This window comes from Lepidochelys kempii, chromosome 2 (genome assembly GCF_965140285.1).
Source record: "Lepidochelys kempii isolate rLepKem1 chromosome 2, rLepKem1.hap1, whole genome shotgun sequence".
NCBI lineage: Eukaryota > Metazoa > Chordata > Testudines > Cheloniidae > Lepidochelys > Lepidochelys kempii.
Genome location: NC_136381.1, coordinates 174349649 through 174421737, shown reverse-complemented (window position 1 = coordinate 174421737; position 72089 = coordinate 174349649).

The following is a 72089-nucleotide window of genomic DNA, read 5'->3' as shown; positions in this document are numbered from 1 at the left end:
CAATGGTCTTGTACAGACACAGAACTTGAGCCAGGTTTGCAGTTCTTTGAAGGAATCTGGGCTCAATTTCAAATGAACTTGTGCTGATTCTGTGGCTGCATTTCTATTCAACCCTGTGAACAATGAAGTGAGTTTTCTTCACTTCAGTTTACATTAGCTGAAGAGCTGACCCAAGATGTGAAAATTAAAACCAAATGAAGTTGGCATAACCCTTTTTGAATAAAAAAGTATTGACTTTTGCACAGCACTGCTTATGTATATATAAACTGCTTTCCTGTACTTTTTTTAGCACTACTTTCTTTTTATAATATAGATGTAATGAGGCACTAATTAAAGCTTTGATATCGATACACATTTAGTTACAATTTGTGACCTTTTGCAAACTGATTTTAAATGTAGGAATTAACACAAGATCTCAGCGTGAATGAGCATTCTCTGAATTAATTTGTCTGGAAAAAATAACAATGTTGGCAGGGTTATTTAGCTGAGAAAAAAATAAATGAGTTGGATGAAAATATAAACATATGTTGTAACAAACTTAACAGCTAATGGTATTTAAATCCTGTTTGAACTAGGCTAAGATAAAATTTCCCATAAGAGTAAATTGGGACAGGAAGCAAGTGGAATTTGAAAAGAAAAAATAATTAGATAAAAGTCAACTAAAAAGCAGTTGGCGATATATATTTAGGTATGTGATTATCATGTTGCATATCTTGGTGTTAGCTACACAATTATTCCCTCTGAAGAATGGACTCAAACTGTAGCAAATTAAGTAAACTGTTGCTGTTCCTTGTGTCATCTACAACATAAATGGCTTTTTAAAATTATTGGAGGCATGATTTGCATTTACCCCATCACAGAGGAATTACATTTTATCATCATGTATTTTAAAAGCTGGAAGGTGCTGTGACTTACAGTAGTGTGAACAGCAACATGTAAGATTTCTGAAAGTTCTTCAGATATAGCCTGCACTTCAGCAGGACCTTCATCTTTCCTTTAATTTTAGCAAAGTCAAAAGAAGGTGGACGATTGTTACCTTAAGTCCCCTCTGCACATAGGCTGAAGACCTGAATTTATTCAGGTTATACAACACACTGATTTAATCTTCCCTCTGACACCTACGTTTATTTTCCAGGGACCTGATCAATGGCCTACTGAAGTCATTAGAAGCCTTTCCAATGACTTCAATGGGCTTTGGATAAGATCATTGGAGAACTGGAATTCAACTTCTTCTGGCTTTACACTCTGCCTTGTCTACACTAGAGCAGGCTTTCATGAAGCAGTGACAGAAATATCCCAGCCCTGTCTATGCCAGTGTTTGGTTTTCAGCCATAATGCAGCTGCAAGATGACACAGTTTTCTAGGGCAGATACATCTAATGCGGCCAGTTTTAAGGCTTAACAGAGATCTAGTTATTATTCGAGTTACTTGTTTCTTGCTGAGTTCAAGAGCCATTATTGCCTATGGGATTTCCTGTTAAAATAATTGAACCACTTGCAGCTTTACCCATACAGCCCAGTAGCTAACACACAAGCACATTCATCACGGGATTGATGTGTCCCCCACTGAAGTGTGTCCCACTTTTAGTCACATCCCACAATGGCAAGCAATTTTCATCAGGGTCTTATCCTATTAAGAACAGAAGAATGGCCATACTGGGTCAGACCAAAGGTCCATCCAACCCGGTATCTTGTCTACCGGCAGTGGCCAATGCCCCGGAGGGAGTGAACTTAACAGGTAATGATTTAGTGATCTCTCTCCTGCCAACCATCTCCACCCTCTGACAAACAGAGGCTAGGGACACCATTCCTTACCCATCCTGGCTAATAGCCATCAATGGACTTAACCTCCATGAATTTATCCAGTTCTCTTTTAAACCCTGTTATAGTCCTAGCCTTCACAACCTCCTCAGGCAAGGAGTTCCACAGGTTGGCTGTGTGCTGAGTGAAGAAGAACTTCCTTTTATTTGTTTTAAACCTGCTACCCATTAATGTCATGTGGTGGCCCACCACTTATATGGTGGGAACAAGTAAATAACTTTTCCTTATTCACTTTCTCCACACCACTCATGATTTTATATACCTCTATTATATCCCCCCTTAGTCTCTTTTGCAAGCTGAAAAGGCTAGCCTCTTTAATCTCTCCTCATATGGGACCCATTCCAAACCCCTAATCATTTTAGATGTCCTTTTCTGAACCTTTTCTAGTGCCAGTATGTCTTTGTTGAGATGAGGAGACCACATCTGTACGCAGTATCAAAGATGTGGGCATACCATGGATTTATATAAGGGCAATAAGATATTCTCTGTCTTATTCTCTATCCCTTTTTTAATAATTCCTAACATCCCATTTGCTTTTTGGACTGCAGCTGCACACTGCATGGACGTCTTCAGAGAACTATCCACGATGACTCCAAGATCTTTCTCCTGATTAGTTGTAGCTAAATTAGCCTCCATCATATTGTATGTATAGTTGGGTTTATTTTTTTCCAATGTACATTACTTTACATTTATCCACATTAAATTTCATTTGCTATTTTGTTGCCCCATCACTTAGTTTTGTGACATCTTTTTGAAGTTCTTCACAGTCTGCTTTGGTCTTAACTATCTTGAGCAGTTTAGTATCATCTGCAAACTTTGCCACCTCACTGTTTACCCCTTTCTCCAGATCATTTATGAATATGTTGAATAGGATTGGTCCTAGGACTGACCCTTGGGGAACACCACTAGTCACCCCTCTCCATTCTGAAAATTTACCATTTATTCCTACCCTTTGTTCCCTGTCTTTTAACCAGTTCTCAGTCCATGAAAGGATCTTCCCTCTTATCCCATGACAATTTAATTTACATAAGAGCCTTTGGTGAGGGACCTTGTCAAAGGCTTTCTGGAAATCTAAGTACACTATGTTCCCTGGATCCCCCTTGTTCACATGTTTGTTGACCCCCTCAAGGAACTCTAATAAGTTAGTAAGACATGATCTCCCTTTACAGAAACCATGTTGACTTTTGCACAACAATTTATGTTTTTCTATGTGTCTGACAATTTTATTCTTTACTAGTGTTTCAACTAATTTGCCCGGTACTGACATTAGACTTACCGGTCTGTAATTGCCAGGATCACCTCTAGAGCCCTTCTTAAATATTGGCGTTACGTTAGCTATCTTCCAGTCACTGGGTACAGTAGCTGATTTAAAGGACAGGTTACAAACCATAGTTAATAGTTCCGCAATTTCACATTTGAGTTCTTTGAGAACTCTTGGATGAATGCCATCTGGTCCCAGTGACTTGTTCCTGTTAAGTTTCTCAATTAATTCCAAAACCTCCTCTAGTGTCACTTCAATCTGTAACAGTTCCTCAGATTTGTCACCTACAAAAGACGGCTCAGGTTTGGGAATCTCCCTAACATCCTCAGCCATAGAGACTGAAGCAAAGAACTCATTTAGTTTCTCTGTGATGACTTTATCATCTTTTAGTGCTCCTTTTGTAATCTCGATCGTCCAGGGGCCCCATTGGTTGTTTAGCAGGCTTCCTGCTTCTGATGTACTCAAAAAACACTTTGTTATCTTTTGAGTTTTTGGGTAGCTGTTCTTCAGATTCCTTTTTGGCTTTTCTTACTACATTTTTACATTCAATCTGGCAGTGTTTATGCTCCTTTCTATTTACCTCACTAGGATTTGACTTCCATTTTTTAAAAGATATCTTTTTATCTCTCACTGCTTCTTTTACATGGTTGTTAAGCCATGGTGGCTCTTTTTTAGTTCTTTTACTATGTTTTTTTTAATTTGGGGTATACATTTAAGTTGAGCCTCTATTATGATGTCTTTAAAAAGTGTCCATGCAGCTTGCAAGGATTTCACTCTAGTCACTGTACCTTTTAATTTCTGTTTAACTAACCTCCTCATTTTTGCATAGTTTCCCTTTCTGAAATTAAATGCCACAGTGTTGGGCTTTTGAGGTGTTCTTCCACCACAGGAAAGCTAATTGTTGTTATATTATGGTCACTATTTTCAAGCGGTCCTGTTATAGTTACCTCTTGGACCAGATCCTGTGCTCCACTCAGGACTAGATCGAGAGTTGCCTCTCCCCTTGTGGGTTCCTGGACCAGCTGCTCCAAGAAGCAGTCATTTAAAATTTTGAGAAATTATGGCTCTGCATTTCGTCCTGAGGTGACATGTACCCAGTCAATATGGGGATAATTTAAATCCCCCACTATTATTGAGTTATTTATTTTGATAATCTCTCTAATCTCCCTTAGCATTTCATCATCACTATCATTGTCCTGGTCAGGTGGTCAATAATAGATCCCTACTGTTATAGTCTTATTAGAGCATGGAATTACTATCCATAGGGATTCTATGGAACGTGTGGATTCATTTAAGATTTTTATTTCATTTGATTCTACATTTTCTTTCACATTTAGTGCCACTCCCCCCCGTCCCCGCACCTGTTCTGTCCTTCTGATATATTTTGTACCCCGGAATGATTGTGTCCCATTGATTGTCCTCACTCTACCAGGTTTCTGTGATGCCTATTATATCAATATACTCCTTTAACACGAGGCACTCTAGTTCACCCATCTTATTATTTAGACTTCTAGCATTTGTGTACAAGCACTTTAAAAACTTGTCACTGCTTATTTGTCTTCCCTTTTCTGATGTGTCAGATTCTTTATGTGAATGTTTCTCATCTATCTGGCCCATACTTTATCCTCTTCCATCCCCTCCTCCTGCCTAAAACCTAGAGAATCTCTATCAATAGACTGTCCTCTAAGAGAAGTCTCTGTCCGATCCACGTGCACCTCTGCAGCAATCAGCTTCCCCCCATCTCTTAGTTTAAAAACTACTCTGCAACCTTTTTTATGTTAAATGCCAGCAGTCTGGATCCACTTTGATTTAGGTGGAGTCCATCCTTCCTGTATAGGCTCCCCCTATCCCAAAAGTTTCCCCATTTCCTAATAATTCTAAACCCCTCCTCTCTACACCATCATCTCATCCACGCATTGAGACTCTGAAGCTCTGCCTGCCTACCTGGCCCTGCACGTGGAACTGGAAGCATTTCTGAGAATGCCACCATAGAGGTCCTGGATTTCAGTCTCTTTCCTAGCAGCCTAAATTTGGCCTCCAGGACCTCTCTCCTACCCTTCCCTACGTCATTGGTACCTACATGTACCATGACCACCGGCTCTTCCCCAGCACTACACATAAGTCTATCTAGATGCATGGAGAGATCCACAACCTTCGCACCAGGCAGGCAAGTCACCATACAGTTCTCCCAGTCATCACAAACCCAGCTATCTATGTTTCTAATGATCGCATCTCCCATTACTAACACCTGCCTTTTCCTAATGACTGGAGTTCCCTCCCCCGGAGAGGTAACCTCAGTGTGAGAGGATACCCCAACATCATCTGGAAGGAGGGTCCCAACTATGGGAAGGTTTCCCGCTGTTCCCGTTGACTGCTCTCCTTCTCTGGGCCTTTCATCCTCCTTAACAGCATAGGGGCTGTGTGACCAGAGGTGGGACAAATCTACAGTGTCCCAGAAAGCCTCATCAACATACCTCTCTGCCTCCTTTAGCCCCTCCAGTTCTGCCACCCTGGCCTCCAAAGCCCATACTTTGAGGGCCAGGAGCTCCTTGCACCGAATGCACATATACGCCACCCGCCCACAGGGCAGGTAATCATACATACTACACTGAGTGCAATAAACAGGATAGCCCCCACTCTGCTGCTGGCTTCTGCATGCATTTTCTCCTACAGTTACCTAGGTTAATGATAGGGTTTTTGTTTAAATCAAGAAGTATTCCTAAAGTTATGCTGCATTTATGAAGATGTATATTTAGAAGAGAGGTTAGTACTGAAGTTCCAATTAGAGTTTTCTTTTACCGAACTTAAAGTACCACATAGTAGGAGTAGCAGCTCCAAAACCACAAATCATTAAGACAACTCTCTTACGATCTATAGCTAAAACTCAGATCTACATGCCAGATTTGCAGAAAAGCACTGTCAGAGACAGACATGTCAGCAAAATGAATGAGGACAAACAGTTGCATTGTGTAAGTGGGACTCAATCCGCAGTGGACTCTTTTACTTATCTTGTTTTTATTCCATAAATCATCCAGTGTGTAAAAACTGAATGTCTAGATAAAAGTCAGGCCTTCAACATACACAGAATTTACCAGCTCATATCATTTGGTGTATATGTGCCATTATTGGAAGGTGGGTGGGGGGGACAAAAAGTAAAACCTAACAACTGATCCCTTTCACTCCCATATATCTTAAGAAAGAAGGTGGCAAAACCAGTGCTTGATTAGGTCTTAAAATGTGCATGAGCCCACCAGATCAAATGAGTCGGTGTTCAGTCTAGCTAACCAATGGGCTGGTTGTATATTCCTGTCTAGCTGAGGAAAATGCTTGGCAGACACAGGAAAAAAGCACTTAAAATAAACTTGTCAGCTATACTGACTGAACATCAATGGAGTAAACAACAAAGCAAAAGATAGGAAATGGACTACTGACAGGCAAAACAGAGAAGTAATCTACGACCACACAATTGTGTCAAAGAAAACAATCTTCTAGAAGCAGAAAACTTGAGTGTATAACACTCTCTGCAGTTTTCTGAAAGTTCTGTTTCTTTAATGATTAGCTAGTGATAATTACATCTCTGGAGTTACCTGCGATAGCCAATCCTCCTCTAACCATGTTTGACTTGTGGTGGTGGAAAGAAATGAGTGGTTGTAAACATCTATGTTATGAATAAGACTGGTCAAATCTACAGTGTTTCCCAACAGACTATTGCTTTTTTGGCCCTTTCTACTGATAAAATCAATATCAGCATGACTCTGCCTATTTACTCCAGTTGAGGCTCCTGCCTTGTGTATTCAGAGGTAAAAGTATGCACAAATATGGATCTCTGTAACTGCAATTGATTATTCTTAATCTCAAGTATTTTCCAATGATTAAAGTTAAAGTTTAAGGTGCAGTATTCCTTCTGCAGACATTTGCTTTTAATTAGCAAAGGATAATCTGTTATCAGAAACTAAATATTGAACCTAGTAGAAATAGATTCTGGTTCCCAAGAAGTATATAAAGTCACATGATGTAGAGATGAAATGTTTTTTGCATGTGAAACGTAATAATGTTTTAAAAGTTCTGCGATGATGTAATTTGTTTGGCTCTTCTCTGGGTATCAATAAATGTTTTGTTAAAATATATATTTAATATCCTTTATTTATTTCATGTCAAATGGTATTAGGCCTCGGATGGCTGCAGACTGCAGTTACAGGCTGGGTTGAGGTAAATTTAAAGAGTAGATGGGTTAACTGGGTGCATTTATCTACCAGTTTTTGCCAATATCTGATATCTTAAACATGCCGCCACAAAATAAAATTTAAGACAGACAAATGCATCTAGCCAAACAATTCTCCTACATAACTCAATCCAGATTAACATAGTTAATGTTTGTTGGGCAGGGAAAGCAACTGGAGAAAATGGCTAACATATCAGCACCTGTTCAAATGTGCTGTGTCTCCCATTGTTTCTAAGGCTTTTGACCAAGCAGGCCTTTAATTTTTTGGTTCCCAATTGCATCCTGAGAGTCCAGCAGCAGAAGTAGCCAAGTGCTCTTGTTATCATAACCGTATTGCCAAAGGCATGTATATTTGTTCATCTGAAATGTGATGCTGTAGATGTAATCCATGCTTTTGGCACTTTTTTGCAACATTACTGTGGTGACAGGAATGGTGTCCCTAGCCTCTGTTTGCCAGAAGCTGTGAATGAGTGACAGGGGATAGATCACTTGATGATTTCCTTTTCTGTTCGTTCCCTCTGGGGCACCTGGTACTGGCCACTGTCGGAAGACAGGATACTGGGCTAGATGGACCTTTGGTCTGACCTAGTAGGGACATTCTTATGTTCTTATGGTGCTTTCTACATGGGTTTACACCGTTAGGTACTCATAAATTGCATCTATCTGATCTTGTTCAGCACAGATCATGTAATACCCATGCTTAGTCACATGTACTGGCTACCAGGTGATTTACAACAAAGTTGAAAGTGGCTTTGCTATCTAAAACTCTTTCTGGTTTGGGTCCCAGCCATTTGAAAGATCACCTCTATCCTTGTGTTTTACCACAGCAATTGAGGTAATCTGAAGTGACAGCCCCAACTTGGTATAAATGGGAGAGGACCAGTGCCAGAGCACTCTTGGCTCAGAATTTACTTTCCAGCTTGGTCCACAGAACATGATTTGGCGACTTTCAGGACACAACGTATTTTCCCAGACTTTACTGAGGAGGAGAGATGGATGGTTGGAGGATGCTATGGGAGTATTTGAGGGGGGCAGGGTAATTGCTGGGATGGGGAAGGATGGAAATGACAAGTTTTGAGTACCTGAATAGCAGTTATGAGCTATTAGAGATAATTAGGACTGTCCATGACAGCAATGTGTGAAGTGCCATGAGTTTGTCAGGCAAGTTAGGAGTTGCTGTTACATGACAGTGAGCATTGAGGGGCTCTTAGGGTCACAGGTATACTTGATAAGAAATTCTCATTCAGATGATCATCAACTAGACATGCTGAAGAATTAAATATGTTTGAACACTAGGGATATTGGTCTGAAGAGACAATATAATAATCAAGTTGTGGTTATGGAGTGTTTAACTACAGAGACTTGGAAAATAGACTCAAACAATCTATAAACACAGATCAGAGTATAATGATCAAAAGCAAGATAGCACCATGATTTCAAAATTATTTGGATATCCAGGATCATGAGAGTTGCAGACAGGAAAACTAGAGAAATTCCATATCTGCTCTGATGGAATTTTCTTCCCAAAAGGGAGAAGACTGATTTGTGATACTTGTCCTGTTGAAAGTGACAGTTCAGTTCAGTCTCTGAATGTGGTTTTGTTTGAACAAAGATTTACAAAGCTCAAGATCAAGAGAAATTTTCTATGTGTTTTTAAAGAGTCCACTGACCACAGTTGTGCTTATATTACACGTTATTAACGCTACTCTACTCCAGTATATTCTGCTAATCTGAGTGTGGGTTATGAAGGTGGATGTTTCTCGGACAAATATTGCATGATGAAATTTCTGGAGAAAGGTTCCAATACTTGAAAGTGCTGAACAGTTCTTGTAAAGCTCCAAGTCCCTTAACTCCCACTAAATATAACAATAATTGAAGGTGCAGAGTTTCTGGCAGGACTGGGCTCTAAGAAAGAGGAAAATAAACTGATGTTGGCTCAGAGTTTGGAGACTGAGGACAAATAACCATTACATCCCACTATATCTCAGCATGTCAAAAATAGTGACCTTCACCACTCCTCTCCACTGCAATCAGATTGTCAATCTATTGGGAGAGTAGATTACCCTTCCCCAGCTATCCGTAAAGGAACACAGCATTCACCCTGTTCCCTCTGCTGGGAAATGATAAAGCTGTGCAAGGACGATGGGAATTAAGATTTTTACAGCAGTTCTCCAATGCCTGGTGTGACGGCGCCCCCCCATAAGGCTTTATGGAAATATGCTTATGAATGTAAATATGACATAACTAGAATATGTTTTATGCTACATATGCCATGTAACATATCTCTGTAAAGGTTATGATCTACTGAATCTATTAATCTTATTTGTATGCATGTATCATTTTGTATTCAAAGTTATGAACATTGGCAGTGTACTGGCTTGATTTTTAAGTAACCTTTGTGAAGCATTTGGTCAGCTTCTTAAGAAAGGAATGTGCAAATTAAGTGTCCAATCAAGAAGCACTTAAGGGACAATGGATCTTGGAAGGGTCCAATCCACATAAGAAGTCTACATGAGGACGTTCAAGGTAGCAGGTAAGCAATGGCACTTGCCCATGTGACTCCAAAACTCCATCTTGGAGCTGGATTTGCATAGAAGAGAGGAGGGGGTCTCCACCCACAAGAGAAAGTCTATTTAAGCCCATGGGAGACCCCTCCATTTTGTTTTCAGCTGTCTGAAGAGAGAGCCTCTCCAACCCCAAGGATACAAGAAACTGGAACAAACGACAGTAATTAGAGGGGGTGTGAGTGATTGCTGGACCCAGACTAGAAGGAGACTAGTCTGTAAAAGGAAGCTTAATGGAACACCAATGAGGGTGAGATTTTGTCTGTATTCAGTTTTCTTACACATAGATTTGCATGTTCTATTTTATTTTGCTTGGTAATTCACTTTGTTCTGTCTGTTAGTACCTGGAACCACTTAAATCCTACTTTCTGTATTTAATAAAATCATTTTTTACCTATTAATTAACCCAGAGTATGTATTAATACCGGGGGGTGGGGGAGGGAACAGTTGTGCATATCTCTCTATCAGTGTTATAGAGGGCGAACAATTTATGAGTTTACCCTGTATAAACTTTATACAGGGTACAATGGATTTATTTGGGGTTTGGACCCCACTGGGAGTTGGGCATCTGAGTGTTAAAGACAGGAACACTTCTTAAGTTGCTTTCAGTTAAGTCTGCAGCTTTGGGGCACATGTTTCAGATCCTGGGTCTGTGTTGGAGCAGACTGGCATGTCTGGCTCAGCAAGACTGGGTACTGGAGTCCCAAGCTGGCAGGGAAAACAAGGGCAGAAGTAGTCTTGGCACATCAGTTGGCAGCCCCAAGGGGGTTTCTGTGATCCAACCCATCACACCTGGTAATTAGCAATGAGAATAGGAACCATTTTGTCAAGTTATAAATTACTTGGTTAAAATGAAAATATAAGTTTAAAAAAGTAAGTTTTTAAAACAATCTCTAGTAGAAACATGACTTCATAGCATTCTTTAAAATATGTCTAGAACAAATAAGAGACACAGCTTTTTAATTTAAAAATTGCTTAATTTTGAAACCTTTTTCATAAAATGGATAGCTCCTGCTATAAATTATTCCCTGTAGAGCATAGTCAGTAAAGAAATGAATTGTTTACATAAGTAAAACACCCAACCTGAGCTCATACTAGTTTAATTTAATTAATCAGTGGGAGAGAAAAATATTGAAATACTAAGCAAATTTTGTATCTCTGCCTAACCAAAGTCAGTGTACTTTTGGTTTGTTCAGAGGCTCAGCTTGCTCAGTCTCTGCATTGTGGTTTCTGCTTCCTTGCTGTATGTGCAGAGAACACATGCTCTCTAGAAAATGAGTTAACATAGGGAAAGAAAGTCCAGTCAGTTTAAAAGAAAAAAAGAATACAAATCTAATGGGGGAGGAGGGATTGGTGAACCTCCAATGGATCTCTTACCTTTCTCATCTATTCCAGTATTTCTAAAATGCCCATTCACTTTTGTATCAGGTTGCCTGTAAAGAATTATGAACCACAAGGGACCAGCTCCTCAGCTAGTGTAGCTTTTCTCTCCATTGACTCCAACAGAGTGATAAGACACATCAGCTGAGGAGCTGGCCTAATGGGTTGAGCCCGAAGAGGTCCTGGGTGAGAACGAACTGTCTACTGAAGTACAATGGCACAAGACTTTGTGGTAGAACATTGAGGAAGTCAAACAGTCCTGAGCTTGCACTTCTTAAACCAGATATGAAACTGCTAATTGCATCATATGGAGATGTGTTGAGTACAAAGGTATATTTATTAGTGACATACATGTTACAGTTACAATGGACTGATACTACCCCTTCCAGACTATTCCAAAAAGTGGGCACTTTCTTTCTTCTGCTTCACCAAGTGGAAGCTGTTTGGCCAGTTCACCTTCCCACTTCCTAGGGCAATATTTGATAGTCCCACCCCAATTCTGCACAGAATTCAGTACTTAACATCTTCTGGCGCCACAGAGGCTAACTGCCCCAAATAATTCAGGAGTAGGAAATTCCCTAGCTAGCCCTACTGCAGTCATTGCTTTCATTCTTCTAACTCTGGGTGTATTCAGAGTGTAAAATCCCTTTTCACATCAGCTGCTTAGTCACTGAAAATGAAGGGAAGAGAAACTGGCTAACAGGCTGCTCCAGAAGACTATAAGAGGTGGATTAATGGCCCTCTATGCCTTTTCCCAACAAGATCTCATACTGGAAGTTATGTTATGGCTTGATGAACAGAGAATGAGCAATGCAGAGGAGATTCACTTGGCTTGCAAAATTTGGAATCTCATTTGAAGCTTCCCAAAGTTCACTGACATCTATATCGGGTGTCCTGGTTCAGTTCCATATCTAATCAAGATTCTGCCACAAGAACTCTAATAGGAATTTTGGTGATAATGCATGAGTCAGAAAAGAAGCTTAGCTCAAAGCTGGATTGGCTCTGCAGTCTTAACAGGAGTTTAAAAAAAATTGTAGTCAAAACTTACTTTTCTCAGTAAAGTCAGTACAGTAGGTACCACTCTGAATACACACAGGGAGCAGATTAACTGAGTTCTATAAGAAGGTGCCATTTTTAGACAGAATTTTGATCAAAACCGCATTGTAATATTGTGTGTGTGTGTGTGAGAGAGAGAGAAAGGAAGCAGAGGGAGAGTCGATCATTTTGGAATAGTCTCGAAGAAGAACATACTGTGTGTGACTCTATGTGGAGCTAAACAGCACATATCATTATATAGATAGCCAAACCGAACCAAAAAGAAAGATTCATAGAAGACCCAGCAAATCAAACTTTATTTTCCAGCAACTGTGAAAGATCTAGCAGGAAGATCAGACTAGAAAATAAAACTGAAATGGAGTGTACAACAGAAACATCATGCCCAGACTTCTTGCTGGTGTAGATAGGCATGCCTCATGCCAGTTAAAGTGGCTGAAATAAGAAAGCTCTGGATGGTTTGGACAGCCAGTTACTGGAGAGAATTCAGATGGCAGCAGTAGTGAGACTCCAAAGGAAATGGCAAGCCAACCATTTGTATCTGACAGAAATGCCTACCTTGTTGAAGGAACCTGCCACGCTCTTCTCATCTAAGTGGCTATAAAGAGAGTCTGAGATGAGGGAGAGAGAGGGCAGCCATAAAAAGGAAAGGAAAGCAGCAACAGGGGAAGCATAAGATGTCTGGAGCCAATGAACAGGGGCCACAGGGATTATCTTGCCACTGGGTGCGAGTGACTTTAATGGGATTTGCTCATATTAAATCGGGCTCCAGTATGTTAAAAATGATGTATTATTTTCACATGAGGTATGCTTGGTGAAGGATGACGTAGAAGTCGTTGCTCCGACAGCTGATCTGTTCCCTTCAGTTTTTTGTATCACACACATTGTCTTTAGTATCTGAGCACTTAAGGTAAAGATGCATTGACTCATAGGAGGTTTGGTTCAGGTTCCTATTCTTATCTGTGGGCTACACTCTCTGGAGGACTGCATCTCTGATAGAATAACATAGCCTCCCTATTGATCAGACTCTGTGCTGTATAGTGGATGATATTGTTGGCCAGGAATCCTGGCCCATAGAAAAAATGGAGGCATCTGACTCCCAAACTATAGTCCCCATGAGATAATGCACCATAATGGAGAACTACAGTTTAATGTTGAACTGACTCAAAATTAACCATTTTGTGTCGGTTCAACAAACTCAAATGAACCATTTAGGTTTCAGGAATGTCAAAATATTTCTTGAAATATTGAAAATGTTGAAATGAAATGTTTCAACATTTCCATATGTAAATTTTTCAGACTACTTTGGCAAAAAAATTGATATGGCAATTTTCCATCTCAATTTGGGAAGAAAAATGTTGAAAAATTGAAATTTCCCACAGTACATAATTTCTGAATTTCATCCAGTTCTATTTCCATGTTTGCATGCCCCACATGAACGGAGAAGCTGTTGCAGTAGTATTTCTGGGTTGATATTAACATTACCTTCTCTCACTAGAAAACCTTTTGAGGTTACAAACTTGGCAAATCAGTGAGTCTGGTTAAAAATCTGAATCTTCTATGGATGTATATTCAAACCAAGCCCAAACTTTTAGAGATTCATCTATCAGTAGTTGTCATACCTACTTGTATGTAGAGTCAAACAAAAATTTAAACTTTACCCAAGCAAAATGTGTCTTTCAATTACAATTTCTCAGCGGTAATATTTCTTATTGATTTCAAGTACCATAGTCTTCTGTTTATGGGACAAATAGCTGTACTATATCTATGTGTTATATATACACAATGGGACAAATGCATGTACCAAAAATCACAATTAGAGCTCGTGAAACTATTGATCATCAACAGCTTCTTCACTGGATCTGGCCAATTTTTCTATTTAAGCTCTCCATGATTCCATATAACGGATTCCTTGACTTATGCAACCTCTGTAACTAAATCATAATCTTACCAATCACTGATTAAACCGCAATTCAGATTTAGCAGATATTTCCATGAATGCTTTTTTCACCACCTCTAACACAGCTATAATCACACTTAAATTGAGATTTTTGGCTTCTATTAATTTTTAACATGCATTTCTCAGGAGCTTGTTTCTCCTTCTGCCATCAAGAAGCTGCACAACAGTATAACCAATGACTAATGCAAGAGGAAAATTACCAGATTCATCAGCTGTCAGAATTGAAGCCATATGGTCTAGACACGAGAGGGGTGCTAAATGAAGCACTAGTAATTCAAATGCAGAGGAAACCTTTTTTACAGTATAACCTTGATGCATGGCAAATATACTTGCTGTGCAAGTTAGTGTCTAATAGGTATTCATATTTAAATGTCTTTATTTTTGGGGGGGCGGTGATACTTTGGTTTAGTGTATTAAAGGTTTTCCTCCCAAACAAATTTAAAACTAAACTTGCTAAACTATTGCTCTATTTTATAATTTGCTCACCAGGCTTCTACAAAAATACGTATCAAGACACACTTCCTTTGTGTCCCCATCCCATTAAGGCTAAGCATCAGGGTTACGTCAGCCCTCGAAGTGCAGCAGTACTCATGCCCTATGCAATCCTTAGTTCAGATGCCAAGGTAACAACTGGGAATTGTGGAGCAGCAAACATCCTTATTTTTGGCCTTGTTTAGCAAGACATCCTTGCCTTTGGATAGGCAGACAGCAGCTACTTCCTGAGAATAATGCATGTCAAGTCCTGGTATGACGTCTCACCAGGAGAAGGCCCTTAAACTGTGTTAATGATTGATTCCATTGTTCTGTATTCCACACACATTTCTCTGATTCTGCATAGATAAACATTGACACGCCTAGGGGTTACAGTCCGGTGAAAAAAGTTAGAGGCTGGGACAGTGAAAGCTCCGCCAAGGAGGAGGGGAGGCAGCACAGCTTACCCAAGCCACAGAGAGGAAGAGGAACTCTCCCTACGAGTTTAGCTATGGCCCTCCTCAATGTCTCTGCATACAGCAGTTAATTTTTAATATACCTGAGGACTTTCCACCATCCTTCTAAATGGATCACTTTTAACATGATACTCTTGTTGAGCAGTCAGCAATGGATCCCATATTGTGCTTATTAATTTATCACACCACTTTAACTGTTCACACTGAATTTCTTCAAAAGCCACATTATTATGTCTTCAGCTAAACATGCTCTTGGGGAAGATACCATAGCTGAGCTTGGGAAAGGTTCTGATTGTGGTCAAGGGAGTTAAGAGAAGGAAAATTAGTGGAACAGGAAAACTGAGGATCTTAATGCAATTTTCAATATATTTCCTAGTTTCTCTATATAAAAACCTTGCATCTTTTCTGCCTAGTGTATGCATAACTGTGAGTTCAGAATTTGAATCATTTTCCCCTCAAGGAAGTCCTAAAGGTTAAAAAGCTTGGGGGGAAGGGGAGGAACAGAAAATATTTTTTATTCTCTCTGCTCTATTACTTAATGGTGTTTAATATAATGTCTCTCCCCACCAGTATTAATACCATGAATGTGTAAATTAATGTGTTCCCGAGTTTTGGGGTTTTGATCTTTATTCGGGACGTTTTAACATGAAGGGAAACAGTCTTAATTCAATGCTGTCAAGAAATAAGTATAATTTGCTTCAGGAGTAAATTTTTGCCTCACAAAAAGACACTTAACATAGTGTTTTATAAATATCTACTTAAAGTGTTAAAATGATAAACAGAAAGACCCTCCCAAGAGATTTATAAAGGAGAACATGAATTAAAAATACTTACTATCTGCTTTACTTGTTAGAGATATATTTGAAAAAAAAAAACCCACACACACTGGGTTTAAATCCATTTACTTAAAAAGAGTTGAGCCAAGGTAGTTTGGCTTGTGTGTGTGTGTTTGTTTTCAATTTAAAAAAAAAACTCAGTTTGAAAAAAAATTAGCTTATGCGGCTGAAATGATTCTACTTTCTTTCTAAAACCCAGCAGTCCATTCGTAGGCTGAAAAAAACAGACAGCATTACTGTAGAGACTGCAGCATCAGGCCCTAAGGCTGTATGGAAAAAATCCTCCCTGCCTCAAAACTGGTGTGGGAGAAAGGATGACGAAAGGCAAATAATTTAGTAGGTTCAGTTTACAGTGATGAAGTGAATTTTCTTAGTTGGAAGTTTGTACAATTGAAACTGTATTTCCATAAATATTTGTGGAAATGAAGAGCCATGTGTACCTGTTGAATTGAAACCCATTTTCTAGTTTGACTGACTTTGTGAAGAGCTGTTATCATCATGATGAAGTAAAACGGGAATATATTTAGGGATGTGCTTTATACATGGCCTGATGGATTGTTGTGATGTTAATTCATACTGGGGCTTATTTAATGGTCAGAGTCTCCCATGTTACTACAGAAGGAGTCCAGTTGATATCAATGAGACTGTGTGCCCTGCACACTAAGGTACTACTCAATATCATCAAGCATTGCAGAATCTGTCTGTAAACAAGTTAGCTGACAAACACTTCCTGGAGGTTTTTGGGCAAGTGCCTAATAAATGGGTGTGGTGTTGGAAGAAATTTTACTAACCATTTTTTTCCTGGCCTTGTATATGTAACCAACTTTGTTGATGATAGTTATGTGGAACAATTTCCCAAGCTCCATCTAAAGTGACTAGTCATTTGTGATCTTCTGTTTAGATTACCCCTTTATTCACTTAAAAGAGCAGGACTTCTTGGCAAAAAAATGAAATCATTTGTATGTATAATAGGACAGCATTTCTGGGGTTTTTCTTTGGATAGTTTTATTTTTTGCATTCCTTTCTTCTAAGTTTCTCTGAACTCCTCTTAGGAGGTAGTATTATTAAATTTTGGAGCAGAAAAAAAAAAGAGAAAAAAAAAAGAAAACGTACCTGCTTGTTTATTCTACTTGACTTTCTACCATTCTCTGCCACTGAGACAATTTGATCAATGATGGGGAGGGGAGGAAAGAAAGATGTAAGCTTTATAATCAATGCAAACTCCACAAATCCATATAAAATCAATAAAATATAACCCCATAAAAGGTTCTCGGTTCAGTTTTTCTTTTTCTTTAAATTTATTTGGTGGCACTTTCCCCAGTTCCTACCTTAACTTCAGGAAAGTTTGAATGTAGAGCCAAACTCTGAATTTCTTGGCCATTTCTAATGTAGTGAATATAGGAAAGAGAGGACTTTTCCTGTCCTGCCCATTTTTTATATCTGCCATGTTATCATGCTTCCACATAAATTGGGTTGGCCTCACCAACAAAGACAGAGAGCACTGTTCATTCCAACATTAAGCTTGTGGCTTTCTAAGCCACAGAAATATCTCCAATGAAGAGCCTTCTTTACCACTACATGTGAAAGATATCAGCTAGCTGAACCATATGGAGCAAGCAGGGTGGATCTGGTAGTGAGGCATATCACATGTGAGTAAGAACCTTCTTATTCAGGAACACCAAAAAAGCTTCTGAAATGGTCATTTCTCCTTACACCATATTAACCTTTAGAAGTGAGTTCTCCAAATGGCACTAGCCCAAAAGAAAGAAATACAAATAGGATGCAAGTCAGAAATATTTACAGATCTAATTTTGGTTTCCACCTTGTGATCTATGAGGGATGTATTAAAAATCTTCATAAATTATGATATTATAAAACCCATTATGGTTGAATGACAAATCAGAATGAGAAATTATATTTCAAGTCCACTGCAGTGTTCAGAGAACTTTTTCTTAAACTGGCAATAAATTACCCAAATAGTATTTTAAGATGTCTTAATATGAATTGGTAAGTGTGAAAATAAGGTTACTATTGCTCGGTCTTTGGTCATCTTTAACTTATTGACTCTTTTTAATTGGTAAAAAGAAAAGGAGTACTTGTGGCACCTTAGAGACTAACAAATTTATTTGAGTATAAGCTTTCGTAAGCTACAGCTCACTTCATCGGATGCATTCAGTGGAAAATACAGTGGGGAGATTTATATACACAGAGAACATGAAACAATGGGTGTTACCATACACACTGTAACCAGAGTGATCACTTAAGGTCAGCTATTACCAGCAGGAGAGCAGGGGGGTGGGGGGACCTTTTGTAGTGATAATCAAGGTGGGCCATTTCCAGCAGTTGACAAGAACTTCTGAGGAACAGTGGGGGGTGGGGGGGGAGAATAAACATGGGGAAATAGTTTTACTTTTTACAATGACCCATCCACTCCCAGTCTCTATTCAAGCCTAAATTAATTGTATCCAGTTTGCAAATTAATTCCAATTTTTTCACTAGGAGGGTGGTGAAGCACTGGAATGCGTTACCTAGGGAGGTGGTGGAATCTCCTTCCTTTGAGGTTTTTAAGGACAGGCTTGACAAAGCCCTGGCTGGGATGATTAATCTGACTAATCTAATCGCCTTTTATGATGAGATTACTGGTTCTGTGGATGAAGGGAAAGCAGTGGATGTATTGTTCCTTGACTTTAGCAAAGCTTTTGACACGGTCTCCCATAGTATTCTTGTCATCAAGTTAAGGAAGTATGGGCTGGATGAATGCACGATAAGGTGGGTAGAAAGCTGGCTAAATTGTCAGGCTCAACGGGTAGTGATCAATGGCTCCATGTCTAGTTGGCAGCCGGTATCAAGTGGAGTGCCCCAAGGGTCGGTCCTGGGGCCGGTTTTATTCAATATCTACATAAATGATCTGGAGGATGGTGTGGATTGCACTCTCAGCAAATTTGCGGATGATACTAAACTGGGAGGAGTGGTAGATACGCTGGAGGGGAGGGATAGGATGCAGAAGGACCTAGACCAATTGGAAGATTGGGCCAAAAGGAATCTGATGAGGTTCAATAAGGATAAGTGCAGGGTCCTGCACTTAGGACGGAAGAACCCAATGCACAGCTACAGACTAGGGACCGAATGGCTAGGCAGCAGTTCTGCGGAAAAGGACCTAGGGGTGACAGTGGACGAGAAGCTGGATATGAGTCAGCAGTGTGCCCTTGTTGCCAAGAAGGCCAATGGCATTTTGGGATGTATAAGTAGGGGCATAGCGAGCAGATCGAGGGACGTGATCGTTCCCCTCTATTCGACATTGGTGAGGCCTCATCTGGAGTACTGTGTCCAGTTTTGGGCCCCACACTTCAAGAAGGATGTGGATAAATTGGAGAGAGTCCAGCGAAGGGCAACAAAAATGATTAGGGGACTGGAACACATGAGTTATGAGGAGAGGCTGAGGGAGCTGGGATTGTTTAGCCTGCAGAAGAGAAGAATGAGGGGGGATTTGATAGCTGCTTTCAACTACCTGAAAGGGGGTTCCAAAGAGGATGGCTCTAGACTGTTCTCAATGGTAGCAGATGACAGAACGAGGAGTAATGGTCTCAAGTTGCAGTGGGGGAGGTTTAGATTGGATATTAGGAAAAACTTTTTCACTTAGAGGGTGGTGAAACACTGGAATGCGTTACCTAGGGAGGTGGTAGAATCTCCTTCCTTAGAGGTTTTTAAGGTCAGGCTTGACAAAGCCCTGGCTGGGATGATTTAACTGGGAATTGGTCCTGCTTCGAGCAGGGGGTTGGACTAGATGACCTTCTGGGGTCCCTTCCAACCCTGATATTCTATGATTCTATGATTCTATGATTCTATGATTTAGTTGGGGATTGGTCCTGCTTTGAGCAGGGGGTTGGACTAGATGACCTCCTGAGTCCCTTCCAACCCTGATATTCTATGATTCTATGACATTCTAAGACAGCAATAGTGAAAACTTCCATAGGAGTATTAAATCTTTACATCAGCAAATTGACGAAGATGGTTAGGCTATTAGACAAGCTGTTCTATAAATTGGACTCATTACTCCAAAAGCATATGGAAAAGATGGAGGCACAAATCACTTATCTTGAGGTTCTGAAAAAAAAAAAAAGTGAACCAGGCTTGGTTGTCGGGTTGTTGAAGTAGAATGTGCACTTCCTAAAATCCCTTTTGTAGGAATTCGTACAGGAGTTGTTTTGATATGATGGCCTTCTGCCATAATCCTCTTCATCTGGCTTAAAGCACAAGAACTGCAAGTGATGAGTCCACCCATACAACCTTGAGTTCCAAGAGAAAACCTGAAGCATTGCTATGTGCGATGATAACCATGTGTTCACACTTCATAAATAAACTGTGAATTTTTGCTGGAGACTAGGAAAACAGTCTCAAACAACATGTAGAAATCTTCTTTTTCAACCTAGACCTATACGTGAGGAAAATGAGTAAGCAACGATAACATAACAATTGTAGGGAGCAGCTGATTAAAGATGCTCTGTAACCACTATACGGTGCCTTGAGCAGCTGACCATGTTCGATGGTTTAGTTAGTTGTAAGGAAATAGATGATTTTATCTAGCCTCATGCATGTAGTCCATCCAACCTTGTCTACATTGGAGACCTTACAAAGAATATTCCAATCAAGGTAGGAATCATAGCATAGAAAAGACTCCTGCAGCCCTAGCATAAACATCTTCAGAGACTAACACTTTACAGCAGCCAGGATTCAGACAGAACTTGAGAGCTAGGAAATCTCTGAAAACTATTTTCATTCTACTCCTTGCTGTTTCCCTGTTAAAACTGCCTGCAATCCATTCTGTTATTTGTCCCTGATGAATAAAGTAGATGCCGATGAACCAAGATAAATACTAGGATAACAGACTTTGATGGCACAGGGTTGACAGTCATGTTCAGAGGCTCTTGAATCTGAATGATCTAATTTATCACAGCCATTGACACATGCTATCCTGGAGACTGAAGTTAGAAACAACAATTTTATCATTGTTAAAATATTTAGTTATTGTTCGAAAGTTTGTGATTTGTTTATTCAAGCAACAGAAAATGGAATCGTTTGACCTTGTCAATTATGAAAAATAAACCGATTGGAGATCATTGGGAAATCCTCATAACTGGGGCAAATCTCCAGCACCTATTTTTCCCCCTTTCAACTTGAATGCATTTTCTCTGGCTTTAATGGTGTCATCATAATTGGTCAGATTGCTTTGCTGGGATGATATTCAACATAATTGCCCTTTTAATTCCAACTATAGGTGTTAATATGGCACTTAAAGGTCGGAAATTTCTCCAGGCTACTGCTGTATGACTGTCTCATACACTAGCAACCAAGAAATTGACCTGTCATTTATAATTAGAGGTGTTAATATAGTGGCTAAAGGTCACAACAAATACTTTAATACAATGAATTCAGTTGAAAAGATATGTAGTTATAAATAATATTAAGTAATATTTAGATACATTTTGTGTAAATGGGACAACTACTTAACCGGGACAAATTTGGATCTTCCAAGGCCTCTTGATTAAGGAGTTTCTACTCAAATATATCTATTTTTCAGTAAGGAAAAACAATATGTTCCATTCCTCCTTATGCACAGATGCTTCATATTGGTTTGATTTAAAACGCAGTACCAAAGAATGCCCCTCCAGAAAGTAAATGCTCTTAAATGTTAAAATACGGTAATTAAGTCAAGTCACACAATCAAAGGAACAGAAGCACTTCTCATTTTCACCAATTTCTAACCACATATCGTTCTAATCAGCAGTCATCAATCAGACCTACTGTGAATTAAAATGGCCAGTTCACACCATATTTCTCCCCAAACAGAAAGTTCATCCCTAAATGCCTCAGTCCCTTCCTAATGCTCACCAGTATAGGTGACATTTGCAGTATATCAGAAGGTCACCTGGTAACATAATAGCCTGGCTTGTTTAAATCTTTGAAAAATAAATAGGAACTAATTAATCACAATTAAAACTGCCTTCCATTTATCTTGCCACATATTTGTATCCAAAATGCACAATAAAGCCCTATAAAACGGCTTCCATGTTGGCATATAAATACACACTGCCCATGAACTGGTTTGATATGTTATATACTGAAATCATGGTCTGGTTTTCATAGTTCCAGAACTGACTGTACCCTTAAAACATGATGCCAGCAATGGTCACGCTTAGAATTACAGAAATGTAGGTCTGAAAGCAACCTTGAGAGGTTATCAAGTCTAGACCTCTATGCTGAGGCAGCACCAAGTGTGACTAATCCTCTGGTTTTCAACCTGTGGTTTGTGGGCTCCTGGGGTTCTGCAGACTATGTCTAAGATTTCTAAAAGGGGCCTTCACCTACATTCAAAATTGTGTACAGGTCCACAAATGAAAAAAGGTTGAAAGCCACTGGCCTAGATCATCCCAACAGGTTTGTCCAACCTGCTCATAAAAACTTCCAATGCCAGGGATTCACAACCTCCTTTGGAAGTCTATTACACTGCTTAACTATCCTTATAGTTAGAAAGGGTTTCTTAATATCTAACCTAAATTTCCATTACTGCAGATTACTACTTGTCCTGCCTCCAGTGCACATGGAGAACAATTGAACACTGTCCTCTTTATAACAGCCCTTAACAAATTTGTAGACTTATCCAGTCCTCCCTCAGTCTTCTTTCTGGGCTAAACATCCCAGCTTTTCCTAAGTCATGTTTTCTAAACCTTTCATCATTTTTGTTGCTCTCCTCTGGACTCACTCTAATTTGTCCACATTTTCACTAAAGTATGGCACCCAGAATTGGACACAGTACTCCAGCTGAGGCTTCACTAGTGCCAAGTAGAGCAGGACAATTACCTCCCGTGTTGTACATAACACACTCCTGCTAATACACCCCAGGATGATTTTTAGCCTTTCACAACTGTATTACAATGCTGACAATCAATTTATGCTCCATTGTAACCCCCAAATACTTTTCTAGCCAGGGCATTTGGTTTTTCATTCCTAAGTGTAATACTTTGAATTTCAATTTGTTTATTTGACTAGTTCTCCAATTTGTCAATGTCATTTTGAAATCTAATCTTGTCTTTCAAAGTGCTTACAACCCCTTCCGGCTTGGTGTTATTTACAAATTTTATAAGCATACTGTCCACAAACTTACTTGTTTTGTCCTCTTCATGCACTGGATCTGCTGCTGCTGCTGCTACCTTCATATGAGGTCTCTTGTATTCTGTCACTTTCTTCATACCTCTGAGAGGTTTGTTTACCAAAAAGGCAAAAATCCTTTCCTATGCACTTTCTGACACAGGCAGGCAGTATGGGGAAAAACAGTAAGTAGACTTTGTGTTGGTTGACCAGTTACCTATTCATAGTCCTTTGTTTCTTGTATTTTAACCTTATCCATGGTCTCCACTCTCTCTGTTACCCTCCCCCAATCAAAATATGTTCTCAGACTATTTTCAACCCTGTGTTTTGTCTCAGTACAGTTTGGATTAACATGCAAAGCTAATGTCATCCTGTTATGGCATCCTCTTTAGGACCATCAGGAAACAATTCTTCAGTTATAGATACTAGAGCTGGTTAGAATTTTCCCTCCCATGAAAATTGTTCACATGAGTAAAAAGAAAAGGATTACTTGTGGCACCTTAGAGACTAACCAATTTATTTGAGTATAAGCTTTCATGAGCTACAGCTCACTTCAATGGATGCATTCAGTGGAAAATACAGTGAGGAGATTTATATACACACAGAACACGAAAAAATGGTTGTTATCATACACACTGTAAGGAGAGTGATCACTTAAGATGAGCTATTACCAGCAGGAGAGTGGGCAGGGGGGGGAACCTTTTGTAGTGATAATCAAGGTGGGCCATTTCCAGCAGTTAACAAGAATGTCTGAGGAACAGTGGGGGGTGGGGGAATAAACATGGGGAAATAGTTTTACTTTGTGTAATGACCCATCCACTCCCAGTCTCTATTCAAGTTCACAGGAGTGATTTTCTTGATATTTCTGGTAATTGAAAACCAATCTGACATTTTCAGCCATCAAAAAGAGAAATTTCAGCCATTTCGGCAAAATATTTTACTTTTACTGAAATTTTTCACTTGACACTCCAAAAGTTTTCAATACAGAACCCACAACATATATGGGGGGGGGAAGTTTCCAGTGTTTTTTTTGGGGGGGGGAGGTCGGTGGGAGTGTTTCGTTTTGTTTTTAAGAAAAGAAACTTTCCAAAAAATGACCATTTCCTACTGAAATTTACATTGATAAAAATGCTGTTTTTCACCAGAAAGTTTGAATGAAAACTCAGTCAGCTCAAGTAAATGAATCTTTGTTTGCTTGTGATGTAACCCATATTCCACCTAGAAATTCAGATTGTCTTGATCATATTCGTCTTTGAGTAGACTTATCAAGGCTCCATTAGCTTTCCGCTTCCCTTGCTGCTATCCAGTTGATGTGTTCATACTGAGTGCTGGATTATACCCCTCAGGGGTGTGTAACAGCCAGTACAACTTGTCAGAATCAGATACTGTAGTTAGGTAGCTTTCATTTCTGTCTCGAATTCCCCTTGCCACTTATTTGTCTATAAAAGACAAACTCCAAAAGGAATTAACTTTTCTTTATTTAGGGCTCAGTCCTGTAAGGAGCCACACCCACTTAATTCCTACAAAAGTCAAGATGAGTTGCAGATGTTCAGCATGTCTCAGAAGCACTCAGTGCCTTGTGGGATAAAGTGCTTAATACAGATAATTTAAATACATAAAAGTCAGGAAATAAAAAAGTTAACTTTCTTCCACATTGCAATATAGAGTGTTTTAGATTTCTGCCTTTTCGTATATACAGTCTGTGCAATGTGGGTGAGTGCCAGAGACAGACTGGACTTGTGTCTCCTCCAAAAGGACAGGAACATTAATAGTACCTTCCTCCCTCCTCAGTACTGCACTGAAATTGGGTGTGAGCCCAAGTTTTAGTCTCTGTAAGAGTAAGAAAGATATCACTACTTTTTAAATAAACTTGTGATAATGTATTCCTTGAACAGATAAGAAGCAGGCTATTAATATTTCCATTAATCGTAGGGCTGTCAATTAATCACAGTTAACTCACATGATTAACTCAAAAAATTAATCGTGATTCATCACAGTTTTAATCACACTGTTAAACAATAGAATACCAATTGAAATTTATTAAATATTTTGGATGTTTTTGTACATTTTCATATATATATAGTGTTCTGTGTCATAATTGAAATCAAAGTGCATATTATTTTATTACAAATATTTGCACTGTAAAATTGATAAACAAAAGAAACAGTATTTTTCAATTAACCTCATACAAGTACTGTCATGCAATCTCTTTGTTGTGAAAGTGCAACTTACAAATGTCGATTTTTTGTTATATAACTGCACTCAGGAACAAAATAAACAATATAAAACTTCAGAGCCTACAAGTCCACCCAGTCCTACTTCTTGTTCAGCCAATCGCTAAGAAAAACAAGTTTGTTTACATTTACAGGATATAATGTTGCCCTCTTCTTATTTACAATGTCAACAAAAAGTGAGAACAAGCATTTACATGGCACTTTTGTAGCTGGCATTGCAAGGTATTTACGTGCCAGATATGCTCAACATTTGTTTGACCCTTCATGCTTCGGCCACCATTCCAGAGGACATATTTCAATGCTGATGACACTCATTAAAATATAATGAGTAATTAAATTTGTGACTGAACTCCTTGGGGGAGAATTGTATGTCCCTGCTCTGTTTTAGCCGCTGTCTACCACATATTTTTTTTAATCGCGCGATTAATCATGATTAATTTTTTTAATCACTTGACAATGCTAATTAATAGCAATACAGGAATCACCAATGAACTTTTTACTCATTAATTATTTTTAAATGCTGCACTGCTAAAGTAGAGTTCAACCTAGATCAAAGAATCACCTTAAGGAAAACATCTTCTCCCTTCCCTCTTAAATACATTGTTATTAAGAGAGGATGAAGTTATAAAATATATGCAAATATTAATAATAATACCTATCTCTTATAATAAAATATCCAGTTATTTTAATAAGTAGAGCTCAAAACACTTTATAAAGGAGGTCAGTATCATTATTCCTATTTTACTGATGGGGAAACTGTGGCACAGGGAGGTGAAATAACTTGCCCTGGGTCATCCAGCAGGCCACTGAGTGAGCTGGGACTAGAATTCAGGTCTCCTGAGTCCCAGTGCAGGCCACATTGCCTCCTACAACATATCTAAGTATTTATAGTGAAGTCACTACTCCAATTGCATATAGCTGTTTAAGATGTCTTAAACATCACACTGGAGGAAATGCCAGAAATATTCAACAGATCTCTTTTAAAGGTCTTATATGTTACTAAAAGAACTTTGCTCCTTTTCATTATTTTAACCACAATTATTTGGTGTTTATCTAGAATCACATGCTTAGATACGAATGTCACATTTAATAAATAAATAAATAAATGAAGCTAAGTTTCTAGCCTTCAGCTTTGCTGATAAAGCTGGAAGAGGCAAACCCTGAAGGCACAAAACCCAGAAGGTAAATAAGATGACCCCAGTTTTTCTTTTAAAAATGTCATTACTTTTAAGCCAATCTCATTATTTTGAACACAGGATATTGGCAATACACATGCATAGCCCCTGTGAAAACACAAAACCAAGGCCCCACATCACTGGTCCTACTATACTCTCCCCCCCCTTCTTTTTAGCCCTCTGGTGGCTGGGTGTGTGTGGGTGTGTGTGTGGAAAATCCCACAGAGCACTGAGATAAGCAGAAACTTTGCTAAAGACTTTTTCTGGTACTGCTACTCAGTATAGGCTACAAACTTAAGGATATCAAAGGGAAGAAGGGGGAAACCAACTGACAATGAGAAAAACCATACTACATATTTCATATTCTGTTAGACAATGAGAATTCTAGGGAGCCTCAAAGAATGCAGCTGCCCCAGTTATGCAGGTTCTTACTGAAATTTAGAGATAAGATACTCACTTTGTTAATATCCTATGTACTTTTTAATCAAATTTTAAAAGGGAAAGAGATAGCTAAAGGAAGAGTAAGAGGGCAATGGACCTTCTTGTGCATCTGACCTAAAGACTAAGTTTACCCTGCTTGTCACACATCTGAACTTCAAATGTAAGAGGCAAAAATTAACAAAGTTGGTACCTGTGCATGTTATAGAAGTCTCTCTTTTGCATGTTTTATTGCCTGTCTGAGCCACATGCTTTAAAGGCCAGGGGGAGACACTTGGTTGTTGGATGATTCAGAGACATAGCCCCACCCTTCAGACTGCAAAAACAATTCAACTAAAAGCAGGAGACTGGTAATGCTAAATCCTCTCGAGCCATGTGACCCTTCCCCACCAGTTAATAGTTTGGGCCATTAAATAGAAACACAATATTTTTTAAAGAGCCTAATATGCCTTTATAAAACAGGGGGAGGATGGAGGAAGGGTTGAGCAATAGTTGTTTCATTTGTAGACCCACATAGCCTGCATTGTCTTGCTCTGTTGACACTAGGTGATGCACGATTGACTGGGGCCATGGCCATGCCCTCTCTGCATGGGCAAACTTCACTCATGTGGGGTAACATATACTGCTGGCAGTGCTAGCAATTCCCAACCACCGCCACTTTGTGATGTGGAGCACTTTCAGCCATATTATGGCTGTCTCTTTGTGGGAACAGTAGCACAAAGTAGGAGATTCCTGTGCCTTCTCACCTCCCTGCGAACCCATCAGCAGTGGGCTGTAATGTGTAGATACGAAAGCCTTCTTAACTGGAAGTTCAGTTTTGAGTACAATTGTTTACATTCCAGCCAGACCAGAATACAGTTTGAGGAATCCCCATGCATGGAACAAGCTGTACTGGTAGATTTTTATACTGGGTTTGAATGCTACGTACAAAAGGAGTTGAATGTGGTAGATACTACAATAAAAAGTATAGAAAGACTATTTGAATTTGGAAACAGCGTATTGAATTAGTAATTGTCCCATTTTAATATGGAATCTTAAGCAACTCTTTACTACAGAAGGTTTATTAACCCCATGCCACATTATTTTTTTCAGTATTGCATTATAACTACAGAGCCTAAAAAGCTGAAGTTATTGTTCAAAGAAATAAAAATAAAAATTGCAAAGTAACTTTAGATTGTAAGTAAAGCTTATTGTCACCAGTTGTTTAGCTACCATTTTTGAAAGATGGGACAGTTTATGTTGCAAGTTATCCTTACTGTAATACAGTAAAATATAACCAATGTCAGCCTTAAAAAAGAACCATTTAAAATCTAATCATTATGCTCCATTTCAAATTACTTTTGTCAGCATGTTGCTTTTCTTCGCCAGACTGAAGATATAGCATTATGAGGTGAATATGAAATAATTGATTGTGCTCCAAATGAAAATGCCCTTGATTTGAAAGTCATATGTAGAGTCGCTTTGGTTGTAAAGCTTCCCTGGCATATAAGCAAGAAGGGGCAATCAGTCAAGGAAGCTAAATGCAATAGCTCTTCATTAGATGGGACATTTTTCTTTTTGACATCCAAAGTTCTTCCTGCCCCATAGTGGAAACATATGATAACAATATGTCTGATGTTTAAGCCAAAAGCATCCCTAGTTAGAACTGTGAGGAGTGCTTGCTTTGTAAAAGACTGATTCCCAATGCCTCTGACTATACTAAACGACAGATCCGCTGATTTGCAATGCTGACAGGCAGCTCCACAGCTTTTGGTCAATTTTTTTTTTTTTTTTTTTGCTAAAACCATGTTACATTAATATACTTGTGATTGTTGTCATGAAAGTGTATTCCTGCTGGGCCTTACACCACTTCCTCATAGGATGTTGAGGAAGTAACTAGGAAGAAATAGAAATGGCCAGGAAACTATGAGAACATTCAATGATCCTATTCCCTTTTACAGATGATCCTATTCCCTTTTACAGATGTCCACCAAACAAACATGTTTTATTTCTCATGTGTTCTTTGGAAGTTAAAGTATAAGATCACTTCAGAGATCTTTATATTGGCATCTTATGTGGGGAAGGTGCTGGGGGACAGTATCACTGGACAGCTGTTAGAAATGGTGGAAAATCTGAGAGGTCAGCAAAAAGGAAAGGTTATGGGGAATCTCAAAAACAGCTGATGAATAGTTATTAAAGTCATTGGACAGAGCATTAGGAAAGGCTCGAAATTCAAATCGGATGCTAGCACTAAATATTTCAGGTTTAAAAGGTAAACACAAAAGACCCAACTTTGGACTGTCACAAGAGTCTGACGTATGTTAAATTCTGAAAAAAATTATAGCAATGTAACTTCAACTGGGTGCTGTTCTTGAGATGGGATTCATTTAGGGTTCTAGGTCCCGATACAGCAAAGCACTTAAGTGTGTGCTTAACTTTAAGGAGGCAGGTAGCTCTAGTGACATCAAGCAGAGCTGTGCACTTTTACATTGTTTTGAGTACTATTAGATTATAGCCCCGTTTCAAACATGTTATGCAACAGAGGATTTCTTTCCAAACTGTAATAATCTACATGAAAAAAATATGCATTTGTGCTCCTGCAAATGAAGAGCTCTGTCTAAGCTTGAAAGCTTGTCTCTCACCAACATGAAAGATATTACTTCACCCACCTTGTCTCTCCAACATCCTTGAAATGGTCATGTTGGCAAACAAATTGAGCAATGGTGCATCCAAGTTCCATATACAGTTACAAATAAGATTTTTAGAAATTTTTGCAGGTGCAATCATTGCATCTAAGATTTAAAATATTTTAAATACTCAGGAGTTGGTGTGTATTTTAGCTACCAATTGTGGATTATATATGTGGCCATGGGGCAGCAGCGTGGACTACTGGATAAGGCAGTGGATTACTAGTCAGGTGACCTAAATTCTATTCCCAGCTCTGATCTGCTCTGTGATATCGGGCAACTCACTTCACCTCTGTTTAACTTCCCATCCTTTGACTGTCTTGTCTACTTTCCCAATATGCTCTTTGGGATACAGACTGTCTCTTATGATGTGTTTGGGATGCCATTGTGTTAGGAGTTGTTCGATCTCAGTTGTGGTCTGTAGGTGCTGCCATAACACGAATAAACTAATAACCATAATATAATGGAAAAGCATACACACTGTTATACACAAACACAGACATCTCATTAAGTGCCTCATGGATCTCATAGGCAGGCTTTGATAAGATACCTGTTTTCTTTTAAATGGCCTCCAACTTCCAATGCAAAATATATATCCAATTCCATTCAAACACAGATTGTTTTACCTGTTATTATCATAAGTGCAGTGAGTTTGGTTGACTTTGTGTGCTTCTTCCAAAACCACCGATTCCACCCAATTGGTTGCCCATGCTCACGAGAGGCCTTAAGTTATGAAATAGCAAAGCTGCTGCCGGCCAGGGTGGACACTGCATAAGGACGGGCCTGTTTGGAGGCCCATTGACTTCTGTGGGCTCTGCACAAATACAGAGCTCTGCCAACATGGATGCAGCAGGAAGAAGGGGGCCAAAAACACAATAGGACAAACATCTTCAGTTGAGCAGGGAATCAATATCTACAGTGTCTGTTCCCCGTGGGTCTGGCTTTAGGGCCTGGTATCAGTCCCTCACTTTCAAGAGCATTATAATCAACACAAAAATGGCATAAGAAAACTAAAGAAAAACCCCCAACATTCCCATATTTCTTTCAATGTTACTTAGCAGCCCAAGAATTTTAGATTAATAGCCACTAATGGACTTTTAGGATAGAGAAGTGAAACTACATATTATTAGTACAGTGAGCCTTCACGAAAGGAAAATACCATAAAATAATATTGAGCATAGAGAATAGCATTTTTCACATTTTTTTTCCAGTTTTCAAACTTTACATTTTAGCAGTCCTTTTATGAAGAAATAGAATTCAAATATAATACACATGCTCCATTAAAGCTAATAACTATGGTAAGAGGTCACTAAGATTGCACAGGTAAATGCTCAAAAGTCAGTCAAATTATGGTAATCTGCCCACCTTGACTTTTCCTACCATGCATATGCTTTACCATGTAGTCCTTAATTATAAACTAGTTTACATATTATTGCCATGTCACTCCTGCTAACTCTGTGTACAAGTGGATAGTATGCAGTGAATTAAATTACTTCAGTTTGTGAGTGGAGATGGGGCTCTTCTATTGAGATGAAGCAATACATTAGCTCACTTTATTCCATCAGGCACGAGTTACAACCGAGTTCCTGTACTATGCTTTCTGCTCTGCAATCAGTTGCTTGAAAGAATGACTTTTTCAAATGTACTAAATGGAGAACTTAAATTTTGAATTCAAAAGTTATTGCTTAATCTCAGTACAAGAACCCCATGTCAAAGCGTAACCATAGGTCTTTCAGCAAAACTACAGCAATGGAGCTTACTAGCAAGAGGAAAAAGGCAGTAGTTTGTTCACGAAAAAGAGTCAAAAAGAAAGAAGCATGAATGAATAGCTTGAATTTTTTTACTCACGCTCAGAGGCATTCGAGAGAACTCTCTCTAGCAAATAATAAATACATCAAGCATCAAAACATTACCTGTTACTTGTATCTTCAGATTCCCAGTGTTCAAAGGCCTCCATGGTTTACTTCAGTAAAAGATATTAAGGGCACAAGATACATCTAACTCAGTTACAGGCTCTTTAAACAATCCTGAATGTGCCACCAAAATCAGGTGATTCCAACACCCTCCCCTTCCCACACACATTTCTCTTTATCACACTTTAAAAAAATCTGTTTCATTGGCTTAGAATAATGCACAGAAGGAAAACAGAAAATGAAGGTACTTTGAACTTGAAAGAGGAAGAGAAAGTAAAAGAAATCACAGCTATAAATGAAACATAAACTCTCCAATAATGAAATTAATGTTCTGCATGCACAGCTGAATTGCACTCTTTGCTGAGAGTCTTTACAATATTACACATACAATTTATCTTTTCTGTTTTTCTGATCCTGCTAAAAAAGGAAGTCAGTGGCACAGCTTCTGCCAAGTTTAGTAGGAACAGGATAAGACCCATGGTGTTTGTTGTTTTTAAATACAAATAAGTTGGCTTCCTTGTGATCTGAAGTTCCAGTTTTTGTCTATGGTACATAAACATTTAAAAAATCCTAACTTTTTTAGGCAGGTGAGCTGAAAGGGAGGCATAAAATGAGTGCATAAGAAGGATAAAATGCTGCTATGGTGTATTACTTCTGTGATGATTGACGCAGGTTTCAGGATAACGTAGTTATGTAGCTAACATTGAAAAATGTAATGTAGTCTGGCTGTATTTTATGTATTTTGGATCTTTTCTGGCCCCATAGCATAGTATAGGAGCACCTCACAATCTTTAATGGCTTTCTTCACACCACTATATAGTAGGGAACTTCTATTATCCTCATTTTACAGATGAGGAACTGAGATACAAAGTTTATGGGCCAGATTTTCAAAGGTATTTATGTGCCTAAAGATGCAGATAGGCACCTAGTGGGATTTCAAAAGCACCTGCAGGTTAGACAGCTATATATCTTTGAAAATCTGGTCCTAAGTTACTTGCCCATGGTCTCTCACACACAGTCGATGGCAGAAGAGAAATTGAACTCAGGACTCCCAAACATAAGGCTAGGACCCTAACCACTAGACCATCCTTCCTGTCCTTTTACTGAATCAGTCTCTGGTCCTTGTGTTGGTGAGAGAGAGTCTGTGAGCGACAACATGAAGTGTGGTACTGAACAGTGTACTATAGGTTGAGCGGCAACTTTCTCAGGTGAAGATTAAATCTGTAGAGGACATAAAGTTTCCTCAAACAAAACAATATTTGATAAAATATAAAAATGGTGAATTTTCTCATGGGAAAATGTGAAGTGCAGGCAAGGAATATGCCCACTTCATCACACATTTTTGACAGTTCATATATGTTAGGTGCAGTATATACCACATTAGAAGGTATTATGTGCCTGGTTTTAAAATATACATAAATAAAAGTGTTGGGAAGTTATGTTAACTGAATTTATTATGCTCTCCCTGCAATTCTGTTCACCTATGTTGAGTACAAACTGGAGAGGTACCTTCACGGACCGGTTCCTGTAATGGATAAGGAAGGTACAGAGTAACAAGTTAAGGAACTGGTACAAATGGGTGGGTTGAATTTTAGGGATGTGTAAAGAGTTTTATAAAATCATCCTATAAATACTACGAGCTGAACTGCATATCTTGGAAGCACACCTTTTATTTAGGATGAACATGCTGTGTGAATTTGCTTCCTGGAAAGAAGATATGTATGTCTCCTTTTTGTGTTGTGCTGTTTTGTCTTTTGACAATAAAGTTGGATAATTTTGGTTATTTGGTGTCTGAACATTTTTAAGAATGAACTGCTAGTGTAGTTAAACAATTGGCTATACCTTTGAGCCAATAACTTCAATCCTGTATTATCCCTCAATTTGCATTAACCCTCTCCAAACATGCCTTCTCCTGTCCTGACCAGAGAATGCTACTTGTACCAAATCACGTGATGGGTTTTTGTGATGTGGGTTAACATCTATTAGAATAACAAGGATGAGACCCTCCAAATTAATACCCTCTGTGAGTGTTAGTCACATTTGAACTAAGGTCTTGCTGACAGGGAAAGCCTAGTGCACTTTAACATCTACTTCTAGCCTTCTACTGTTCGTTATATTGGTTAGGAAGATCACTAGGTGATTGCAGACACTTTAATGGAGTACAGGTCAGATTCTGCTCTTAAGTATATTTGTGTGAATCCAGGATAACATCACTGATGTCAATGCCAGATTTATTCTAGTGTAACTGAGAAACTGAGATCAATCCCAGATTTATTCTAGTGTAACTGAGGTCAGAATCTAGTTCTCAGGAAGGACACTTCTTAGGTGACCCAGAGAGAGACAACAGTACCTAAAGCTACTCCCTCAGCTTTCCCCCCTGCTCTTAAGACGCAACACATTGACCTCCCTCCATCCTCCTTTTTCCTCCTTCAGTGGGTGGTTTCTCTCTTGGTGATAGCAGAACATTGATGTCCTGTGGCCCACCCTCTCTAGTTGGATTGACAATGATGGAGCAGAGGGTACAAATACTTTTTAAATACAAGGCAGCCTCACTAATGACTAGAATTTTCTATTCTTAAATTTTCTACTATCAAGCTTGGATAGATGGCAAATCGCATGTAAACTACCAGATGCCACTCCGTGATCTGACGTTTCAGGCCATTTTAGTTCTATTCAATATTAGGACATGTAGAGACATGCACGTACCACTCGATCTGCGGCGTGGCAGCAGAGCCACTGCAGTTATTACTGCAGCTTCACGCTGCTTTACTGTAGTCAGATTCCTGTGCAGCTGGGGGGACATTTTGATTGGGGAGGGAGCATCAGAATGTATTCCTTAATGTCTCACAAAGAAAGAAATCTGTCGCTTCTGGGCTTGATTCCAGTAGTCTTTCTAGAGGTAAAGCTCCTATTGAGGCCACCAGGAATCTCACTTGCATCTGGACTGCATATGTGCCATTTAAAACAAACGTTCTACAAAGATGCTGTTCTAGTAAGAACAACACAGAATCCTGCGCTTGGCTGATATCTCAGTGTTTGATTTGCAGAGTGAAGAAATCACCCCGTTGCTGTAATAAAAGCACGCTGATTCAACTAGTGCTGACTAGGTGATGCATAACAATAAATCTTACATGGAAGAATAGATCTTATCAAAGATAAACACTGGAGCAGAGTGCAAGACTGTAAGTGTCATTCATTTAAAACTGTAGCTCTGGCTCATTCAGGGTTGTGTTGAACTCCTCTGTGTTCATTTAGAACTCGCCAATATAATACACCTTAGTCACCAATGGCAGGCTCGGAAACAGTATTTCTCAATAAACCTACATTATTCCATTAATTGCAAGCTCATTGTCTTGGCACAATTGTAATGCTTCCCTGAATGGGAACAACTCTGAAACAAAACCAAACATTGGGCTCAATCCTGCAAGGTGCTGAGCATTCTGTAAAACATTTGCGCACGTGTTTAACGTCACCTAAAACCCATTGATTATGTGTGTGTCCTCTCCTCCTCGTATAGGAAAGTGCCACATAAGGGACTACAGAGACTATTTTGTGGATGCTATTGTAGGCCAGTGGCTGAGCAGCTCTGTGGCTGGGGGAGGAGGATTCCCGCCTTGCAATCCTAAGCATCTGCCTAGTGTGTGGATGGGCTACTGAGTGAGTTCTTATCTGTCAGAGCATTGTTCCAGGTGCTTTACAGTCAGCTGCTTTGGTTACACTTTGTCATTTTTTTTTTGAGGTTTTCTTTATAACCATAAGAGCTAGAGATTTACTTAGACAAAAAACAAACAGTCCTCTCCACTCCCACCCAACCCCAAGATTTTGGAGAATGAGACAGTAGCTTCAGAGAAGTGCTGATATTGCATATGGGTGATTGCCAGCTGTTTTCTGAGCACTGATTTTAATATATAATATAGTCTAAAGCCCTACACAATTCCAGTTTAAAACCAGAGCTAGGCCCACTTAGAGAAATCAAGATGCATAACCATGAAAGGAATCTGAGTTTCAGTTTTGAGAACCTCCCCAAAATAATTCCCAGATAATATCTTTTGGCAAAACATCCACTCTTCATTTAAAAAAATTGCCAGTGATGGAGAATCCACCACTACTCTTGGTAAGTTGTACCAATGGTTAATTACTCTCCGTGTTAAAAATGTACACCTTATTTCCAGTCTTTGTCTAGATTCACCTTCCAGCTATTGGATCATGTTATACCCTTCTCCGCTAGACTGAAGAGCCCATTATTAAATATTTGTTTCCCATATAGGTATGTAGACTGTAATCAAGTCACCCCTCTCCACCTGTTCTTTGTTGAACTAAATAGATAGATCTCCTTGAATGTATTACTATAAGGCATGTTTTCTCATACTTTTATCATTTTTGTGGCTCTTCTCAGAGCTGTCTCCAATTTACCAGCCTTCTTCTTGAACTGTGGACACCAAAACTGAGCACAGTATTCCAGCAGTGGTCAGACCAGTGCCAAATACAGAGGTAAAATAATCTCTGTACTCCTACTTGAGATTTCCCTGTTTCTGCACCCACATATCACATTAGCCCTTTTGGCCACAGCGTGACACTAAGATTACAGGTAAACTAATTATCCCAAATATTTTTCAGAGTCACCCAGAGAGTCCCCCATCAGGTAAATATGGCCTACATTCTTTGTTCCTATATATATACATTTATATTTAGCTGTATTAAAACACATTGTTTGCTTATGCCTAGTTTACCAAGATCGCTCTCTTTTAGTGATATGTCCTGTTCATTATTTACTACTCTGCTGATTTTTGTGTCATCTTCAGACTTTATCAATGATGATTTTATATTTTCTTTCAGGTCATTAATAAAAATGTTAAATAGTATAGGGCCAAGAACCACTCCCTGTGGGATCCTACTAGAAACATACCCACTCGATGGTGACCCAACATTTACAATTAAAATTTGAGGTCTATCAGTTAGCCAGTTTTTAATCCATTACTGAGTGTCGTGTTCCAATTTTTTTAATCGAAATGTTGTGAGGTATCAAGTCAAACCCCTTACAGAAATCTAAATATATTACGTCAACACAATTAATGTTATCAACCAAACTTGTAATCTCAACAAAAAAAATATCGAGTTAGTTTGTTAGAATCTATTTTCTATAAAACCATTTATTTGCATTAATCACATTATTCTCCGTTTATTCTTTATTAATTGAGTCCCATGCCAGCTGCTCCATTATCTTGCCTGGGATCGATGTCAGACTGACAGGCCTATAATTACCCGGGTCACCTTTTTCAAATACTGGTACCACATTAGCTTTCTTCTGAAACTCCCCAGTGTTCCAAGTCTTATTGAAAATCAAATTAATGATCCAGTAAGCTTCTTAGCCAGCTCTTTTAAAACTATTGGATGCAAGTTATATGGACCTGCTGATTTAAAATTGTCTAACTTGAATAGCTGCTGTTTAACATCATCCTAAATTACTGGAATGGAAAAAGTATTATCAGCAGCATGTTATACATCTACATCATCTGTTCCCTCCTCCGCCCCCACAAATACAGAAGAGAAATATTTATGCTGCTTTTTTGCATTAGTATTGATAATACTACCATTTGCCTTTAGTAATGGACAAATTCCATTGTTAGGATTCTTTTTGTTCCTAATATACTTCTAGAAACTTCTTATTTTCCTTAACTCTAAAGGCCATAGATTTCTCTGATGTCCCTTTTCATCCCATATCAATTTTCTACAAGTCCTAGGTTCTGATTTATATTCATTACTATCAACTTCCCCCTTCTTCCATTTCTTATATAATATTTTATAGCTGTCTTGACTTCCCTCTAAACCAGGTCATTTTCAAACTAACACAACCTTCTGCTTTGATTGTGGGATTATGGTATTTTGGCCATTTAGTGAAGTGTTCTTAACCATTTCCCAATTATCATTCTCTCATTCTCATTTTTCTGATTTAAATTCTTCCTCTAGCTGATTTGGCTCATATGTTTGTGAAACTGGCCATTTTAAAGCACCAAGTAGATATATTAGTGGTCTGGACTTTATTCTTTTGGACTTTATTTATTACACACCTTTAAGTCTTCTGTGACTTGTGTAGCCACTTTCTCTCAAGTATGGGCACCAAGTTTTTGCAAAAGCCAATTCCAGTGACATGGGTTCCATTTCCAGGTTTGCAACTGAGCTGCTGTGTGACCTTGGGCAAGTCGCTTCACCTCTGTGCATCTCTTCCCCCTCCCACTCTTTATTTGTTTTCTCTATTTAGAAGTAAGCTCTTCAGGGCAAGGACTGTCTATTCTGTGCATCTTTAGAGTGCCTAACACAGTATTCAGTAGCAGCTGTGTTAGTCTGTATGTGCAAAAAGAACAGGAGTACTTGTAGCATCTTAGAGACTAACCAATTTATTTGCGCATGAGCTTTCGTGAGCTACAGCTCACTTCATCGGATGCATTTATGCTCAAATAAATTGGTTAGTCTCTAAGGTGCCACTAGTACTCCTTTTCTTTTTGCGAATACAGACTAACACGGCTGTTACTCTGAAACCTGTCACCTTAGCTGATCACTCTCATTATAGTGTACATGGTAACACCCTTTGGTTCATGTTTTCTGTTGCATAAAATCGTCCTACTGTATTTTCCACTGCATGCATCTGATGAAGTGGGCTGTAGCCCATGAAAGCTTATGCTCAAATACATTTGTTAGTCTCTAAGGTGCTACAAGTACTCCTGTTCTTTTTGCACATACAGACTAACACAGCTGCTACTCTGAATACTCTGTTACTCCTTTTCTTTTTTCAGTTAAGGTGAGCTATTACCAGCAGGAGTGGGGAAAAAAATTGTAGTGATAATCAAGATGGGCCATTTCCAGCCGTTGACAAGAATGTGTGAGAAATAGTAAGGCAGGGGGAAATAGTTTTACTTTATGTAATGACAATCCAGTCTTTATTCAAGCCTAATTTAATGGTGTCCAGTTTGCAAATTAATTCCAATTCAGCAGTGTCTCCTTGTGTTTATTCCCCCCCCCTCCCGCCACACACACACACACACTGTTCCTCACACCTTCTTGTCAGCTGCTGGAAATGGCCCATCTTGATTATCACTACAAAAAGTTTTTTTTTTCCTCTCCTGCTGGTAATAGCTTTACTTCAGCTGGCTTTTGATCAGGACCTGAGTGCATAAGAATGGAAGGCAAGATCTCCATGTACCTTTTCCCAGGGGCACAATCTTAGTCATTGTGCTCTGGAATTTCAAAGAATTGTCTAGTGTATTATCTCTTCAAAGAGTGGATGGGAAGAGGTGGGGAGGAGTGGGTAATGATTTTTGGACAAGTCCCCAAACAGTCCTTCAAAGTGGGTTCTCTTACATTCACATGTTCACTGTGTCATGAATGCACATGTGTGCGCACACAGAAGCACACATTGATGAATATATACAGCCACACACATAATCACATACAGACTTAGCCATTAAATCATCCAGGGGGTAATCTTATATTATGGTATCAGGCAACAGGCTATTGGACCTTCAGTTCCTTTTCTGCCTGCTGCCCGCTACTAGTTCTCTGTGCTCAAAGGGATTAAAGGAACTAGGAGCTGAAGAAGAGGAAGCTCTAATCCAGCTCTGATTTATCAGTGGTTGCCTCTAGTGGTAGTAGCCAGAACAGCAACAGCTGCCGCTGAGCAATGCTAAGATTGGGCTGCTGAGGCGGAGTGATGAGAGTAGCACCAGTGAGCCCTCTTCTGTGTTGTGCTCCCAAGCACTTGGGAGATGGGATTTGTGCTCTTGTTGCCAGCTGTTGGTGCGATTTTTAGAGCTCACTGGTTCCTTATGTCTTCTCATTGTCTGTCCGCAGTGTGGTCACCGACTTTATAACCATACTCTGGTCCTGAACAAGGACCTTGAGATTTGGCCCAGATTTTCAAAAGAGTGTACGGCAAGATTTTCAAAGAGCTAGCACACCACATGGGCTAGTGCCCAGCAGCTACCATTATGGCACTAATTGCCAGGCTTTCAAAGGAGCTGAGGCGGCTGCTTATTTTGGTGCCTAAAGAGAAGGAGAGCTATTTTTAAATTGGCTTTTATTGACTCCCAGTAATGAAGGGTAAACTTCCTTCTGTTCCCTGCACATTGTGCAACACTTTCTATTACAGATCTTCCATTCATCCTGGTTCACTATTTGCATACTATATAAAGAGCTAATGCTTCCCTAATACCATTTGCAGAATTATTCTTATAGAGATCAGATGGTTTCATGGTAAGAAAAAACTATCATTTGGTTCTATGTCATCAGTGCATGTGTCTCAAGAAACAAACTGAAGTGCACAACACCCATCTCCAGCAAAAGGGGGAAAACTCATGAATAATCTGGGTCTGAAAAGGCTTGTCTGCCCAAAGAATGGCTATTTTACTTTTTGTTCATCTTTTGAATGTTGCAGCTTTTTCAATTTGTGCTCAGCATCCATTGTGATCTCTTAGGACAGCTACAGAAATGCTTTGTGCCCCTGGTTAGTCATAAGAGCTCATAATGCTATATCATTCCGGTAGCTGAGTGTATGTGGGCAATAAGTGTACTAAAGAACCAGTTTAGTTATTAATCATTTGCTGGAACCGAGGCACTGCTACAGTATGAGCTATTCAGAGACATAAACTGCATAATATTTACTATAATAAATCAGTCTGCACTAGATACCCTAAGGGACCCGAAACCACTGGACCAGATCCAAAAGATTCTAAGTGAGATATTTTACAAATCCATTAATGGTTGAAAAATAGAAGAAAAACTGCTGTTTTTGACAAATATGTGAGTCACATAGAGGCATATGATTTATTATTTTGGCAGGTCTATAATGCTGTGTATGTTCATTAAAAGAATCAGTTTTATGTTTAAGTCTATGATGGGCCATGGCTAGGGAAAGCATATCTGGGTTTCAGTTTGTTACAAACCTTCAGTCTGTTGATTTACTACACATAGAAATGCTCCATAACACAAGTAAATCTTTTGGATTAAACAATTATGAGTAAAAATGACAAATAATAAACAACAAGATAAGAATCAATTGAAAGTACAATGTACCTGCATAGCTTAATGCAGTGGTTCTCAACCAGGGGTACATGTACCTCTGGGGGTACGCAGAGGTCTTGCAGGGGGTATAACAACTCATCTATATATTTGCCTAGTTTTATAACAGGTTACATGAAAAGCAATAGTTAAGTCCTTATAAACTAAAATTTCATACAGACAATGACTTGTTTATACTGCTCTATATACTATACATACAATTTTATATTCAAATTGATTTATAATTATGGTAAAAATGAGAAAGGAAGCAATATTTCAGTAATAGCGTTCTGTGACACTTTTGTATTTTTGTGTCTGATTTTGTAAGCAAGTTGTTTTTAAGTGAGGTGAAAGTTGGGGTACGCAAGAGAAATCAGACTCTTGAAAGGGGTACAGATGTCTGGAAAGGCTGAGGACCACTGTCCTAAGGCATGTTTTTAAAACTTGAGGAGGGGAATGGGTTAATACATAATATGTTGACAGATCTGTGAATATGTTTATTGCACACACACACGCTCACTTGTTAAAAGAACATTATTAAGGTTTCAGAGTCAAGCACCCAAAAATTTAAAAAATGCAAGCACTACGGTTGCATGGGCAACCTTAATTCAGCCCTCTGGTGTATATATATTATGATACAATCATTAATTACATGATCACAGACTGTTTTGTCCAGAGGACCCCTGCCTCATTCAGTGCACAAGATGGATGATGTTCAATTAAATATATTAATAGACACACTTTGTTCAGTGTGAGGCCCCGTGCCTTATTTACTACACACTACTTAAATGCTTCTCTGAAGACAGTACTATTAATTTCCCCATGGGCTCTGCATGGCATTCATCAGTACAGTATCTGAATCCTTCACTTACATTAATTTATCCTCAGAACACCGCTGTAAGATTAAGAGGTGGTGTTATTACCATTTTACAGATGGAAAGCTGAAGCATGGAAAGATTAAGGTGGTACATTACCACTAATTATGGGTGCCCAATTTGAGATGACTAGGACCTGATTTTTCAGAGTGCTTACTGAGCAATATATACCACTTCCTATGATAAAAGCACAGCTCTCATTGACTTCAGTTGAAGCTGTGAGTCTCAAGTTGGGCACCCAGAAAAAGAGGGACACACAGTTAGTGACCACCTGTGAAAAGTTTGGTGTGTGATTTGACTTGCATCACATAGGGAAAGATTGGGACAGAGAATCCAGTTTTGCAGGGCAGCATTCAACTGCCTCAAACACGACATTGTCCTTTCTTTTCCTGCAATCCTCTGCCTCATTCATTACACACCTTTCAACTTCTGCAGCAAATTAAGCAAGAGTTCTGCAGCCAGGGGTAAAAGTAACTCCAAAGACTTACCGGTACGGGGGCTGGCTCCAGCCCCTGGAAGGGGCGGGGTTTCGGGCAGAAGGGGCGGTGCTGGGGAGTGAACGCCTTCCATGCCACCTGGCCCACACTGCCCAGGGCTCCAGTGGCGATTTAAAGGGCTGGAGGCTCTGGCCACTACTGCGGCAGCAGTGGCTGGAGCCCTGGACCCTTTTAAATTGCCGGCCCTGGGGTAGCTGATCCCTTTGCCTCCGCCTCCCCCGGTCGGCAGCCAGGGGGCAAAAAAGTGGCAATGATGTTAAAGTGCTACCATGACAGCCTTTAGGCCAATGGAGAAGGCAAAGGGGCAGGGATGTTAAAGTGCTGCCATGGCAACGCTTTAATGTGGGCTGCGTACGGGCCGGTACCGGCTTCTTACTGATACGCTGTACCGGCTCACTTTCACCCCTGCCTGCAGCCAACAGTCTCCTTCACTGTGCTGCCCTGACTCACTGCCATAGCAGCTCCATCTTGTACACTGAATGAGCTAGGCATGCCATGGAAAATAGTATATGATCATGTAATTAAAGACTGCATGTGCACAAGGAGTAGAGTTTAGGTTGCAAGGGCAACCTTAATTCTGGCATTTCCTAATCTGAGTGATTGACTTTACTAACTTAATAACCTTTTTTTTTTAAATGTAGGTTGTGGAAGTGTAATTTCCTACCTTTTTAAAAAAACCTGAAAAAAACAGAAATTCCATATTGGAAACATCATATTGACTCACAGGTGAGTCATTGGCAGGATTGGAACTAGACTTGGAAAAACATTTTCCAAATGAATGTTTTTCTATTGAAAAATGCCAATTAGCTTAAAGTAAAAAGTGTTATTAAAATATACTTAGTATGACAAAAATGTTCTGTGAAATGAAAACTGAACTTCCCCCCCAACACTTTGGTAGTTCAAAATGTTCCACTTCAAGCGTTTCAGAATTAAATGTTTTGATTTTCCATTTTAAAATTACTTATTGCCTCAAATTTTTAATTTTCTATTATAAAATGTAATATCGAGTGAGAAACTGAAATCAGAACAAAATGTTTTGACTAACCTGAAACACATTTTTTTTCAATATTTCAGTTTGTGGGCAATTTTGTTTTTGTTCCATTCCAAAACAGAATACGTTCAGAAATTGCAAAATTTCCCCTGAACGGAAAACTCAGTTCCCTGCTCAGTTCTTGTTGAAACCTTTAGATCCTCTGTTCAGATCTCTGCCATTTAAGCTAACAGAGCAACTTATAATAGTTGTAGTAGTAGGCTGTCATCCACTATCATTAGTGGAATGAGATGAGACAAACTTTGCCAGTGGCTTTCACAGATGTTTGCTGACAGTAGAGGAATGCTGAGACTCAGAAATCTTGGTTTCCATTCCAGGGTCTGGAGGGGAGTGTGTTCTAGTGGTCACAGGCACTTCTTGTTCCCTCCAAGGCTGACTTCTTCTGCCCCATTCCCCTCCCACCTGTTGCAGTCCTGTCTTTCCCCCAACCCTGGCTCTCTGTCTCATTCTCTTTACTAGTCTCAGTCTCCCCCATCTCAGTCTTCTCATCCCAGTCCTACTCCCTTTGTCCAGTCATTCCCAGTTCTCCCCCCTCCCATCTCAACACCTTGTCCCCAGTCTCTTTGCCCACCCAGGCCTAGTTCCCCCCTTCTGATTCCTCATCTGGTCTTTCTCCACTGGTTCCCCATCCTAGTATCCCTCCTCAATCTCATCCCCACCCTTTCCCTCGCCACTTGTCTCAGTTTTCCCCATCCATATCCTTGCCCCAGTCTTTGCCCAGCCAGTCAAAGTGCTCCCCTGCTCCCCCTGCCTCCCCACTCTCAGTTCCATTACCCAGCCCAACCCTGGCCCAGGGAAGCAGGGAAAGTCTGTCTTCACCCCTGTAGCCCTTAGCTGGAACAAGCTCAATTGCTCTTTGGGGATGGCCTATGCACAGCCTGGTCAGCACTAGGAGCTGTGAGAGGCTGGAACATATTCACTAAAGATGGACTCTTTGGAGATTTAAGCTGCTAAAATCTAAGACATCTCTACTGATCATGTGCTAACTATGATTTTTTCAGAGGCTGGTAATTTGGCCCTATTTTAGGTGGATTTTTACAGGGACCTCAAAAGGTACATCCGTGACGAAGGCCTCTTCCCATCCCATCCCACCTCCTACCCCTAGCTAATTTCAAATCAATGTTCAAGCTTGAAGGCATTATTTTATTATTTAATAAAAAGCAACCACCTTTTTTTAACCTGGGAAAAATAATGTACTTTTCCTAGCCTCATTTTTTGAAAAAGTTGAAGTGTTTTGGCTAAAATGTTCCCCAAAATTTTAGCTTGAGCACACATCTAGCATGTGAAATTTCTGCCCAAGCACTTAAAGTTAGGCAAAGTTGTAAGCAACTAAAAACAGGGTCTTACAATATGAGGTGTCAGGCAACCTTAATAATAGTTGGTGCTACCTCATAATAATACCATTTTGCAGTGTGACGTGGTATGGCAACCCTTCTTGGATCTACATTCCAAGCAGCTCCTAATGTTGAGGTTATGGCTCATCAGGTACTACAAAACCTGCTTTATGATCCAGTACTGGGGATATTGCTTGAACCTCCAGAATGTGCTTCATCTGGATGTAGGTCAGACAGCCTTAATTAATTCTGACACTGTTATATCCTTGTAATCTCTATCACCTTGCTATTTCCATCCTCTCTTCTCACTTTTTTTCTGACTTTAAACTTCTTTTACTAGTTCAGAATGTCAAAAAAATCTTTTAAAGAGGTATCTTTTTGCCAATAGGATGCTGTCTTATTTTACTTTGTAATAATCCTATATTGTTGGGTTTCGATGGGGAAGTATTTGAAATATAATTAAACCAAACAAGAAGAGAAGTGGAATAAAAGTCTACTTTGAAGGCATATGCTTAGTTATCTACATTTTAAATTAAACATATCTAACCTTATTTTTCTTTTAAGGTAACAGGTATATATTTTTCTCTTTTATATAAATGTTGGATTGATTATTTTGCCACGCAACATTCATACTGAAGGATTTGCCACCAGGTGAAGTTACAAGACTCTTAACTTTTTTTCCATTTCTTTGTAAATTCCAAAAGTACATGGTGACTGCAAAACTGCCAAGCAACTCTCAGAAATACAGTACTAATAAGCTAAACAGACAGATTAAAGAACATTCATTCTGTTATAAGATGAATAATGGAGATGATTTTACATCACTTCCACTGAAAGATGTGATGCTCCTATATATAAGGAATGGGAACTTCTCTATAAAAGCTTCTGGAATTCATCTTCATGACTCACAGCTCTGACACTCAAAAGGTGTAAGATGCCAAATTCTCAGCCTACATACTTGTACTATGGACATACTTAACACTTGATAATTTTGTCTTTGATGAAGACGGAGCTTAAAATAAGGGAGAGGATGGAGGAAAGTGTTATCCCTTCATCTGCTAAAAGCAGAGACACAAAGCGCCCCCTCTTCTCTCTAGATTGGGAAGAATTATTTCCCCAGAGCTTCCCCTTGGAACACCTCTCTGCTGGACTGTGAAGTAAGGACTTACCAAGCAGGAGAAACTATATTGGGAGTAATGTGAGGAGTATGTGTCCCGCTGGGGACTTCCCAGACAGTGTTCCTGGGGTCAGGATGAATTGGGAAACAAAGGAGAAGAAAGCAAGGGAAGGATGACTGGGGAGACTGGGAGTGGGATATGGTGGATAATGGAAGAGAAGAAATGTAAGAAAGATTTAGAGGGAAAAAATAGAACAAAAGCTATTCATAGGGAAAATTTTAAAAGTTGAAAGACTGAGGAAAACAGATTGGCAGCCAGAAAAAGAGAAAATACAGTGAATTAAGGAAAAAAGTGAGGTAGACTAGAGCTATTGCAGAACGTATGCAATAAAGGGAAAATATCTGTAAAAGTATGTAGCCCAGGTGCCAAAATATTAGGCTGAAATACCTGTTTTATTTAGATGACAGAGGGAATGACTGTGTGGGAGGAGACGGCTCCAGAGACATGGTTGAGGAGGAGAGAGAAGCATAGGAGCCCAGAGAAGAGAATAACTTGCTTTGATTTGGTATGGGTTTTTTTATATTGGTAATGCTGGCATTTGAGGTGATTTTATCTCCTAACGTGAGTGAGTTTGGCTACTGTTTTTTGTTTGTTTGATTGATTCCCCATTTGTTGTTTTAATAAGGCAGAACTTCCCAGTGATGAGCTGAAACAGGTAGGTTTACTATTTTACTTTGCACACAATTATTTTCTGAAACCCCTTAAAATCTTCTGAAAGTCTGGGAATTGCAACAGGACTTGCTCAGTTTAGGGGTTTTTGCCCCTTAGATCCTCCATTTTGATGTGACTGTTTATAACCACACAGGCTCTCCATCTTGTTCAGGTCTATATGGTGCCACATATTGGGGTGTGAGAAGTGAGATTCAGGGATGTGCTGTGTTAGTAAGACATACAAATATTGACTTAAATATGGATCAGGATTTCACCCCTGATACTTCTGTTTGTCTGGGCATGGATCTGATTGGGGACATGGACTTCTGGTGCAGGAAAATCTGCATTAGTATGGTGGGGTTGCATCATTCTGGAAACCTGGGATGACTGGCAGTGGCTTCAGAAGTTCTGAATAAGGAAACAGACCATCATGGAGCTGTGTGATGAGCTTGCACCAAACCTCCAGCACCAGAACACTTGATTCAGTAAAGCCATACTGATCCATAAGCAGGTTGTAATTGCTTTGTAGAAGCTGATAAAGCTGATACACCAGACAGCTGTAGGTCTGTTGAAAACCACTTTGGGGTTGTAACGTCCACTGTTGGGATTGTGGTTATGCAGGTTTGTAAGGCACTTAACACTGTGATCTGCCCCATGGGTGGTTGCCATAAGAAAAGTTCCAGAAATAATAGCTGGATTTCAGAGGATGGGATTTCTGATCTGTGCAGAGGCCACCAATGGCACCTATATCCCAATACTTTGCCTAACACAAGGGGTAAGTGAGTATTCAAACAAAAAAAAGTCACTATTCTCTTGTTTTGCTGGACTTAGTTTACCACAGAGGCAGATTAGGTAATTCAAACATAGGAAACACTGGAAAGGTTCATGACATCAAGGTGCTGAAGAGAACAGGTTTCACTTGAAGGGGGGAGAAGGGATTTTATTCCCCCCAAAACAATATTGCTCTGTACGATTTGTCTGCACCAATTTACTTTGGGGGACCCTGTATACCTGTTCCTGCCTTGGCTCATGAAACCATACCCTGACATCATTGACCCTGGAAAAAGGGAATTCAGTTACCAGCTCAATAGCTGCAGAATGGTTGTGGAGTGTGCATATGGTAGGCTAAAATCTTGTAGGCGCTGCCTATCCACTCATTGGGATGCCAATGAAGATAATGCTGTTTGTATAATCATCACCTGCAGTACATAGCATAATATTTGTGAAGATAAAGGAGTGTGTTTTCATCCTGAGTAGGCTCAAGACAAGTTTGGTTTATAAATTCTGTACCGGCAGCCAGTTTCCGCCCATGTGCACACTGGTCCTGGTTCTCAGTGGGCAAGGGCAATCAGGGATGTCATATGTGCACACATCTTGGCACAGAAGGGATGCAGAGGATTATATGTGCCTGTGCCAAGGGACATTTTTACATCCTAAGTCACTGGAAATGAATGATGAAACATTGGTACATGTGGGACTACATAGTTTTGTGTGGGTTTTGTTCCCTTGTAATCAGGTTATCCGTTTGTGTGACATTGCATACATTAAAGGATTATAACAGGATACATCCATTGGGTTATCACCGTGGGGTTGGGTTTGTTCTTTGGAAGATGGTGGCCAAATTGTTATGTGGTTATTGTGCAATGTTTTTTGTCTTTGCTATTCACACTTGTTTAGAAACTTCTGTTATCATAGCACTCAATCTTTCTTAATGACCTGGGCTGGAGGGCTGAAGGCAGAAGGAAGAGAAGAGGGAAATACTTGCTGGCTCTAAGCTGGAGAGCTGGAGCCAAGGGCCAGAGAAGGCTGAAGAAGGGGGGACAGTGGAGGGCTTACTTGTCTCCTTGCTGGAGAGTTGGATTCAGAAGAACAGTGAAAGGGGTGAGGGAGTGAGGGATGCTCCCCAGCAAGAATGCTCCCAGCAGAGAGATTGTGGGAATTCCAGTGAGCAGAATGGGGTTGCACCCTGAGGAGGGCAGTCCTGGCAGAGACACAGAAGTGTGGCAGAAGAAACCAGGGTATGATGAGATCAAAGTCAGGTGTCAAACACTACATATACTGGGGTGATATGGACTATGTTTTGAGACTTTTGCTATTAACTATTTGCACTATGTTTTGTGAATGAACTATGTTAATGGACTAGAGGACCAGCTAGCATGGAGTTACTGGGGAACCAAGAGGAATAGCGTGTTAAGGGGACATCTGCAGGAGTACCTGAAGGGCAGAAGAATGTGCCTGGGAGAAAACGATGCATTTACAGAAGAATTTGGTCAGCTATGAAGATGAACCAAGCAGATTTGTGCTGCCTTTGGAACCTCAAGACCCAACTGGAGTTTCTGCTACACCAGAAATTTGCTGGAAAAGGCAATTCAATTGGAAATTGATTATATTATCAGCTAGCATATTGAGTTTCAGTGCAAAGGGAGATGCGAGCCATGAACACTGCCCTCTCTACCCGCATCCCCACCCTGGCATCACCAGAAAATTCTGCCCTTGTGCCTGCCTAACATGAACTGGACAGGGAAAGAAAGAGGCACACCACAACTTTATTTATTCCCAGAATTTTCACATCAGCAGCACAAGTCTCTTACCTCTCCACTACAAAGGAACATCAGATTGCATTTGTCAAGCTGCCAGACCGAATCCTTCCCCCACCATCATTTCCCCCAGCTTGTACAGAATGGCTCAGTGAAGGGTGAAGCCAGAGGCAGGCACAGTAAAAATGTAATCTTCCAAGGAGGAAAGGTCTTCTGCAACCAACTTTTTCTTAGACAACCAAAGTGTTCTACAACTGTGTTCTGTTGCCTTCCCCTTCCCAGACTTTACTGTGGGATGCAGGGGTGTGGAGGGGAAGAGGGGAGATGGACTGAAACTGTGTAATCTTCCAAGGGACAAAAGATAGCTGTTACTAGCTTTAGACAAACAAGTATACATTTTCTACAATTGTCCCATCCCCAACTGTGACCTTTCCAACGCAACTCCTCCCTTCCCTTCCTGGGGCATTGCTGCCTGACAGTTGGCTGAGAAATGCACAGACATAGGGGCACAACGATTTTTCCTTAATAATCTGGTTTTTTTTAGAAATAGCTTTAGCCAAATGCCTAACACTGGTTCATCAGAAATCAATAAAAATCATTCATTTATAACAGTGCCTTGCTTTAGGACTATTTCAGGGTAGAGCAGACCATGGGCTGGATGGAGTGGGGAAATCTGGAGGAGTTTGCTAATGGGGTGCAGCTCAAATGCACAGAGACATAGGATATGCATGGGATATTATCCAGGGAGGAAAAGTCAGTGTGCAGTATTTCTCATGTCCTCAATATTAAAAGCAGGAATTTAGCACCAGAGAAAGAGAGGATATTGGTGGGGCAGGTGGGGTTCCAATGTAACTTACCAGGCTCAGGTTCTGGTTTCTCACCCAGCTCCTCTGGGTAATGGTGCAGAATCACATACTCCTCAGCATACAGGAGTATCGTACACAGTCTCTGCTGCCTCCTCACCATGAACCTCATCAGCCTCCCAACAGACATTGAGGCTGTCAGATTTGAGTGGGGGGATCATGAGTCACTTCAGGCTCCGTACTGGGTGACTTTGACAGCACCCGGTCAAACGCCTCATAGAAGGGGCATGTATGATGAGCCCTGCTGGAGAGACTCTGGCCTTCCTGTACAGAAGCCTCAAGTGCTTGATGCGTTCCCTGCTCTGGGCTGGAAGTCACTGAATGCCCACCTGCTCCAGTCTCCATAAAATTTCCCAGTATAAGTGAATGTTCCTGCCGTTCCAGGTGAAGTCATAGAGGACGATGTACACTGACCACATATTGATCAGCACCTTGGGATGTCTGGTGGGCCAATAAGCTGCTCTCAGAGCTGGATCTATCTTCACCTGTATTTATCTGTAGAGTGCAGCAGAAATCTGTTCTAATGTGGTCACTGCAGCAGACTACTACCATTGAAAATGGGGGGAAAAGGACATTTATGGACTGGGTAAGGGTTGGGAAGAAAAAGGTTCAGTGCATGATGGGGATGGAGGATGACTACTGAAACTCAAGACCTAATGTGCACCTCTTACACCCATCCACACTGCAAACTGGCATGGGTTTGGGGCCATGCCTCAGATGAGGAGTGTACTTATTCACACCCCTTAGGCGTGCTATCTTAGTTGCCCTCTATTCTCCTTCAGACAATAGAGGGGGTTATGGCACAACCACATACATGGACACTTGAACAGTTACTAGTGTAGATGTAGCTCATTAGTGATCAACAGTGCTTTCTGAACAGCTAAGAGGAGGTCAAGGCCCAATTCTGTGTTACAGAGAGTATACCGTGCCCTTTCTGTAGCAGGCACCAGGTCTTTCCAAAGAGTAGCTAGGAATGTCATCTAGATGAATCAACCATTGCTGCTGGTTCCTTGGATAACAAGCTGCAATGCATTCAGATATTCATACAGTCTTCAACATGAGCAGAGAGGAAAAGAAGGGCTTTTATATTACATACATTTCTGCCAATGTTTCTGTGTGAATGACTTTACTACAGCTCTTGCTATGACCCTGACTGAGAATGAATGCAGAGATAAAGCGTTACAGGAAATAAAATCATCAACACCCTATGAATCTGAGGGATGGGGAAAGAACCTCAGCTTTGCTCATGACTTCTTATATCTTTGAGGTGTCCTTAATTAACCTGATGATAAATACTGAAATAATCAGCTCAAGATGCTTAATTTGTATGGATGTTTGGGGCTTTTTTAAATACTGATTTAAATAGGTGCAATTGATCCATATTTAGAGGATAAATGAGAGCTACTGAAGACTTATTTATTGACACCATATGGCAGTTCTTAAAAATGATGCTCAAATTATGTATAATGAGTCATACAAAAAGGAGGACATGCCATAAAAAGGACTCTCATTCTAAGATGATGTGAATGTCTCAGGATTTTAGTTCTAAAATGTGTTTTTAGATATCTGCTACATACAGAAGTGCCCTACAGTTCACTTTGCCTGACAAGCTCAGTGCTGGGCATAGCATGCATATTGAATGATGTGGTTCTGAAAAGACAAATTCCTGTGATATAGTAAAAGCCACATAGTCAATGGGAGAAGTAGAAGAAGAGAGAAACAATATAGAAGCAAGACATAGACGAAACAATCAGAGGGGAAAAGTCTGCAAAATGTGCTGCTAAACTTTTCAGAGATAAATATCTCTCACTTCAAGTAAACTAAGTGAGACACCACATCAAGGTGCAATAAATTATTCCAATTTATGAGAATGTGACTGAAGAAAAACAATGTCATTTCATCAATTAACCCCTAATCTCTGACAGGTCCACAAAGGATACCAAATTATTCCTCTCTTATGAATCAGGTTTCATCCTGGCTGATCGTTGCTCATCTTTTGCTCTAAGTAGGCTTAGATAACTAAATAAAGAGACAGGCAGTCTTTAGTAAAAATTACATTAAAATTATATTGAAATAATGTTAAGATTGTGAACTCAAATACTCAGAAGTAGGAAATGTCAGAATCAAGGTTGCCTGTGCTACCTTAATCCTCTGCCCCTTCAGTGTATACATTATGATACAGAGTTTAATTACATCATCACATGCTGCTCTTTCCACAGGACCCCTGCTGTTATAGTAGCCAGGCAAGGTACTAACAAACTTCAACAGGACTTTATTTTTTAAAGTGGGAACCTCTTTTCCAAGCTGCTGCTGCACCCTCAGGAGCTCTCCCTCAGCCTCTTCAACTCCTCCCCCTCCTTCCTGTTTCCTGTCCTTTCAGATGCCCAACAGCTAGTGCTCCCAATTCTAATAATTACAAGCAACATCTAAACACCACATTCCCTCCTCTCTTAAGAAACTCTCCCAATTACAGTAAACATTGTTGTTCTAACCACAGGAACAAATAAGAAACAAGGCACTATACTGTTGACAGAATTATTAAACTATAAACACTATAGATACTACATAACATAGTCTCTAGTCCAGACACGTGGTTGTCTGGGTCTGACAGGCTGTCTCTCAAGCCCTAGTTCCAGTGCAATGTCTTGTTGTGTTGATACTACGGTGAAGTCATCCAATGCAGGCTGGGTGTTGGCATAATCTCCTCTTGGTGCCTAGGCAGGTGCAAGATAAGAAGCATTCCATACCTGCCCATCAGAAAGTTGATAGGTGTAAGGTCTCTTCTTCTCTCTGATTTTAAGAGGAGCTACGAATTTATGGTCCCCTTTGCGTAAAATTCCAGGTTTTCGTATTCTAACAAAGGAACCACCCTGAAACTTTGGTTCCTTAGCACCCCGCCACTTGTGTGTGAAAACTTTATACTTTGCTTGGTTCTGTTCAACTGTTTTTCTCACATCATCCTCGGTTGGGGCCTCAGATCGTGTCTTTAACAATCCAGCAATATTCAATTTAGTATTCATCTGTTTCCCATGCAGTAACTCTACGGATTATCTTGTGTTGTGGCATGTCGTGTAGCCCAGTATGCTTGCAAGAAATCAGTAGTGAAGGTTATCCACAATCACCCTTCCAGTTTAGCCATTTGCAAACTCTCTTTCAAAATTCTGTTAAACCGTTCCATTTCCCCATTGGCTTGATGGTAGTTATAGGGATGACCTTCTGTGTAAAATGTTCCTCTCTGCTAGAAAAGTTTCAAACTCCAGGGAAGTAAATTGACCACCATTATCTGAAACCAGTTCTTTGGGGTTACCTTCCCTGCTAAAAACTGAAGAGAGGAACTTAATTACTATAACAGAAGAGATTTGCGATGTAAACGCTACCTCTAGCCATTTACTGAAATAGTCTATTAAGGTGATGGCATAATGACAGTCAATTGGAGCAGTATTAAAGGGTCCTACAATGTCAATCACCACTTCTTCCCGTGCAGATTCAAGAAGAGGAACAGGCTGTACTGGAGGGGTACATATCACTGCTGTCTTATCATGCATTTGGCAAGTGACACAAGATTTTATGACTGCTTCAGTTTGAGGGTCCATCCCTGGCCACCAATACAGATCCCGTAGTTGTTGTTTGGTTCTGACAATTCCTTGATGAGTATTGTGTGCCAGGTGTATGAGTTTTGACTATAATTCTTTTGGCACAAGTAGCCAGTGTGTACCTCGTAGCACACAGCCATCAAGGAAAGAAAGTTCATCCCAAACTCTAAAATAAGGCAGCAAAATTGGGTCAAGGTTTTTAGGGTTACTGGGCCATCTCTTTGTCAGAAATTCCCATAGTTTTTGTTGAATTGGACACGCTGAACAAGCAGCTTGAAATTGTTCTCTTGTAACTGCAGTAAGAGTGCTTGTAATAAGTGCAAATACTATGTCCTCATCCTGTGGTGGACCATCTGGTGAAGGCAAAGGCAGGCGAGAAAGGCAATCAGCGACCACATTTTGGTTTCCAGACTTATATTCCAGTTCACTATTGAAAGAGAGTAGTCTTTCATCTAGCAATATGATATCCTGCTCTTCCCAGTCCTTTCGTGGTGAGCAGTGTCATCAGAGGGCTGTGCTCTGTGTGCAACTTGAACATGCAGCCCCACAGGTAAGTTCTCCATTTTTCAGTAGCCCAGACACAAGCAAGTGCTTCTTTTTCAACTGTAGAATATTTTCTCTCAGCATTACTTAGTGCCCTTGAAGCAAATGCAACAGTCCTCTCTGTGTTGTCCTCATGAAGTTGTGTGAGGACAGCCCCAAGTCCATAATCAGAAGCATCAAGAGTTACAATTGTGGGCAATGCAGGACTGAATAGTGCAAATACTGGACTATGTACAATCAAGTCTTTCACCGTTTCGAAACTAGCTTGTGCATCCGTTGTCAACACTAAGGTTGAACTTCCCCATAGTAATTCTCATAACGGTTCAATGACAGAAGCATAATTGGGAATGAATTTTGCATACCAGGAGGTAAGACCTAAGCAGGAATGTAAGGTTTGCAAATCTGTTGGAGGAGGAGCATTTGAAATTGCCAGGATCCATGATCTGGATCAGGTTTTAGTCCAGCCTGTGAAATTGTATGCCCCAGAAAGGAAATTTGCATTTGGACCAATTGAGCTTGAGGCCTGCTTTGCTGATGCAGTTTAGTACAGACTGCAGGTTATTGTCATGCTCCTCAGAAGTATTTCCAGACATGATAATATCATACAAATAGCACTGATTCTTCACCATGTTGAGTCTTCAAAAGCAATTACATCATTTTTTGAAAGGCACGTGGGGCTGATGCAAGACCGTATGGATCACGTTTAAAATGGAATAGTCCCTCATGTGTAATAAATGCTGTGAGGTCTCTGCTATCTTCACGCAACATAACTTGGTGGTATGTGCTCTGCAAATCAAGAGTAGAAAACATCTTTGCTCCATGGAGTTCTGCAAATACTTCTTCTATGTAAGGAAGAGGATGACTGTCAATCACAATAGCTTTATTTGGCTCCCTTAAGTCCACACAAAGGTGAATGCCTTCACCCTTCTTCTGCATCACTACTATAGATGAAACCCATTCCGAGGAGTTAATCTCTTCAATAATGTCCTCTTGAACAAGTTTTTTAAGTTCCTCTGAAACAGCTTCCCTGACTGAAAATGGTAAGCGCCGTAATTTCTGTCATACAGGCATCACATTATTCCGCATTTTAACTTTATGCAGAAACCCATAAGCACAGCCGAGTTTCTCTTCAACATGGTGTTGGGTCCCACCTGAAACTGGTGTGTGTACCGCAAGACTGCTTTGCTGAGGAAGATCAATTAGTCCATTAACTACCCTGAGATTTAAAGCAGCCAATAAATCTCTGCCAAGGATAGGAGTGCCTTTGTGGACGATGTAGAACTCTTCAGTTACACAGCAATCACCAAAAGTAACTATTGCTGGCAGGCAGCCACATACTTGAATTTGATTTTTCAAATAGACACCAAGTGAAGCTTGGGTTCAGTAAGAGGCACATCTTTAAAGTAATGCAGATAGATGGAATCAGGTAGTATAGATACTGCTGAGCCAGTGTCCAACATTAGCCGAATAGAGTATGATTTGCCTGAGGGTATGGCGAAAATGTTTACCATGCACTTTATTGGTTCTGGAATATGTGCAGTAGTGATTTTGTCCGCGCTCAGCACAGTAACATCTGGTATTGTAACTGCATGTACCTGTTGATTGAACTGGCTGCTGTGACATACTTTAGCAAAATGCCCAATCTTTTTACAGTGATTGCACTGAGCTACTTTTGCTGGACATCCTGTGTAGCTTGCAAGGTGTTGTGGGAATCCACAGTGAAAGCATGCTTTTACTGTATTTTGGATTTGCTGATTCGGTGGTTTTTCATTAGTTTTCCTCTTGCAATTGTGCGTCTGCAGTGGTAGTGAACTTTTTTGCAAAGGAGTCACAGCCTGGACTGTGCCTCCTCTATCCATGCCCATTATTTTGGCATCAGCTGTAGCTGACTCAATCTGGGTAGCAATGGTTATTGCTTTTTCTAGGTTTCAGAGTAACAGCCATGTTAGTCTGTATTCGCAAAAAGAAAAGGAGTACTTGTGGCACTTCAGAGACTAACCAATTTATTTGAGCATGAGCTTTCGTGAGCTACAGCTCACTTCATCGGATGCATACCGTGGAAACTGCAGCAGACTTTATATACATACAGAGATCATAAAACAATACCTCCTCCCTCCCCACTGTCCTGCTGGTAATAGCTTATCTAAAGTGATCATCAAGTTGGGCCATTTCCAGTACAAATCCAGGTTTTCTCACCCTCCACCCCCCCCCCCCCCACACAAACTCACTCTCCTGCTGGTAATAGCCCATCCAAAGTGACAACTCTCTACACAATGTGCATGATAATCAAGGTGGGCCATTTCCTGCACAAATCCAGGTTCTCTCACCCCCTCACCCCCCTCCAAAAAACACACACACAAACTCACTATCCTGCTGGTAATAGCTCATCCAAAGTGACCACTCTCCAAGTTTAAATCCAAGTTTAACCAGAACGTCTGGGGGTGGGGATGGGGTAGGAAAAAACAAGGGGAAATAGGCTACCTTGCATAATGACTTAGCCACTCCCAGTCTCTATTTAAGCCTAAATTAATAGTATCCAATTTGCAAATGAATTCCAATTCAGCAGTTTCTCGCTGGAGTCTGGATTTGAAGTTTTTTTGTTTTAAGATAGCGACCTTCATGTCTGTGATTGCGTGACCAGAGAGATTGAAGTGTTCTCCGACTGGTTTATGAATGTTATAATTCTTGACATCTGATTTGTGTCCATTTATTCTTTTACGTAGAGACTGTCCAGTTTGACCAATGTACATGGCAGAGGGGCATTGCTGGCACATGATGGCATAGATCACATTGGTGGATGTGCAGGTGAACGAGCCTCTGATAGTGTGGCTGATGATATTAGGCCCTGTGATGGTGTCCCCTGAATAGATATGTGGGCACAGTTGGCAACGGGCTTTGTTGCAAGGATAAGTTCCTGGGTTAGTGGTTCTGTTGTGTGGTATGTGGTTGTTGGTGAGTATTTGCTTCAGGTTGCGGGGCTGTCTGTAGGCAAGGACTGGCCTGTCTCCCAAGATTTGTGAGAGTGTTGGGTCATCCTTTAGGATAGGTTGCAGATCCTTAATAATGCGTTGGAGGGGTTTTAGTTGGGGGCTGAAGTTGACGGCTAGTGGCGTTCTGTTATTTTCTTTGTTAGGCCTGTCCTGTAGTAGGTAACTTCTGGGAACTCTTCTGGCTCTATCAATCTGTTTCTTCACTTCCACAGGTGGGTATTGTAGTTGTAAGAAAGCTTGACAGAGATCTTGTAGGTGTTTGTCTCTGTCTGAGGGGTTGGAGCAAATGCGGTTGTATCGCAAAGCTTGGCTGTAGACAATGGATCGTGTGGTGTGGTCAGGGTGAAAGCTGGAGGCATGTAGGTAGGAATAGCGGTCAGTAGGTTTCTGGTATAGGGTGGTGTTTATGTGACCATTGTTTATTAGCACTGTAGTGTCCAGGAAGTGGATCTCTTGTGTGGACTGGACCAGGCTGAGGTTGATGGTGGGATGGAAGTTGTTGAAATCATGGTGGAATTCCTCAAGGGCTTCTTTTCCATGGGTCCAGATGATGAAGATGTCATCAATATAGTGCAAGTAGAGTAGGGGCTTTAGGGGACGAGAGCTGAGGAAGCGTTGTTCTAAATCAGCCATAAAAATGTTGGCATACTGTGGGGCCATGCGGGTACCCATAGCAGTGCCGCTGATCTGAAGGTATACATTGTCCCCAAATGTAAAATAGTTAGGGTAAGGACAAAGTCACAAAGTTCAGCCACCAGGTTAGCCGTGACATTATCGGGGATAGTGTTCTTGACGGCTTGTAGTTCATCTTTGTGTGGAATGTTGGTGTAGAGGGCTTCTACATCCATAGTGGCCAGGATGGTGTTATCAGGAAGATCACCGATGGATTGAAGTTTCCTCAGGAAGTCAGTGGTGTCTCGCAGGTAGCTGGGAGTACTGGTAGCATAGGGCCTGAGGAGGGAGTCTACATAGCCAGACAATCCTGCTGTCAGGGTGCCAATGCCTGAGATGATGGGGCGCCCAGGATTTCCAGGTTTATGGATCTAGTGTAAGTTGTGGTTCTAGAAGTAAACATTCTCTTACACGAAGCATGGTTGTTTTGTCAATGAGCTAGTCTCTAATCATCTCATCTGCCATATTCCCAAAGTCACAAGTTACAATCAGACTCCTCAGGGAAGCAATATACTGCATTATAGTCTCCTCTGGTTTCTGCTCACGCTGGCGAAATCTGTAGAGATTAGCTACTACATTCACTTTGGGCACAAAAAAGTTCTTTAATGCAGTGAGTGCAGTCTCACATTTATCGTCTGCAAGGGGAAAAGTTGTAAAATATATGCTGCCCTTCTGCTCCAAGGCAGTGGATTAGCAGAGCATGCTTTCTTTCTTCAGAAATCTCTGTAGCACTGATTGCAAGCAGATGAGTCTCAAACATATGGATCCAGGCAGTAAAAGCAATTGGAGGCTCACCTGGGCTTTGTAGAAAGGGTGCAGGTGGGTTCAGAGGCAGAAGATCCATCCTCGTCGCCAAAATGTTGTAGTAGCCAGGCAACCTCTTTTCCAAGCTGCTGCTGCTGCACCCTCAGGAGCTCTCCCTCAGCCTCTTCAACTCCTCTCCCCTCCTTCCTGTTTCCTGTCCTTTCAGACTCCCAACAGCCAGTGCTCCCAATTCTAATAATTATAAGCAACATTTAAACACCACACCTGCTTCACCTACCTGTATTTCAGTCAAGTGGCTTCCTCCTTTTCCAACAGGCTGCCTGAGTGCCAGTAGGGCAAACATTGAGAATCCATGAAGAACAGGCTCCCCATTCCCAGTGCTAGTGCCCAGTACTACCACAGCCTCTGACAGCCAGGAGGAGCAATTGCAAGTCAAGTTCTTTTCAACCCTTCCAGCCCCAGGCTGCAGCAACCTCAGTCACTCTGTGGGGATGGTGCATACGCAATTCAGTTGGCACTGGAGCATGCTCAGTGCAGATGGAATCTTTGGAGAATGTAGCTGCTACATTCTACGTCTCTATTGAGCATCTGCAAACTGAGGTTTTTCATAGTCTTATGACTTGGCCAAAGTTGAGTGGATTTTCACTGAAACAGCAAAAGACATCTATGACATAAAGGCCACATCCTGCCAGATTTCAAGTCCCTGCTCCAAAGCAATGAGGGGTCTAGATCTTCTCAAGAAAAGTTGTAAGAACTTTTTTTCAGCAAGGGCAAAGTAACAGTTTTTCATTACCCTGTTTTCGAAAATGGTTAAGCCATTTTAGCAGAATCTTTCCTCAACTATTCAGTCTGAGGCAGACACCCCACATAGAAAATTTCATCCTGAACAGTTTATGTTTGGCAAAGTTACAAGAAAATAAAAACAGAGTCTTATAATGGAAAGTGCCATTTCACTGCAGCCTTTTCTACCCATGCCTTCTATAATACAGGAAAGTGATGGGAATATTACAGGTACTGAAAAAAAACCCACCCATTTATCCAGTGTCTTAATCAGATCAAAATAGGAATGGAAGCACACCAGTGTTGGTGAGCATCTTCACATGGTTGAATGTTTGACAATAGGCGTACTGTGACAATACTGGCATTCATCATATCTGCTCCATAGGAGATGAATGAATTGTCAATGACTTTCAAGATCAGCTGTCTTCAACATGTCAGAAAATTCTTCCAAAATTCCATTCAGCATCTCGCCGATTGTCTACTCCACTGCATACCCATTTGTCCCACAATAATGAGCAGAAGCAGATCCAGATCATCATCCCATTGCTGCATGTTTTCCACCCAGTTTGGCAGAGATCACCATTTAGGGGCATTGTGATTAGGAACTTTCACCCACAAATATATGAAGCCAAGGGACAGTACTAACAACGCACAACAAAGCAATTCCTAAACTGTCTCCCTGTGATGCAGAGAACCTTGAAATGGCAGGACTAACATCGGTTAACAGCAGATACAAGCATACACAGCGTTAGACGTGTGTCCAGCTCAGCTTATGTGGACAATCAATGCAGACATGGGGAGCATACGTAAGCAGATGCCTGATTTAGTACTCAAGTATGAGTGCTAGTGTAGACATAGCCATAGACTGATGTAAACTCTCTGGCCTGGATCCAGTTGCTCTGCTCTGACTTAACAGGAAAATAAATTTTAACAGACCTTTAACTCCTAAGATCCCAGATCCAGCCTGTCTCACTCTACAACCAGCAAAGCACACCCTCTCCAAATCCAAAGACCCCACCTGGTTCCCTGTACTGTCCAGAGAACAATATCCCTCCCCAGCCTTTCCACCTCCTCAAACAAGCCAGCTCAGGCATCTACCAGACTACCTCACCCTGCCTCTGCACCCTGGCTTTAACTTGTTTCTTCAGCCCATAGGCCCATTCCCCATTAGTTACAAAAACTGTTCATAACCACTAAGATGGAGACCTGTGACCCTCTCCCTATCTACCTCAGACCCCTGCTCTCTGTTGCTGCCTTGCTCTCACTTACCCTGAGCTTTCATTTGCCTTCTGATGCCTCTTATATGACAGGTTTGAGAGGCTGTTAGTGAATGGGGTACTGCAACAAGATAGGTGTGATCTCACCATGACTAACTCTGCTTCTGCCTATTCTGAAAATTTCATTCCTTTACCTCCAAACTTGTATTTTGCACATTGGCAGCCTATGTCATCCTAGCAGGATCCTGTAAAAATCTCTTGGACATTAAAATTTCCTCACAGTTAAAGAGCAAGATAGTAGATAAGGTATCTTTAACAGCCTTACATAAAATCACTTAGGTGCTGGCATTCAGGCTCACGACTAAATGGATGCTTAGAGCATACATAGATACCTATCAGCACAATTTGCTCGTGTGTCTGAACAGCCATTAGACATCTTCTTGGGTGACTAAATGCCATCTTATCCACCCAGATATCTTTGATTGTATCACCCACTACACTTCATCTATTAGGCTACCAGCTGTATAGTTTAATTAACAATAGTAGCACTCTGGTATTGTTATCTGTAGAATCACATTGACATTTACAAGGAACTAATTAATTGAAAAATCAAATACAAGAGCTATTGAGATTAAACATTTTAAGATCTAAGTGCTTGAAAAATATCATGCAAAGCCATGTCATTAAATATATATATATATATATATACATGGCTACAGAACCAACATTTAATGGTAGATTTAAATTGCTGTTTCTTTTGTTCCTACAGGTAAAAAAAATCTGTATACATTTCTCCAAAGTCAAAACAGCCCGTAGAGTAATCTTTCATTTGTGTTATTAGAGTGATGCCTTGTGTGGAAACACATACATGGCAGTTTTAATATTTTGTATTGGGTGGTCTTTGGCTAAGCTGCAGGAGGTCTGGGTTCAATTTGTATTTTATCCACTTATCTCTCTGGGTGTTAGTTTCCCAATCTGAACAATGGGGGATGATAATGCTTCCTGACCTTACAGGAATGTTGTGAAGATAAATCCATAGACACCTGAGAGATGCTCAGTTCACCGTAAATAAGACACGGGTCCTATGGAAAAAACAGTAGATTATCATGTAATTAAAGACTGTACCATAATGTGTAAGCAGAGGGGGTAGAATTACTGTTGTGTGGGCACCTTTAGTTTTGTCATTTCTTAACCTTGGAGTACATGACTTTGTGACGGGGGGTTATTATGGAAATAATTTATAGCCAGTTCAACTGAAACAGATCTGTGTTAATGTTTCTAAGCAATGTTTATTTTCCCCCTTCATTTACATTTTCAAATAGCCTAGGTATTTTTTAAAAGAAGTTGATTAATGTTAATTGTCTCATTAATTACTTTCCACTGGGATGTGATGCCTGATGGTTCGAGGAGAAAAGGGTCAATATCCTCCAATATCCAATAGAAGATAAGGCAGCTGTTTTGGCATCATTTCAAGAAAACAACCCATAGGGTCATCCGAGGTGGCTTATAAGTTTAGAACCAGTTTAGAAATCTAGTATGTGAGCTTGCTGTTAGCAGCAGCTCTATTATATTAATTATAATTAAACTTGTCAGCTCATAGTGAGTTTGTCTACACTGCATCTGGGAATGAGCCTCCCAGTCTGAGTTCACAGCCTTGTGCCAGTGGGGCTCATGTTAAAGTGGTAAAACCAGCTGTGAAGATGTTGCTTTGACATTGCTACTTGACCTGAAGCTCAGGCTCTCAGGCCAGGGCAGAGATGGCTAGCCCAAGCCGTGCTAACTCAAGTCTGTGTACCTGGACTGGGAGGCTCCCTCTCAGATGCAGTGTGGGTCAAATTAACATCCACATTCCCTTACACGCAGCCTGTACATGAGCGTGGTGTGGAAAAATCTGGAGAAGGGTGGAGGGAGGAAATACACTGCAAACTGGTGGGCAGGGCAGTGAGAAGGTCCACAGCTTCTCTGTTCTTATGGAAAAATCCTAAAGGAATTGATGATAGTCAGGATATAGAATCATTAAAGCAACCTGTAGAATGTTATAGTATGGATATAGTAATCTATTATTTTTACAGGAGGGTTTACAAAACCTATGAGGTGAATTTCATATTTTGTTAAATTATATGGGGGTATAGTGTAATTTCTATAGAATTGTATTAATTTGTAGTGGAACCCTCTTGGATTCATCCTTTAAAACATTATTTATGAGACATTTTTCCATAAAGGTGTGGACATTTTTTTCCAACCCAAGTGGTACAGCAGCACGTGTATCCAGTGCCACTGCTGCCCCTGTGTGCAACAGTTCCCAACCCCTGTTATTCTTCACTAGAAAATATGTGTTGAGAAGATTAGGTAGTGGATGTGGGGGCCTTGGCCCTGCCCCGTGTGCTTGCTGGCCAGGTGCAAGAAGGATATAAGGGATAGAAGTTTTACCCTTTCAAGGATTGCAGTAATTTCCTCCACAAGCCAGAACAAGAGGAAAGCAGGGGCGGGACTGTGCCTCAGAGAGTTATCTCAGGCACAGAGGGCCAGATTTTCAAAGATATTGAGGTGCCTAAAGATGCAGATAGGCATCGAGTGGAATTTTCCAAAGCACTTTGGTGCCTAACTCTCATTGATTTCAATAGGAGTTAGATGCTTAGGCACTTTTGAAAATCCCACTAGCTGTGTCTCTGCAACTGAAGGGGCCTACAATCGAGTTTAGTGTCTCCTATGGCTACTTTTGGGGCAATGCAGTTTATGAACTACACCTTGCTCAGGTACTTAAAGGGACAGTAGCCCTTAACTTCTATGTGCTTCAGTTTAACCCTAAATAAAAAAAATGGGTATAATGTTATAATGTGTTCATGTGTGTCTCTCTGCCACCTAGTAGGTGCAATGTGAACTGCTCTGTTTTCTGTCATCGGATGTGGTAGGAGCTTGGATTTTTGTGGAGGCAAATAATCTGAGTTCTACACCTTTTGCCCAAGTCTGTGTTCCATTGTGTTGTCATGACATTCTGAGTGAGCATGGGGTGCAGTACAGTGACAACTGTGAGGTTCCTAAATGGCCCCCAAATTTGTTGTCCTATTTATACACTTCAAGGGAAGTTCTGCAACTTTAATATTTGTAAGGCATTTTGAAATCCTTAGTTGAAAAAATGTGATAGAAATGTGAAATATTTGTAAATATTATGTAATGCCCAATTCTCATTTTCTTGCCTACCAACAATAAATAGGTTTAACAGTAGCATTTACATTTTTTTTGCTGTTTGAAATAAAAAGGAGAATATAAGTCATCTTCATTTTTTTGGTTGAGAATGTTAATCAAAAAGGATTTATAGAGTTAGAGTACAAAGGGAATAGGAAAACGTTTACCACGTGTTATGGATCTTATCTTCTCTTGATATGTGCTTAAGCCCAGATCCAGATAGATATATGGGTATCTAAATCCCATTAAAATCAATGGGAGTTAGGCACCATACCTTTGAGGCTCTGCGCCGTATTTCCTCCAATACATAGGTGTGGTTTACATACAATTTTATACTGGTACAGTTATTCTAGATAGGGAGTGCGTCACAAAGCAGTTGGCCCCTGTAAATGAAGTTTGTCCACATGCCTGTGCCAGATCAGATGCTCCCAGTTGGGCCAATTAAGAGGGTTGGGCTACACCTTGGGTTACATAGGGTCTGAGAGAGCTATAGGTGTGAGTAGAAACTGGCTGAGCAGCTGTAAAAAGCAGTAGAAGTTTTCAGAGAGTCCCCTGTGAGGGAAAGCAGTCAGAGCCTAAAATGTGAAGGGTGAGCTGAGCAACTGTTAGTTGGTTTGGTTGTTTACGTTGGGACAATAAACTTGCCTACAAGAGAGTATAGGCAAGGTATGGTGAGTCATTAGCAAGCTGTGGGGAAGCCCAGCCTTGTTGCAGTGTGATTATTACTAAATTAGTTACGCTGGTGCAAATACCTATTGTGGGTGGAGTTATAGTGGTGTAAAGGTGCCTTATACTGTTGTAGCATATCCCCCTTCCCATACAGGTCTGAGTTATAGCTGTACAAGTACCTTTTATATCCTTAAAACTGACTATACTAGGGGGTTTATACAGCTTTCACTATACAGATATAGTGAAAGCAGTACAGCTTTTGTGTCTAGACAAGCCCTTAGGAGGGTGAACATGTCAGCAATGGGAAAACATGCCCAATTTAGTTATTTGTACTGTGTATGTATGTTACTACAGAGAAGAGTTTGGTGTATTAACCAAAGATCCTTGGAGAGAGTCTGTGGTCGGTTTAATTTACAGAGTACAAAACGTGAAACAGTGGATATAGCTGTAGCTCAATGTGTTGCAATTAGGGAGAGTTATGTTCAGGAGAGGTTTAGAATCAGTAATGACAAAATGATGGGTGAGTCATGGAGGTGGCACCTTTATTTTCCAGAGGTAGAGGAATTTGGGACGGAAAGGATGGCTCTAGTCTTCAAGCATTAAAACATTTCCTGCTTTCCAGCCAAAGGAGAGAGACATCCTATTCCCTTCTTAAATAGCAGAAAGCCAGCAATTAAAGAAATGGGAGGTGCACAGCAATGTGAGCAAAGAGGGTTCATGAAAAAGAAACAAGTTTAAGAAAAAAACAGTAATTAAGAGTTTTTACAATTAATAATGCCTTGCAATAGTATACATCCTCTATCATCAGATTATTATGTATTTGTATTGAAGTAATGCCGAGAGGCCCCAACCAGGCTCAAAGCCCCACTGTTGTAGGTGTTGTATGTACAGACAGTAAGAGATGGTTCCTACCCCAAAGAGATTTCCTTGTCTATTTAGACATCAGACAAAGCATCTGAGAAAAGAAGTGTTGTTATCCCCATTTTACAAATGAGGATTTGAGGTGCAGAGAGATCAGACGTTTTACCCCAGGTCACACATGAATTTTGTGGCAAAGCCTAGAAATTGAACCTTACTAACAAGGCTATAAGTACAATTCACTTACACTGTGTGGCAGAAAAACGGAGACCCTTACCTTAGAAGGGAAGTACAAATGATAAGTGCTATGATAATGCAAATAAATAATATGAATAAACTCATTTCATAGATGGGTAAACTGAGTCATAGCAATTAAATGGCTTACCATTTTGTAACACCAAATAGTGGTGTTAAACCAGAGAAGGGTCATAACTTTCCACCCAAAGTAAGGGAATTTTGTCAGACAAGCGGGTAACATAGTCACTCTTACTTTTATAATGAATGTTTTACATACCCATTTTATCAAAGTGAATGAAACATTTTCAGAAACTGAGCAGAGGATACTTTCATTCTAGAGATAATAACAGCATATTGTGGTGTTTCATAGCTTTAGTAATAATGGAAAATGGAGCTTGCAGTGCTTCTGCTTGAATTATTTTAATTTGTTCCTCTTTCTCATACCCAATAGACTGGGATTTATTTAAAATCACAAACACTCATTCAATTTTTAATTAAAAAATGTTAAATTCATTTCTTGCCAGTGAAACAAATATGTGTTGTTCTTAATACATTTTAAAGGAAAGCATAACACCTCATTCTGTTTATAGGAACAGTGTAAGTACAACACTGTTTCAGTATGAATTAATGTTAATCATTTCACCATTACCCTAGAACTTCTCCTTAAGCATTTTCCCCCCTGTTCACAAAGGAGAAATTGAATTCTTTAAGAGAATTCAGGGACCCATGACCATTGGACCTTCAGATGTAAATGCTAAGAAAATACATAGCATTTTCTTATGATGTTAGTAACATCAATCACTCCCTAAAATGCAAGAACATTTTCAAAAACTAACCAAAAAATTGAATTGAGTTGGGCAGCCTAGATCAGCAGTGCTCCATCATCTACCAACAATTAAGGTCACTACTATTACTGCCCGTGTTTCCATGCTTTTGCGTTAGTCTCTGTCTTTTTGTCAGCTCTCCCTTTCTTTCTCGCTTCCCGTACCGTGTAATGGCTGATATGGGAGCTGCACCCATGTATTAATGCCTATTAATGTAGTAGCCAATGTATAATGTATCTATGAAAGATAATGTTTAACTTTTTGAAAAACTGGCCCCAAAAGTTTCTTCTGTAATGGCAGTGTTGACTTCTAAAGGTTTTTTATCTATAACTAATTATTAGATTAAGCACTTTCTTTCTTTTTATTTGTATTTTGTTGTGTTTTACAAATGGTATGTGTAATATTATTCATAGATTACAAGGCCGGAAGGGACCATTGTGATCTGACCTCCTGTATAACACAGGCCACAGAACATCTCAAAATAATTCCTAAAGCATACCCTTAAAAACAAAACAAAAAACCTTTCAATCTTGATTTAAAAATTGTGAGTGGTGGAGAATTCATCACAACCCTTCATAAATTTCTCCAATGGTTAATTATTCTCACCATACAAATTTACATTTTAGTTCCAGGTTGAATGTGTCTTCTTTCAACTTCCAGTCATTGGATCATGTTTTTTCTAGATTGAAGAGCCCATTACCAAATACTTGTTCCCCATGTAAATACTTATAGACTGTAATCAAGTCACCCCTTAACCTTTTTGTTGTTAAGATAAATAGATTGAGCTCTTTGAGTCATCACTGTAAGGTATGTTTTCTAATCCTGTATTCATTCTTGTGGTTCTTCTCTGAACCCTCTCCAGTTCATCAACATCCTTCTTGATTTACTGGCACCAGAACCATACACAGTATTCCAGCAGCAGTCAGACAAGTGCAAAATATAGAGGTAAAATAACCTCTACTCCTACTCAAGATTCCTCTGTTTATACATCCAAGTATTGCATTAGCTCCATTGGCCCCAGTGTCACTTTGGGAGCTCATGTTCATCTGACTATCCACCATGACCCCCAAATCTTTTTCAGAGTCATTGCTTCCCAGGTCAAGTCTCCCATCCTGTAAATATGACCTATATTCTGTGTCCTCGATGTATATCTTTTCATTTAGCAATATTAAAACATATACTGTTTGCTTGCACCTAGTGATACAGATCACTCTGGATCTGTGACTTTTACTCTTCATTTCTAACCTCTCCCCCAATTTCTGTGGCATCTGTAAACTTTAACAGTATAGATTTTATTTCATCCATGTCATTGGTAAAAATGTTAAATAGTTTAGGACCAAGAACTGATCCCTGTGGGACCCTGCTGGAAACACACATACTTGGTGTCAATTCCTCATTAAAAGTTACATTTTGAGGCCTATCCTTTAGCCAATTTTTAATTCATTTAATATCTGCCATTTTAAGATTACATTGTTTAATTTTACATTGTTGTTGTTTTTTAATAAAAAATTTGTGTGATAGCAAGTCAAATGCCTTACAGAAGTCGAGGTATCTCACATCAACGCTATTACCTTTATCAATCAAACAAGTAATCTTATCAAAAAAAGATATCAAGATAGGATCTATTTTCAAAAAACCCACATTGATTTGCATTAATTATATTATCCTCTTTTATTTTTTTATTAATCATGTCCCATATCAGCTGCTCTATTATCTTACCCAGGATTGATGTCATCCTGACAGGGCTATAATTATCCAGGTTATCCTGTTTACCCTCTTTAAATATTGGCTCCCCATTAGCTTTCTTCCAGTCTTCTGGAACTTCTGCATTACTTCAAGACTTATTGCAAATCAACATTAGCGTTCCAGTGATCTTCTCAGCTTGCTCTTTTAAAACTCTTGGATTTGAATTATCTGGACCTGCTGATTTAAAAATATCTAATTAATTATAAATATCCTCTGTAGAATTCTGATGTACATTGATACCTGGAATGGGCAAACCAATTCAGAAACAAATAAGAACTGACCTGAATCTTTCTTGATCACTCATACCAGGCCTGAAGCCATATTTCAGAATAGAATTGGGGCAACTTCCTAATGGACTTCTGTTTCCATAGTCTATTTCTGGTTTCCAGTTAGGACCTGAAATAGTAGTGCTTTTGTCCCAAATAAGAGTGATTCTCGTTACTCAAGACTCAGTCTTGACAGGTCTGCAGATGATATTTATTCCAAGTGCCTCTCAATATCATTTGTTCTGGTCTTTGACTCCACTATTTTGATTCCTAAATTAACTCTTTGAATACCAAGGGCACTCTGCTTTTAAACGAAAGAGATCTCAAATTTGTAATTGCATTAATATGCCTTCAAATTATATTTATAAATTTGTATAGTGAAACATGCTGTTCATTGGTGAAGTAATAATTTTTTCTTCTAAAAACAATGTGGTCTATGACAAAAGGTAAAAAATATAGTATGAATATGCCTAGAAAGACAATGCAAGCATATCCTGCATTTTGTCTTGGTTGACAGGCTGGAGTCAAAATTTAAAAAAGAAGTTTAAAGATCTGTGCAAAGATTTTTATTTTTATTTTTATTTTTTCTTCCACATCTACACTTTCCTCCCTCATACACTATAGTTCTTCCTCCTCCTTGTCTTAGGTTTATCAGCAGCATTTCAAGCACGAGCACTCAGCAATAACTGGCACTGCCATCAATTCACATTTCTCTTCCTCATTTTAATGACCTCGAGGATAAACTCCACTCCGTGAGATCCCTGATACAACCTTCACTGATTTACCTTCTACCCAGGAAACACTTAACCCCAGTCAAACACATTTTAGTCATCTTTTATATCCACTTCATAAAAGGAAAAGGTGAACTAAGGAGGAAGAAATTACTACTTTAGTTGTAGAGTAGTTGTTTCTGTGTTTTGCATTGTCTAGCTTTTTAATACAAATACAATCAAGTTCTTTGCTGTGTTCCTCAGTACAGAAACAAAATCACATTACATATCATTAATGACATCTTCAAAGCAGTCTAGGATATTTAGACACATCTTTCATTAAAATGTATTAACGGCTAATTCTGCTACCTGTTCTCAAGACAAAAATAGAAGGGATTTAAAGATGAAAGATGGAAACAATAAATTAAACTAAGGCTATGTCTACACTATGCACCTTTTAACGACACAGCTGTGATGCTACAGCTATGCTGCTAAAAGACATGCAGGGTAGCCACTGTTTATAGGCTGGAGAGAGCTCTCCTGTCAACAAAAAACGTTCTCCCCGAACAAACAGTGGTAGCTTTGTTGGCAGAAGAGCTCTCCCACCGAAAAAGGGCCGTTCACACCGGTGCTTTTCATTGGAAAATCTTTTGTCATTCGGGGGGGGGGGGGGGAGGAGGAGGCGCCAGGAGTGTTTTTTCACACCTCTGAATGACAAAAGTTTTGTCATTCAGGATCCAGTGTAGACAAAGCCTAAATGACATCTATAAAAGGAAAGAGAGAAATTATGAAAAATGTTTAGCTTAGAGAGGTGAATAATGGGACAGGAGAGAAGTATATAAGAACATGAATGGTACAGAGAAGGTAAATGGGGTGTTTCTAGTTACCCTTTCCTGATAACTCAAGAAGGGAGGCACTTAGCCCTGGTCTACACTGGAACTTTAGGTCGAATTTAGTAGCGTTAAATCTATGTAAACCTGCACCCGTCCACACGATGAAGCCCTTTATTTCGACTTAAAGGGCTCTTAAAATCGATTTCCATACTCCACCCTTGACAAGTGGATTAGCGCTTAAATCGGCTTTGCTGGGTCGAATTTGGGGTACTGTGGACACAATTTGACGGTATTGGCATCCGGGAGCTATCCCAGAGTGCTCCATTGTGACCGCTCTGGACAGCACTCTCAACTCAGATGCACTGGCCAGGTAGACAGGAAAAGAACTGCGAACTTTTGAATCTCATTTCCTGTTTGGCCAGCGTGGCAAGCTGCAGGTGACCACGGAGAGCTCATCAGCAGAGGTGACTATGATGGAGTCCCAGAATCGCAAAAGAGCTCCAGCATGGACTGAACGGGAGGTACGGGATCTGATCGCTGTATGGGGAGAGGAATCTGTGCTATCAGAACTCCGTTCCAGTTTTCGAAATGCCAAACCCTTTGTCAAAATCTCCCAGGGCATGAAGGACAGAGGCCATAACAGGGATCTGAAGCAGTGCCGCATGCAATTTAAGGAGTTGAGGCAAGCCTACCAGAAAACCAGAGGGGCGAACGGCCGCTCCGGGTCAGAGCCCCAAATATGCCGCTTCTATGATGAGCTGCATGCCATTTTAGGGGGTTCAGCCACCACTACCCCAGCCATGTTGTTTGACTCCTTCAGTGGAGATGGAGGCAACACGGAAGCAGGTTTTGGGGACGAAGAAGAAGATGATGATGATGATGATGATGATGAGGTTGTAGATAGCTCACAGCAAGCAAGCGGAGAAATCGGTTTTCCCGACAGCCAGGAACTGTTTCTCACCCTGGACCTGGAGCCAGTACCCCCTGAACCCACCCAAGGCTGCCTCCTGGACCCGGCAGGCAGAGAAGGGACCTCCGGTGAGTGTACCTTTTAAAATACTATACATAGTTTAAAAGCAAGCATGTGAAAGGATTAATTTGCCCTGGCATTCGCGGCTCTCCTGGATGTACTCCCAAAGCCTTTGCAAAAGGTTTCTGGGGAGGGCAGCCTTATTGCGTCCTTCATGGTAGGACACTTTACCACTCCAGGCCAGTAACACGTACTCGGGAATCATTGTACAACAAAGCATTGCAGTGTATGTTTGCTGGCGTTCAAACAACACCCGTTCTTTATCTCTCTGTGTTATCCTCAGGAGAGTGAGATATCATTCATGGTCACCTAGTTGAAATAGGGTGCTTTTCTTCAGGGGACACTCAGAGGAGCCCGTTCCTGCTGGGCTGTTTGCCTGTGGCTGAAAAGAAATGTTCCCCGCTGTTAGCCACGGGGAGGGGGGAGGGTTGAGGGGGTAGCCACGCGGTCGGGGGAGGCAAAATGCAACCTTGTAATGAAAGCACATGTGCTATGTATGTAATGTTAACAGCAAGGTTTACCCTGGAAGACTGTAGCCACTGTTTTATAAAATGTGTCTTTTTAAATACCGCTGTCCCTTTTTTTTTCTCCACCAGATCCCTGCATGTGTTTCAATGATCACAGGATCTTCTCCTTCCCAGAGGCTAGTGAAGAAAAAAGAAAAAAAAAACGCACTCATGATGAAATGTTCTCTGAGCTCATGCTGTCCTCCCACGCTGACAGAGCACAGACGAATGCGTGGAGGCAAATAATGTCAGAGTTCAGGAAAGCATAAAATGACCGGGAGGAGAGGTGGCAGGCTGAAGAGAGTAAGTGGCGGGCTGAAGACAGGGCTGAAGCTCAAATGTGGCGGCAGTGTGATGAGAGGAGGCAGGATTCAATGCTGAGGCTGCTGGAGGATCAAACCACTCTGCTCCAGTGTATGGTCGAGCTGCAGCAAAGGCAGCTGGAGCACAGACTGCCACTACAGCCCCTGTGTAACCAACCGCCCTCCTTCCCAAGTTCCATAGCCTCCACACCCAGACGCCCAAGAACGCGGTGGGGGGGGGCACAGGCCAACCAGCCACTCCACCACAGAGGATTGCCCAAATAAAAGAAGGCTGGCATTCAATAAATTTTAAAGTTGTAAACTTTTAAAGTGCTGTGCTTAAAGTGCTGTGTGGCATTTTCCTTCCCTTCTCCACCACCCCTCCTGGACTACCTTGGTAGTCATCCCCCTATTTGTGTGATGAATGAATAAGAATGCATGAATGTGAAGCAACAATGACTTTATTGCCTCTGCAAGCGGTGATCGAAGGGAGGAGGGGAAGGTGGTTAGCTTAGAGGGAAGTAGGGTGAACCAAGGGGCGGGAGGTTTCATCAAGGAGAAACAAAGAGAACTTTCACACCGTAGCCTGGCCAGTCATGAAACTGGTTTTCAAAGCTTCTCTGATGCGTACCATGCCCTCCTGTGCTCTTCTAACCACCCTGGTGTCTGGCTGCACGTAACCAGCAGCCAGGCGATTTGCCTCAACCTCC